The sequence below is a fragment of the Leptosomus discolor genome, chromosome 16 (assembly GCF_034619465.1).
Source record: "Leptosomus discolor isolate bLepDis1 chromosome 16, bLepDis1.hap2, whole genome shotgun sequence".
Lineage (NCBI taxonomy): Eukaryota > Metazoa > Chordata > Aves > Leptosomiformes > Leptosomidae > Leptosomus > Leptosomus discolor.
In genome coordinates, this window is record NC_141406.1 from 17,512,962 (window position 1) to 17,585,050 (window position 72,089).

A 72,089-nucleotide genomic window follows, 5' to 3' on the forward strand; every position below is an offset into this window, starting at 1 on the left:
GAGCCAAACAGACGTCCGTACGTAGAGCTGAAAGTAAGCTAAACCCTGATGTATAGCCCAACAGACGTCCCGACGTAGAGCCGAACACACATCCCGACGTAGAGCCCAACACACGTCCCGACGTAGAGCCCAGCACACGTCCCGACGTAGATCCCAACAAAAGTCCCGACGTAGAGCCCAACACACGTCCCGACGTAGAGCCCAACAGACGTCCCGAAGTCGAGCCCAACACACATCCCGACGTTGAGCCCAACACAGGTCCCGACGTAGAGCCCAACACACGTCCCGACGTAGAGCCCAACACTCGTCCCGACGTAGAGCTGAAAGTAATTAAACCCTGATGTAGAGCCCAACAGACGTCCCGACGTAGAGCCCAACACACGTCCCGACGTGGAGCTGAAAGTTAGATAACTACAGACGTAGAGCCCAACACACGTCCCGACGTTGATCCCAACACACGTCCCGACGTAGAGCCCAACACACGTCCCGATGTAGAGCTGAAAGTAAGCTAAAACCTGATGTAGAGCCCAACAAACGTCCCGACGTAGACCCAACACACGTCCCGACGTAAAGCCCAACACACGTCCTGACGTAGAGCCCCACACACGTCCTGACGTAGAGCCCAACACACGTTACGACATAGAGCACAACACACGTCCCGATGTAGAGCCTAACACACGTCCTGACGTAGAGCCCAACACACGTTCCGACGTAGAGCTGAAAGTAAGCTAAATCCTGATGTAGTGCCTAACACACGTCCCGACGTAGAGCCCAACACACGTCCCGACATAGAGCCCAAGACACGTCCTGACGGAGAGCCCAACACACATTCCGACGTAGAGCTGAAAGTTAGCTAACTACAGACGTAGATCCCAACACACGTTCCGACGTAGAGCTGAAAGTAAGCTAAATCCTGATGTAGTGCCTAACACACGTCCCGATGTAGAGCCCAACACACGTCCCGACGTAGAGCCCAACACACATCCAGACGTAGAACTCAACACACATGCCGACGTAGAGCTGAAAGATATCTAACAGCAGACGTAGAGCCCAACACACGTCCCGACGTAGAGCCCAACAGACGTCCAGACGTAGAGCCCAACACACGTCCCGACGTAGAGCTGAAAGTAAGCTAAATCCTGATGTAGAGCCCAACAGACGTCCCGACGTAGAGCCCAACAGACGTCCCGACGTAGAGCTGAAACGACGTCCCGACGTAGAGCCAAACAGACGTCCCTACGTAAAGCTGAAAGTAAGCTAAACCCTGATGTATAGCCCAACAGACGTCCCGACGTAGAGCCGAACACACGTTCCGACGTAGAGCCCAACACACGTCCCGACGTAGAGCCCAACACACGTCCCGACGTAGAGCCCAGCACACGTCCCGACGTAGAGCCCAACAGACCTCCCGAAGTAGAGCTGAAAGTAAGCTAAACCCTGATGTAGAGCCCAACAGACGTCCTGACGTAGAGCCCAACAGACGTTCCGACGTAGAGCTGAAAGTTATCTAACAGCAGACGTAGAGCCCAACACACGTCCCGACGTAGAGCCCAACACACGTCCCGACGTAGAGCCCAACAGACGTCCAGACGTAGAGCCCAACACACGTCCCGACGTAGAGCTGAAAGTTAGCTAACTACAGATATAGAGCCCAACAGACGTCCCGATGCAGAGCCCAACAGACGCCCCGACGTAGAGACCAACACACGTCCCGACGTAGAGCCCAACACACGTCCCGACGTAGAGCCCAACAGACGTCCCGAAGCAGAGCCCAACAAACGCCCCGACGTAGAGCCCAACACTCGTCCCGACGTAGAGCTGAAAGTAATCTAAACCCTGATGTAGAGCCCAACACACGTCCCGACGTAGAGCCCAACACACGTCCCGATGTAGAGCCCAACACACGTCCCGATGTAGAGCCCAACACATGTCCCGACGTAGAGCTGAAAGTAAGCTAAACGCCGACGTAGAGCCCAACAGACGTCCCGAAGTAGAGCCCTACACATGTCCCGACGTAGAGCCCAACACACGTCCCGACGTAGAGCCCAACACACGTCCCGACGTAGAGCTGAAAGTAAGCTAAACCCTGATGTAGAGCCCAACAGACATCCAGACGTAGAGCCCAACAGACTTCCCGACGTGGAGCTGAAAAGACGTCCCGACGTAGAGCCAAACAGACGTCCCTACGTAGAGCTGAAAGTAAGCTAAACCCTGATGTATAGCCCAACAGACGTCCCGACGTAGAGCCGAACACACGTCCCGAAGTAGAGCCCAACACACGTCCCGACGTAGAGCCCAGCACACGTCCCGACGTAGAGCCCAACAGACCTCCCGAAGTAGAGCTGAAAGTAAGCTAAACCCTGATGTAGAGCCCAACAGACGTCCCGACGTAGAGCTGAAAGTAAGCTATACCCTGATGTAGGGACCAACACACGTCCCGACGTAGAGCCCAACAGACCTCCCGACGTAGAGCCCAACAGACGTCCCGACGTAGACCCCAACCGACGTCCCGTCGTAGAGCCCAACCGACGTCCCGACGTAGAGCTGAAAGTAATCTAAACCCTGATGTATATCCCAACAGACGTCCCGACATAGAGCCGAACACACGTCCCGACGTAGAGCCCAACACAGGTCCCGACGTATAGCCCAACACACGTCCCGACGTAGAGCCCAACAGATGTCCCGACGTAGAGCTGAAAGTAAGCTAAACCCTGATGTAGAGCCCAACAGACGTCCCGACGTAGAGCCCAACAGACATCCCGACGTAGAGCCCAATCGACGTCCCAACGTAGAGCTGAAAGTAAGCTAAACCTTGATATAGAGCCCAACAGACGACCCGACGTAGAGCCCAACAGACGTCCTGACTTAGAGCCCAACAGACGTCCCGACGTAGAGCCGAACCGACGTCTTGACGTAGAGCCCAACAGACGTCCCTACGTAGAGCTGAAAGTAAGCTAAACCCTGATGTAGAGCCCAACAGACGTCCCGACGTAGAGCCCAACAGACGTCCCGATGTAGAGCCCAACAGACGTCCCCACGTCGAGTGAAAGTAAGCTAAACTCCGACGTAGAGCCCAACAGACATCCCGTTGTAGAGCCCAACCGACGTCCCGATGTAGAGCTGAAAGTAAGCTAAACGGTGATGTAGAGCCTAACAGAAGTCCCGACGTAGAGCCCAACAGACGTCCCGACGTAGAGCCCAACAGAAGTCCCGGCGTAGAGCCCAACAGACATCCCGACGTAGAGATGAAAGTAAGCTAAACCCTGATGTAGAGCCTAACAGACGTCCCGACGTAGAGCCCAACAGACGTCCCGACGTAGAGCCCAACAGACGTTCGACGTAGAGCCCAATACACGTCCGAAAGTAGAGCTGAAAGTAAGCTAAACCCTGATGTAGAGCCCAACACACGTCCCGACGTAGAGCCCAGCACACGTCCCGACGTAGAGCCCAACACACGTCCCCACGTAGAGCACAACACACGTACAGACGTAGAGCTGAAAGTAAACTAAATCCTGATGTAGATCCCAACACACGTCCCGACGTAGAGCCCAACACACGTCCCGACGTAGAGCCCAACACACGTCCCGACGTAGAGCCCAACACACGTCCCGACGTAGAGCTGTCAGTTAGCTAACTACAAATGTAGAGCCCAACACACGTCCCGACGTAGAGCCCAACACACGTCCTGACGTAGAGCCCAACACACGTCCCGACGTAGAGCCCCACACACGTCCCGACGTAGAGCTGAAAGTAAGCTAAAACCTGATCTAGAGCCCAACACACGTCCCGACGTAAATCTGAAAATAAGCTAAATCCTGATGTAGAGCCCAACAGACGTCCCAACATAGAGCCCAACAGACGTCCCGACGTAGAGCCCAACACACGTCCCGACGTAGAGCTGAAAGTAAGATAATTCCTGATGTAGAGCCCAACAGAAGTCCCAACGTAGAGCCCAATACACGTCCCGACGTAGAGCCCAACACATGTCCCGACGTAGAGCCCAAGACACGTCCGACGTAGAGCTGAAAGTAAGCTAAACCCCGACGTAGAGCCCAACAGACGTCCCGAAGTAGAGCCCTACACATGTCCAGACGTAGAGCCCAACACACGTCCCGACGTAGAGCTGAAAGTAAGCTAAATCCTGATGTAGAGCCCAACAGACGTCCCGACGTAGAGCCCAACAGACGTCCCGACGTGGAGCCCAACACACGTCCAGACGTAAAGCTGAAGATAAGCTAAATCCTGATGTAGAGCCCAACAGACGTCCCAACGTAGAGCCCAACAGACATCCCGACGTAGAGCCCAAGAGACGTCCCGACGTAGAGCCCAACACACGTCCCGACGTAGAGATCAACAAATATCCCGACATAAAGCCCAACAGATGTCCCAACGTAGACCCCAACAGATGATCCGAAGTAGAGCTGAAATTAAGCTAAATTCTGACGTAGAGCCCAAGAGACGTCACGACGTAGAGCGGAAAGTAAGCTAAATCCTGACGTATATCCCAACAGACTTCCTGACGTACAGCTGAAAGTAAGCTAAATCCTGTCGTAGAGCCCAACAGACGCCCCGACGTAGAGCCCAAAAATGTCCCGACGTAGAGCTGAAAGTAAGCTAAATCCTGACGTAGAGCCCAACAGACGTCCCGACGTAGAGCCCAACAGACGTTCCGACGTAGAGCTGAAATTAAGCTAAAACCTGATATAGAGCCCAACAGACGCCCCGACGTAGAGCCCAACAGACGTCCCTACGTAGAGCTGAAAGTAAGCTAAACCCTGATGTAGAGCCCAACAGACGTTTCGACGTAGAGCCCAACAGAGGTCCCGACGTTGAACCCAACCGACGTCCCAACGTAGAGCTGAAAGTAAGCTAAACCCTGATGTAGAGCCCAACAGACGTCCCGACGTAGAGCCCAACAGACGTCCCGATGTAGAGCCCAACAGACGTCCCCATGTCGAGCTGAAAGTAAGCTAAACCCCGACGTAGAGCCAAACAGACGTCCCGTTGTAGACACCAACCGACGTCCCGATGTAGAGCTGAAAGTAAGCTAAACCGTGATGTAGAGCCTAACAGACGTCCCGATGTAGAGCCCAACAGACGTCCCGACGTAGAGCCCAAGAGACGTCCCGGCATAGAGCTGAAAGTAAGCTAAACCCTGATGTAGAGCCTAACAGACGTCCCGACGTAGAGCACAACAGACGTCCCGACGTAGAGCCCAACAGACGTTCGACGTAGAGCCCAACACACGTCCGAAAGTAGAGCTGAAAGTAAGCTAAACCCTGATGTAGAGCCCAACACACGTCCCGACGTAGAGCCGAACACAAGTCCAGAAGTAGAGCCCAACACACGTCCCCACGTAGAGCCCAACACACGTACAGACGTAGAGCTGAAAGTAAACTAAATCCTGATGTAAATCCCAACACACGTCCCGACGTAGAGCCCAACACACGTCCCAAAGTAGAGCCCAACACACGTCCCGACGTCGAGCCGAACACATGTCCCGAAGTAGAGATGAAAGTAAGCTAAATCCTGATGTAGAGCCCAACACACGTCCCGAAGTAGAGCCCAACACACGTCCTGACGTAGAGCCCAACACACGTGCCGACGTAGAGCCCAACACTCGTCCCGACGTAGAGCTGAAAGTAAGCTAAACCCCGAAGTAGAGCCCAACAGACGTCCCGAAGTAGAGCCCTACACATGTCCCGACGTAGAGCACAACACACGTCCCGACGTAGAGCCCAACACACGTCCCGACGCAGAGCTGAAAGTAAGCTAAATCCTGATGTAGAGCCCAACAGACGTCCCGACGTAGAGCCCAACAGACGTCCCGACGTGGAGCCCAACACACGTCCAGGCGTAAAGCTGAAGATAAGCTAAATCCTGATGTAGAGCCCAACAGATGTCCCAACGTAGAGCCCAACACACGTCCCGACGTAGAGCCCAACAGACGTCCCGACGTAGATCCCAACAGGCGTCCCGACGTAGTGCTGAACCGACGTCCCGACAAAGAGCCCAACCGACGTCCCGACGTAGAGCTCAAAGTAAGCTAAACCCTGATGTAGAGCCCAACACACGTCCCGACGTAGAGCCCAACACACGTTCCGATGTAGAGCCCAAAACACGTCCCGACGTAGAGCCCAACACACGTCCCGACGTAGAGCTGAAAGTAAGCTAAATCCTGATGTAGAGCCCAACAGACGTCCCGATGTAGAGCCGAACACACGTCCCGACATAGAGCCCAACACACGTCCCGACGTAGAGCCCAGCACACGTCCCGACGTAGAGCCCAACAGACGTTCGACGTAGAGCCCAACACACGTCCGAAAGTAGAGCTGAAAGTAAGCTAAACCCTGATGTAGAGCCCAACACACGTCCCGACGTAGAGCCGAACACAAGTCCAGAAGTAGAGCCCAACACACGTCCCCACGTAGAGCCCAACACACGTACAGACGTAGAGCTGAAAGTAAACTAAATCCTGATGTAAATCCCAACACACGTCCCGACGCAGAGCCCAACACACGTCCCGAAGTAGAGCCCAACACACGTCCCGACGTCGAGCCGAACACATGTCCCGAAGTAGAGCTGAAAGTAAGCTAAATCCTGATGTAGAGCCCAACACACGTCTTGAAGTAGAGCCCAACACACGTCCTGACGTAGAGCCCAACACACGTGCCGACGTAGAGCCCAACACTCGTCCCGACGTAGAGCTGAAAGTAAGCTAAACCCCGAAGTAGAGCCCAACAGACGTCCCGAAGTAGAGCCCTACACATGTCCCGACGTAGAGCACAACACACGTCCCGACGTAGAGCCCAACACACGTCCCGATGCAGAGCTGAAAGTAAGCTAAATCCTGATGTAGAGCCCAACAGACGTCCCGACGTAGAGCCCAACAGACGTCCCGACGTGGAGCCCAACACACGTCCAGGCGTAAAGCTGAAGATAAGCTAAATCCTGATGTAGAGCCCAACAGATGTCCCAACGTAGAGCCCAACACACGTCCCGACGTAGAGCCCAACAGACGTCCCGACGTAGATCCCAACAGGCGTCCCGACGTAGTGCTGAACCGACGTCCCGACAAAGAGCCCAACCGACGTCCCGACGTAGAGCTCAAAGTAAGCTAAACCCTGATGTAGAGCCCAACACACGTCCCGACGTAGAGCCCAACACACGTCCCGACGTAGAGCCCAACACACGTCCCGACGTAGAGCTGAAAGTAAGCTAAACCCTGATGTATAGCCCAACAGACGTCCCGACGTAGAGCCGAACACACGTCCCGACGTAGATCCCAACAGACGTCCCGAATTAGAGCCCAACAGACGTCCCGACGTAGAGCTGAAAGTAAGCTAAACCCTGATGTAGAGCTCAACAGACGTCCCGACGTAGAGCCCAACAGACGTCCCGACGTAGAGACCAACAGACGTCCCGACGTAGAGCCCAACCCACGTCCCGACGTAGAGCCTATCCGACGTCCCGACGTAGAGCCCAACGTACGTCCCTACGTAGACCTGAAAGTAAGCTAAACCCTGATGTAGAGCCCAACAGACATCCCGACGTAGAGCCCAACAGACATCCCGACGTAGAGCCCAACAGACGTCCCGACGTAGAGCCCAACACACGTCCCGACATAGAGCCAAACAGACGTCCCGACGTAGAGCCCAACCGACGTCCCGACGTAGAGCCCAACAGACGTCCCCACGTAGAGCTGTAAGTAAGCTAAACCCCTACGTAGAGCCCAAGAGACGTCCCGACGTAGAGCCCAACACACGTCCCGACGTAGAGATCAACAGATATCCCGACATAAAGCCCAACAGATATCCCAACGTAGACCCCAACAGACGATCCGAAGTAGAGCTTAAATTAAGCTAAATCCTGACATAGAGCCAAACAGACGTCCCGATGTAGAGCGGAAAGTAAGCTAAATCCTGACGTAGATCCCAACAGACGTCCCGACGTACAGCTGAAAGTAAGCTAAATCCTGTCGTAGAGCCCAACAGACGCCCCGATATAGAGCCCAAAAATGTCCAGACGTAGAGCTGAAAGTAAGCTAAATCCTGACGTAGAGCGCAACAGACGTCCCGACATAGAGCTGAAATTAATCTAAATCCTGACGTAGAGCCCAACAGACGTCCTGACGTAGAGCTGAAAGTAAGTTAAATCCTGAGGTAGAGCCCAACAGAAGTCCCGACGTAGAGCCGAACACACGTCCCAACGTAGAGCCCAACAGACGTCCCGATGTTAAGCCAAACAGACGTCCAGACGTAGAGCTGAAATTACGCTAAACCCTGATGTAGAGCCCAACAGACGTCCCGACGTAGAGCCCAACAGACATCCCGATGTAGAGCCCAACACACGTCCCGACGAAGAGCCCAACACACGTCCCCACGTAGAGCCCAACACACGTCCAGACGTAGAGCTGAAAGTAAACTAAATCCTGATGTAGATCCCAACACACGTCCCGACGTAGAGCCCAACACACGTCCCGACGTAGATCCCAACACACGTCCCGACGTAGAGCCGAACACATGTCCCGACGTAGAGCTGAAAGTAAGCTAAATCCTGATGTAGAGCCCAACACACGTCCCGACGTAGAGCCCAACACACGTCCTGACGTAGAGCCCAACACACGTCCCGACGTAGAGCCCCACACACGTCCCGATGTAGAGCTGAAAGTAAGCTAAAACCTGATCTAGAGCCCAACACACGTCCCGACGTAAAGCTGAAAATAAGCTAAATCCTGATGTAGAGCCCAACAGACGTCCCAACGTAGAGCCGAACAGACGTCCCGACGTAGAGCCCAACAGACGTCCCGACGTAGAGCCCAACACACGTCCCGACGTAGAGCCCAACACACGTCCCGACGTAGAGCTGAAAGTAAGCTAAATCCTGATGTAGAGCCCAACAGAAGTCCCAACGTAGAGCCCAATACACGTCCCGACGTAGAGCCTAACACACGTCCCGACGTAGAGCCCAACACACGTCCCGACGTCGAGCCGAACACATGTCCCGACGTAGAGCTGAAAGTAAGCTAAATCCTGATGTAGAGCCCAACACACGTCCCGATGTAGAGCCCAACACACGTCCTGACGTAGAGCCCAACACATGTCCCGACGTAGAGCCCTACACACGTCCCGACGTAGAGCTGAAAGTAAGCTAAAACCTGATCTAGAGCCCAACACACGTCCCGACGTAAAGCTGAAAATAAGCTAAATCCTGATGTAGAGCCCAACAGAAGTCCCAACGTAGAGCCCAATACACGTCCCGAAGTAGAGCCCAACACACGTCCTGACGTAGAGCCCAACACACGTCCCGACGTAGAGCCCAACACTCGTCCCGACGTAGAGCTGAAAGTAAGCTAAACCCCGACGTAGAGCCCAACAGACGTCCTGAAGTAGAGCCCTACACATGTCCCGACGTAGAGCACAACACACGTCCCGACGTAGAGCCCAACACACGTCCCGACGTAGAGCTGAAAGTAAGCTAAATCCTGATGTAGAGCCCAACAGACGTCCCGACGTAGAGCCCAACAGACGTCCCGACGTGGAGCCCAACACACGTCCAGGCGTAAAGCTGAAGATAAGCTAAATCCTGATGTAGAGCCCAACAGACGTCCCGACGTAGAGCCCAACAGACGTCCCGACGTACATCCCAACAGGCATCCCGACGTAGTGCCCAACCGACGTCCCGACAAATAGCCCAACCGACGTCCCGACGTAGAGCTCCAAGTAAGCTAAACCCTGATGTAGAGCCCAACATACGTCCCGACGTAGAGCCCAACACACGTCCCGACGTAGAGCCGAACACACACGTCCCGACGTAGAGCCCAACAGACGTCCCGACGTGGAGACCAACACACGTCCCGACGTAAAGCTGAAGATAAGCTAAATCATGATGTAGAACCCAACAGACGTCCCAACATAGAGCCCAACACACGTCCCGACGTAGAGCCCAACAGACGTCCCGACGTAGATCCCAACAGGCGTCCCGACGTAGTGCTGAACCGACGTCCCGACGTAGAGCCCAACCGACGTTCCGACGTAGAGCTCAAAGTAAGCTAAACCCTGATGTAGAGCCCAACACACGTCCCGACGTAGAGCCCAACACACGTTCCGACGTAGAGCCCAACACACGTCCCGACGTAGAGCCCAACACACGTCCCGACGTAGAGCCAAACAGACGTCCAGACGTAGAGCTGAAATTAAGCTAAACCCTGATGTAGAGCCCAACAGACGTCCCGACGTAGACCCCAACAGACGTCCCGACGTAGAGCTGAAAGTAAGCTAAATCCTGATGTAGAGCCCAACAGACGTCCTGACGTAGAGCCCAACAGACGTCCCGACGTAGAGCTGAAACGACGTCCCGACGTAGAGCCAAACAGACGTCCGTACGTAGAGCTGAAAGTAAGCTAAACGCTGATGTAGAGCCCAACACACGTCCCGACGTAGAGCCCAACACACGTTCCGATGTAGAGCCCAAAACACGTCCCGACGTAGAGCCCAACACACGTCCCGACGTAGAGCTGAAAGTAAGCTAAATCCTGATGTAGAGCCCAACAGACGTCCCGATGTAGAGCCGAACACACGTCCCGACATAGAGCCCAACACACGTCCCGACGTAGAGCCCAGCACACGTCCCGACGTAGAGCCCAACAGACGTTCGACGTAGAGCCCAACACACGTCCGAAAGTAGAGCTGAAAGTAAGCTAAACCCTGATGTAGAGCCCAACACACGTCCCGACGTAGAGCCGAACACAAGTCCAGAAGTAGAGCCCAACACACGTCCCCACGTAGAGCCCAACACACGTACAGACGTAGAGCTGAAAGTAAACTAAATCCTGATGTAAATCCCAACACACGTCCCGACGCAGAGCCCAACACACGTCCCGAAGTAGAGCCCAACACACGTCCCGACGTCGAGCCGAACACATGTCCCGAAGTAGAGCTGAAAGTAAGCTAAATCCTGATGTAGAGCCCAACACACGTCTTGAAGTAGAGCCCAACACACGTCCTGACGTAGAGCCCAACACACGTGCCGACGTAGAGCCCAACACTCGTCCCGACGTAGAGCTGAAAGTAAGCTAAACCCCGAAGTAGAGCCCAACAGACGTCCCGAAGTAGAGCCCTACACATGTCCCGACGTAGAGCACAACACACGTCCCGACGTAGAGCCCAACACACGTCCCGATGCAGAGCTGAAAGTAAGCTAAATCCTGATGTAGAGCCCAACAGACGTCCCGACGTAGAGCCCAACAGACGTACCGACGTGGAGCCCAACACACGTCCAGGCGTAAAGCTGAAGATAAGCTAAATCCTGATGTAGAGCCCAACAGATGTCCCAACGTAGAGCCCAACACACGTCCCGACTAGAGCCCAACAGACGTCCCGACGTAGATCCCAACAGGCGTCCCGACGTAGTGCTGAACCGACGTCCCGACAAAGAGCCCAACCGACGTCCCGACGTAGAGCTCAAAGTAAGCTAAACCCTGATGTAGAGCCCAACACACGTCCCGACGTAGAGCCCAACACACGTCCCGACGTAGAGCCCAACACACGTCCCGACGTAGAGCTGAAAGTAAGCTAAACCCTGATGTATAGCCCAACAGACGTCCCGACGTAGAGCCGAACACACGTCCCGACGTAGATCCCAACAGACGTCCCGAATTAGAGCCCAACAGACGTCCCGACGTAGAGCTGAAAGTAAGCTAAACCCTGATGTAGAGCTCAACAGACGTCCCGACGTAGAGCCCAACAGACGTCCCGACGTAGAGACCAACAGACGTCCCGACGTAGAGCCCAACCCACGTCCCGACGTAGAGCCTATCCGACGTCCCGACGTAGAGCCCAACGTACGTCCCTACGTAGACCTGAAAGTAAGCTAAACCCTGATGTAGAGCCCAACAGACATCCCGACGTAGAGCCCAACAGACATCCCGACGTAGAGCCCAACAGACGTCCCGACGTAGAGCCCAACACACGTCCCGACATAGAGCCAAACAGACGTCCCGACGTAGAGCCCAACCGACGTCCCGACGTAGAGCCCAACAGACGTCCCCACGTAGAGCTGTAAGTAAGCTAAACCCCTACGTAGAGCCCAAGAGACGTCCCGACGTAGAGCCCAACACACGTCCCGACGTAGAGATCAACAGATATCCCGACATAAAGCCCAACAGATATCCCAACGTAGACCCCAACAGACGATCCGAAGTAGAGCTTAAATTAAGCTAAATCCTGACATAGAGCCAAACAGACGTCCCGATGTAGAGCGGAAAGTAAGCTAAATCCTGACGTAGATCCCAACAGACGTCCCGACGTACAGCTGAAAGTAAGCTAAATCCTGTCGTAGAGCCCAACAGACGCCCCGATATAGAGCCCAAAAATGTCCAGACGTAGAGCTGAAAGTAAGCTAAATCCTGACGTAGAGCGCAACAGACGTCCCGACATAGAGCTGAAATTAATCTAAATCCTGACGTAGAGCCCAACAGACGTCCTGACGTAGAGCTGAAAGTAAGTTAAATCCTGAGGTAGAGCCCAACAGAAGTCCCGACGTAGAGCCGAACACACGTCCCAACGTAGAGCCCAACAGACGTCCCGATGTTAAGCCAAACAGACGTCCAGACGTAGAGCTGAAATTACGCTAAACCCTGATGTAGAGCCCAACAGACGTCCCGACGTAGAGCCCAACAGACATCCCGATGTAGAGCCCAACACACGTCCCGACGAAGAGCCCAACACACGTCCCCACGTAGAGCCCAACACACGTCCAGACGTAGAGCTGAAAGTAAACTAAATCCTGATGTAGATCCCAACACACGTCCCGACGTAGAGCCCAACACACGTCCCGACGTAGATCCCAACACACGTCCCGACGTAGAGCCGAACACATGTCCCGACGTAGAGCTGAAAGTAAGCTAAATCCTGATGTAGAGCCCAACACACGTCCCGACGTAGAGCCCAACACACGTCCTGACGTAGAGCCCAACACACGTCCCGACGTAGAGCCCCACACACGTCCCGATGTAGAGCTGAAAGTAAGCTAAAACCTGATCTAGAGCCCAACACACGTCCCGACGTAAAGCTGAAAATAAGCTAAATCCTGATGTAGAGCCCAACAGACGTCCCAACGTAGAGCCGAACAGACGTCCCGACGTAGAGCCCAACAGACGTCCCGACGTAGAGCCCAACACACGTCCCGACGTAGAGCCCAACACACGTCCCGACGTAGAGCTGAAAGTAAGCTAAATCCTGATGTAGAGCCCAACAGAAGTCCCAACGTAGAGCCCAATACACGTCCCGACGTAGAGCCTAACACACGTCCCGACGTAGAGCCCAACACACGTCCCGACGTCGAGCCGAACACATGTCCCGACGTAGAGCTGAAAGTAAGCTAAATCCTGATGTAGAGCCCAACACACGTCCCGATGTAGAGCCCAACACACGTCCTGACGTAGAGCCCAACACATGTCCCGACGTAGAGCCCTACACACGTCCCGACGTAGAGCTGAAAGTAAGCTAAAACCTGATCTAGAGCCCAACACACGTCCCGACGTAAAGCTGAAAATAAGCTAAATCCTGATGTAGAGCCCAACAGAAGTCCCAACGTAGAGCCCAATACACGTCCCGAAGTAGAGCCCAACACACGTCCTGACGTAGAGCCCAACACACGTCCCGACGTAGAGCCCAACACTCGTCCCGACGTAGAGCTGAAAGTAAGCTAAACCCCGACGTAGAGCCCAACAGACGTCCTGAAGTAGAGCCCTACACATGTCCCGACGTAGAGCACAACACACGTCCCGACGTAGAGCCCAACACACGTCCCGACGTAGAGCTGAAAGTAAGCTAAATCCTGATGTAGAGCCCAACAGACGTCCCGACGTAGAGCCCAACAGACGTCCCGACGTGGAGCCCAACACACGTCCAGGCGTAAAGCTGAAGATAAGCTAAATCCTGATGTAGAGCCCAACAGACGTCCCGACGTAGAGCCCAACAGACGTCCCGACGTACATCCCAACAGGCATCCCGACGTAGTGCCCAACCGACGTCCCGACAAATAGCCCAACCGACGTCCCGACGTAGAGCTCCAAGTAAGCTAAACCCTGATGTAGAGCCCAACATACGTCCCGACGTAGAGCCCAACACACGTCCCGACGTAGAGCCGAACACACACGTCCCGACGTAGAGCCCAACAGACGTCCCGACGTGGAGACCAACACACGTCCCGACGTAAAGCTGAAGATAAGCTAAATCATGATGTAGAACCCAACAGACGTCCCAACATAGAGCCCAACACACGTCCCGACGTAGAGCCCAACAGACGTCCCGACGTAGATCCCAACAGGCGTCCCGACGTAGTGCTGAACCGACGTCCCGACGTAGAGCCCAACCGACGTTCCGACGTAGAGCTCAAAGTAAGCTAAACCCTGATGTAGAGCCCAACACACGTCCCGACGTAGAGCCCAACACACGTTCCGACGTAGAGCCCAACACACGTCCCGACGTAGAGCCCAACACACGTCCCGACGTAGAGCCAAACAGACGTCCAGACGTAGAGCTGAAATTAAGCTAAACCCTGATGTAGAGCCCAACAGACGTCCCGACGTAGACCCCAACAGACGTCCCGACGTAGAGCTGAAAGTAAGCTAAATCCTGATGTAGAGCCCAACAGACGTCCTGACGTAGAGCCCAACAGACGTCCCGACGTAGAGCTGAAACGACGTCCCGACGTAGAGCCAAACAGACGTCCGTACGTAGAGCTGAAAGTAAGCTAAACGCTGATGTAGAGCCCAACACACGTCCCGACGTAGAGCCTAGCACACGTCCCGACGTAGATCCCAACAGACGTCCCGAATTAGAGCCCAACAGACGTCCCGACGTAGAGCTGAAAGTAAGCTAAACCCTGATGTAGAGCTCAACAGACGTCCCGACGTAGAGCCCAACAGACGTCCCGACGTAGAGACCAACAGACGTCCTGACGTAGAGCCCAACGTACGTCCCTACGTAGACCTGAAAGTAAGCTAAACCCTGATGTAGAGCCCAACAGACATCCCGACGTAGAGCCCAACAGACATCCCGACGTAGAGCCCAAGAGACGTCCCGACGTAGAGCCCAACACACGTCCCGACATAGAGCCAAACAGACGTCCCGACGTAGAGCCCAACAGATGTCCCCACGTAGAGCTGTAAGTAAGCTAAACCCCGACGTAGAGCCCAAGAGACGTCCCGACGTAGAGCCCAACACACGTCCCGACGTAGAGATCAACAGATATCCCGACATAAAGCCCAACAGATGTCCCAACGTAGACCCCAACAGACGATCCGAAGTAGAGCTGAAATTAAGCTAAATCCTGACGTAGAGTCCAACAGACGTCCCGACGTAGAGCGGAAAGTAAGCTAAATCCTGACGTAGATCCCAACAGACGTCCCGACGTACAGCTGAAAGTAAGCTAAATCCTGTTGTAGAGCCCAACAGACGCCCCGACGTAGAGCCCAAAAATGTCCCGACGTAGAGCTGAAAGTAAGCTAAATCCTGACGTAGAGCCCAACAGACGTCCCGACATAGAGCTGAAATTAATCTAAATCCTGACGTAGAGCCCAACAGACGTCCTGACGTAGAGCTGAAAGTAAGTTAAATCCTGATGTAGAGCCCAACAGAAGTCCCGACGTAGAGCCGAACACACGTCCCGACGTAGAGCCCAACACACGTCCCAAAGTAGAGCCCAACAGACGTCCCGATGTTAAGCCAAACAGACGTCCAGACGTAGAGCTGAAATTACGCTAAACCCTGATGTAGAGCCCAACAGACGTCCCGACGTAGAGCCCAACAGACGTCGCGACGTAGAGCCCAACACACGTCCCGACGTAGAGCCGAACACATGTCCCGACCTAGAGCTGAATGTAAGCTAAATCCTGATGTAGAGCCCAACACACGTCCCGACGTAGAGCCCAACACACGTCCTGACGTAGAGCCCAACACACGTCCCGACGTAGAGCCCCACACACGTCCCGACGTAGAGCTGAAAGTAAGCTAAAACCTGATCTAGAGCCCAACACACGTCCCGACGTAAAGCTGAAAATAAGCTAAATCCTGATGTAGAGCCCAACAGACGTCCCAACGTAGAGCCCAAAAGACGTCCCGACGTAGAGCCCAAAACACGTCCCGACGTACAGCTGAAAGTAAGCTAATTCCTGATGTAGAGCCCAACAGAAGTCCCAACGTAGAGCCCAATACACGTCCCGACGTGGAGCCCAACACACGTCCCGACGTAGAGCCCAACACACGTCCCGATGCAGAGCCCAACTAACGTCCCGACGTAGAGCTGAAAGTAAGCTAAACCCCGACGTAGAGCCCAACAGACGCCCCGAAGTAGAGCCCTACACATGTCCCGACGTAGAGCCCAACACACGTCCCGACGTAGAGCCAACACACGTCGCGACATAGAGCTGAAAGTAAGCTAAATCCTGATGTAGAGCCCAACAGACGTCCCGACGTAGAGCCCAACATACGTCCCGACGTAGAGCTGAAACGACGTCCCGACGTAGAGCCAAACAGACGTCCCTACGTAGAGCAGAAAGTAAGCTAAACCCTGATGTATAGCCCAACAGACGTCCCAATGTAGAGCCGAACACACGTCCCGAAGTAGAGCCCAACATACGTCCCGACGTAGAGGCCAGCACACGTCCCGACGTAGAGCCCAACAGACCTCCCGAAGTAGAGCTGAAAGTAAGCTAAACCCTGATGTAGAGCCCAACAGACGTCGCGACGTAGAGCCCAACAGACGTCCCAACGTAGAGCTGAAAGTAAGCTAAACCCTGATGTAGAGACCAACACACGTCCCGACGTAGAGCCCAACAGACCTCCCGACGTAGAGCCCAAAAGACGTCCCGACGTAGACCCCAACCGACGTCCCGTCGTAGAACCCAACCAACGTCCCGACGTAGAGCTGAAAGTAATCTAAACCCTGATGTATATCCCAACAGACGTCCCGACAATGTAGAGCCGAACACACGTCCCGAAGTAGAGCCCAACATACGTCCCGACGTAGAGGCCAGCACACGTCCCGACGTAGAGCCCAACAGACCTCCCGAAGTAGAGCTGAAAGTAAGCTAAACCCTGATGTAGAGCCCAACAGACGTCGCGACGTAGAGCCCAACAGACGTCCCAACGTAGAGCTGAAAGTAAGCTAAATCCTGATATAGAGCCCAACAGACGTCCCAACGTAGAGCCCAACAGACGTCCCGACGTAGAGACCAACACACGTCCCGACGTAGATCTGAAAGTAAGCTAATTCCTGATGTAGAGCCAAACAGAAGTCCCAACGTAGAGCCCAATACACGTCCCGAAGTAGAGCCCAACACACGTCCCGACGTAGAGCTGAAAGTAAGCTAAATCCTGATGTAGAGCCCAACAGACGTCCCGACGTAGAGCCCAACAGACGTCCCGACGTGGAGCCCAACACACGTCCAGGCGTAAAGCTGAAGATAAGCTAAATCCTGATGTAGAGCCCAACACACGTCCCGACGTAGAGATCAACAGATATCCCGACATAAAGCCCAACAGATATCCCAACGTAGACCCCAACAGACGATCCGAAGTAGAGCTTAAATTAAGCTAAATCCTGACATAGAGCCAAACAGACGTCCCGATGTAGAGCGGAAAGTAAGCTAAATCCTGACGTAGATCCCAACAGACGTCCCGACGTACAGCTGAAAGTAAGCTAAATCCTGTCGTAGAGCCCAACAGACGCCCCGATATAGAGCCCAAAAATGTCCAGACGTAGAGCTGAAAGTAAGCTAAATCCTGACGTAGAGCGCAACAGACGTCCCGACATAGAGCTGAAATTAATCTAAATCCTGACGTAGAGCCCAACAGACGTCCTGACGTAGAGCTGAAAGTAAGTTAAATCCTGAGGTAGAGCCCAACAGAAGTCCCGACGTAGAGCCGAACACACGTCCCAACGTAGAGCCCAACAGACGTCCCGATGTTAAGCCAAACAGACGTCCAGACGTAGAGCTGAAATTACGCTAAACCCTGATGTAGAGCCCAACAGACGTCCCGACGTAGAGCCCAACAGACATCCCGATGTAGAGCCCAACACACGTCCCGACGAAGAGCCCAACACACGTCCCCACGTAGAGCCCAACACACGTCCAGACGTAGAGCTGAAAGTAAACTAAATCCTGATGTAGATCCCAACACACGTCCCGACGTAGAGCCCAACACACGTCCCGACGTAGATCCCAACACACGTCCCGACGTAGAGCCGAACACATGTCCCGACGTAGAGCTGAAAGTAAGCTAAATCCTGATGTAGAGCCCAACACACGTCCCGACGTAGAGCCCAACACACGTCCTGACGTAGAGCCCAACACACGTCCCGACGTAGAGCCCCACACACGTCCCGATGTAGAGCTGAAAGTAAGCTAAAACCTGATCTAGAGCCCAACACACGTCCCGACGTAAAGCTGAAAATAAGCTAAATCCTGATGTAGAGCCCAACAGACGTCCCAACGTAGAGCCGAACAGACGTCCCGACGTAGAGCCCAACAGACGTCCCGACGTAGAGCCCAACACACGTCCCGACGTAGAGCCCAACACACGTCCCGACGTAGAGCTGAAAGTAAGCTAAATCCTGATGTAGAGCCCAACAGAAGTCCCAACGTAGAGCCCAATACACGTCCCGACGTAGAGCCTAACACACGTCCCGACGTAGAGCCCAACACACGTCCCGACGTCGAGCCGAACACATGTCCCGACGTAGAGCTGAAAGTAAGCTAAATCCTGATGTAGAGCCCAACACACGTCCCGATGTAGAGCCCAACACACGTCCTGACGTAGAGCCCAACACATGTCCCGACGTAGAGCCCTACACACGTCCCGACGTAGAGCTGAAAGTAAGCTAAAACCTGATCTAGAGCCCAACACACGTCCCGACGTAAAGCTGAAAATAAGCTAAATCCTGATGTAGAGCCCAACAGAAGTCCCAACGTAGAGCCCAATACACGTCCCGAAGTAGAGCCCAACACACGTCCTGACGTAGAGCCCAACACACGTCCCGACGTAGAGCCCAACACTCGTCCCGACGTAGAGCTGAAAGTAAGCTAAACCCCGACGTAGAGCCCAACAGACGTCCTGAAGTAGAGCCCTACACATGTCCCGACGTAGAGCACAACACACGTCCCGACGTAGAGCCCAACACACGTCCCGACGTAGAGCTGAAAGTAAGCTAAATCCTGATGTAGAGCCCAACAGACGTCCCGACGTAGAGCCCAACAGACGTCCCGACGTGGAGCCCAACACACGTCCAGGCGTAAAGCTGAAGATAAGCTAAATCCTGATGTAGAGCCCAACAGACGTCCCGACGTAGAGCCCAACAGACGTCCCGACGTACATCCCAACAGGCATCCCGACGTAGTGCCCAACCGACGTCCCGACAAATAGCCCAACCGACGTCCCGACGTAGAGCTCCAAGTAAGCTAAACCCTGATGTAGAGCCCAACATACGTCCCGACGTAGAGCCCAACACACGTCCCGACGTAGAGCCGAACACACACGTCCCGACGTAGAGCCCAACAGACGTCCCGACGTGGAGACCAACACACGTCCCGACGTAAAGCTGAAGATAAGCTAAATCATGATGTAGAACCCAACAGACGTCCCAACATAGAGCCCAACACACGTCCCGACGTAGAGCCCAACAGACGTCCCGACGTAGATCCCAACAGGCGTCCCGACGTAGTGCTGAACCGACGTCCCGACGTAGAGCCCAACCGACGTTCCGACGTAGAGCTCAAAGTAAGCTAAACCCTGATGTAGAGCCCAACACACGTCCCGACGTAGAGCCCAACACACGTTCCGACGTAGAGCCCAACACACGTCCCGACGTAGAGCCCAACACACGTCCCGACGTAGAGCCAAACAGACGTCCAGACGTAGAGCTGAAATTAAGCTAAACCCTGATGTAGAGCCCAACAGACGTCCCGACGTAGACCCCAACAGACGTCCCGACGTAGAGCTGAAAGTAAGCTAAATCCTGATGTAGAGCCCAACAGACGTCCTGACGTAGAGCCCAACAGACGTCCCGACGTAGAGCTGAAACGACGTCCCGACGTAGAGCCAAACAGACGTCCGTACGTAGAGCTGAAAGTAAGCTAAACGCTGATGTAGAGCCCAACACACGTCCCGACGTAGAGCCTAGCACACGTCCCGACGTAGATCCCAACAGACGTCCCGAATTAGAGCCCAACAGACGTCCCGACGTAGAGCTGAAAGTAAGCTAAACCCTGATGTAGAGCTCAACAGACGTCCCGACGTAGAGCCCAACAGACGTCCCGACGTAGAGACCAACAGACGTCCTGACGTAGAGCCCAACGTACGTCCCTACGTAGACCTGAAAGTAAGCTAAACCCTGATGTAGAGCCCAACAGACATCCCGACGTAGAGCCCAACAGACATCCCGACGTAGAGCCCAAGAGACGTCCCGACGTAGAGCCCAACACACGTCCCGACATAGAGCCAAACAGACGTCCCGACGTAGAGCCCAACAGATGTCCCCACGTAGAGCTGTAAGTAAGCTAAACCCCGACGTAGAGCCCAAGAGACGTCCCGACGTAGAGCCCAACACACGTCCCGACGTAGAGATCAACAGATATCCCGACATAAAGCCCAACAGATGTCCCAACGTAGACCCCAACAGACGATCCGAAGTAGAGCTGAAATTAAGCTAAATCCTGACGTAGAGTCCAACAGACGTCCCGACGTAGAGCGGAAAGTAAGCTAAATCCTGACGTAGATCCCAACAGACGTCCCGACGTACAGCTGAAAGTAAGCTAAATCCTGTTGTAGAGCCCAACAGACGCCCCGACGTAGAGCCCAAAAATGTCCCGACGTAGAGCTGAAAGTAAGCTAAATCCTGACGTAGAGCCCAACAGACGTCCCGACATAGAGCTGAAATTAATCTAAATCCTGACGTAGAGCCCAACAGACGTCCTGACGTAGAGCTGAAAGTAAGTTAAATCCTGATGTAGAGCCCAACAGAAGTCCCGACGTAGAGCCGAACACACGTCCCGACGTAGAGCCCAACACACGTCCCAAAGTAGAGCCCAACAGACGTCCCGATGTTAAGCCAAACAGACGTCCAGACGTAGAGCTGAAATTACGCTAAACCCTGATGTAGAGCCCAACAGACGTCCCGACGTAGAGCCCAACAGACGTCGCGACGTAGAGCCCAACACACGTCCCGACGTAGAGCCGAACACATGTCCCGACCTAGAGCTGAATGTAAGCTAAATCCTGATGTAGAGCCCAACACACGTCCCGACGTAGAGCCCAACACACGTCCTGACGTAGAGCCCAACACACGTCCCGACGTAGAGCCCCACACACGTCCCGACGTAGAGCTGAAAGTAAGCTAAAACCTGATCTAGAGCCCAACACACGTCCCGACGTAAAGCTGAAAATAAGCTAAATCCTGATGTAGAGCCCAACAGACGTCCCAACGTAGAGCCCAAAAGACGTCCCGACGTAGAGCCCAAAACACGTCCCGACGTACAGCTGAAAGTAAGCTAATTCCTGATGTAGAGCCCAACAGAAGTCCCAACGTAGAGCCCAATACACGTCCCGACGTGGAGCCCAACACACGTCCCGACGTAGAGCCCAACACACGTCCCGATGCAGAGCCCAACTAACGTCCCGACGTAGAGCTGAAAGTAAGCTAAACCCCGACGTAGAGCCCAACAGACGCCCCGAAGTAGAGCCCTACACATGTCCCGACGTAGAGCCCAACACACGTCCCGACGTAGAGCCAACACACGTCGCGACATAGAGCTGAAAGTAAGCTAAATCCTGATGTAGAGCCCAACAGACGTCCCGACGTAGAGCCCAACATACGTCCCGACGTAGAGCTGAAACGACGTCCCGACGTAGAGCCAAACAGACGTCCCTACGTAGAGCAGAAAGTAAGCTAAACCCTGATGTATAGCCCAACAGACGTCCCAATGTAGAGCCGAACACACGTCCCGAAGTAGAGCCCAACATACGTCCCGACGTAGAGGCCAGCACACGTCCCGACGTAGAGCCCAACAGACCTCCCGAAGTAGAGCTGAAAGTAAGCTAAACCCTGATGTAGAGCCCAACAGACGTCGCGACGTAGAGCCCAACAGACGTCCCAACGTAGAGCTGAAAGTAAGCTAAACCCTGATGTAGAGACCAACACACGTCCCGACGTAGAGCCCAACAGACCTCCCGACGTAGAGCCCAAAAGACGTCCCGACGTAGACCCCAACCGACGTCCCGTCGTAGAACCCAACCAACGTCCCGACGTAGAGCTGAAAGTAATCTAAACCCTGATGTATATCCCAACAGACGTCCCGACAATGTAGAGCCGAACACACGTCCCGAAGTAGAGCCCAACATACGTCCCGACGTAGAGGCCAGCACACGTCCCGACGTAGAGCCCAACAGACCTCCCGAAGTAGAGCTGAAAGTAAGCTAAACCCTGATGTAGAGCCCAACAGACGTCGCGACGTAGAGCCCAACAGACGTCCCAACGTAGAGCTGAAAGTAAGCTAAATCCTGATATAGAGCCCAACAGACGTCCCAACGTAGAGCCCAACAGACGTCCCGACGTAGAGACCAACACACGTCCCGACGTAGATCTGAAAGTAAGCTAATTCCTGATGTAGAGCCAAACAGAAGTCCCAACGTAGAGCCCAATACACGTCCCGAAGTAGAGCCCAACACACGTCCCGACGTAGAGCTGAAAGTAAGCTAAATCCTGATGTAGAGCCCAACAGACGTCCCGACGTAGAGCCCAACAGACGTCCCGACGTGGAGCCCAACACACGTCCAGGCGTAAAGCTGAAGATAAGCTAAATCCTGATGTAGAGCCCAACAGACGTCCCAACGTAGATCCCAACAGACATCCCGACGTAGAGCCCAACAGACGTCCCGACGTAGATCCCAACAGGCATCCTGACGTAGTGCCCAACCGACGTCCCGACAAAGAGCCCAACCGACGTCCCGACGTAGAGCTGAAAGTAAGCTAAATCCTGATGTAGAGCCCAACACACGTCCCGACTTAGAGCCCAACACACGTCCTGACGTAGAGCCCAACACACGTCCCGATGTAGAGCCTAACACACGTCCCGACGTAGAGCTGAAAGTAAGCTAAATCCTGATGTAGAGCACAACACACGTCCCGACGTAGAGCTGAAAGTTAGCTAACTACAGACGTAGAGCCCAACACACGTCCCGACGTAGAGCCCAACACACGTCCCGACGTAGAGGTGAAAGTAAGCTAAATCCTGATGTAGAGCACAACACACGTCCCCACGTAGAGCTGCAAGTAAGTTAAATCCTGATGTAGAGCCCAACAGAAATCCCGACATAGAGCCCAACACACGTCCCGACATAGAGCTGAAAATAAGATAAATCCCGATGTAGAGCCTCACACACGTCCCGACGTAGAGCCCAACACACCTTCCGACGTAGAGCCCAACACACGTCCCGACGTAGAGCCCAACACACGTCCCGACGTAGAGCCCAACACACGTCCCGACGTAGAGCCCAACACACGTCCTGACGTAGAGCCCAACACACGTCCCGACGTAGAGCCCAACACACGTCCTGACGTAGAGCCCAACACACGTCCCGACGTAGAGCTGAAAGTTATCTAACTACAGACGTAGAGCCCAACACACATCCAGACGTACAGCCCAACACACGTCCCGACGTAGAGCTGAAAGTAAGCTAAAATCTGATGTAGAGCCCAACACATGTCCCCACGTAGAGCTGAAAGTAAGCTAAACCCTGATGTAGAGCCCAACAAACATCCCGACGTAGAGCCCAACACACGTCCCGACGTAGAGCTGAAAGTAAGCTAAATCCTGATGTAGAGCCCAACACACGTCCCGACGTAGAGACCAAAACACATCCAGACGTAGAGCCCAACACACGTCCCGACGTAGAGCTGAAAGTTATCTAACTACAGATGTAGAGCCCAACACACATCCAGACGTAGAGCCCAACACACGTCCCGACGTAGAGCTGAAAGTTATCTAACTACAGACGTAGAGCCCAACACACATCCAGACGTAGAGGCCAACACACGTCCCGACGTAGAGCTGAAAGTTATCTAACTACAGATGTAGAGCCCAACACACGTCCCGACGTAGAGCTGAAAGTTAGCTAACTACAGTTTTAGAGCCCAACACACGTCCCGATGTAGAGCCCAACACACATCCCGACGTAGAGCCCAACACACGTCCCGACGTAGAGCCCAACACACGTCCCGCCGTACAGCTGAAATTTAGCTAACTACAGACGTAGAGCCCAACACACATCCCGACGTAGAGCCCAACACACGTCCCGACGTAGAGCCCAACACACGTCCGAACGTAGAGCTGAAAGTTAGCTAACTACAGATGTAGAGCCCAAGACACGTCCCGATGTAGAGCCCAACACATGTCCTGACGTGGAGCTGAAAGTTAGATAACTACAGAGTTAGAGCCCAACACACGTCCCGACATAGAGCCCAACACACGTCCCGACGTGGAGCTGAAAGTTAGATAACTACAGACGTAGAGCCCAACACACGTCCCGACGTAGAGCGCAACACACGTCCCGACGTAGAGCTGAAAGTTAGCTAACTACAGACGTAGAGCCCAACACACGTCCCGACGTAGAGCCCAACACACGTCCCGAAATACAGCCCAACACACGTCCCGACGTAGAGCTGAAAGGAAGCTAAATCCTGATGTAGACCCCAACACACGTCCCGACGTAGAGCCCAACACACGTCCCGATGTACAGCCCAACACACGTCCTGACGTGGAGCTGAAAGTAATCTAAATCCTTATGTAGAGCCCAACACACGTCCCGACGTAGAGCCCAACACACGTCCCGACGTAGAGCCCAACACACGTCCTGACGTAGAGCCCAACACACGTCCTGACGTAGAGCCCAACACACGTCCCAATGTAGAGCCCAACACACGTCCCGACGTAGAGCCCAACACACTTCCCGACGTAGAGCCCAACACACGTCGCGACGTAGAGCTGAAAGTAAGCTAAATCCTGATGTTGAGCCCAACACACGTCCCCACGTAGAGCTGCAAGTAAGCTAAATCCTGATGTAGAGCCCAACACACATCCCGACGTAGAGCCCAACACACGTCTCGACGTAGAGCTGAAAGTAAGCTAAATCCTGATGTAGAGCCCAACACACGTCCCGACGTAGAGCCTAACACACGTCCAGACGTAGAGCCCAACACACGTTCCTATGTAGAGCTGAAAGTTAGCTAACTACAGACGTAGAGCCCAACACACATCCCGACGTATAGCCCAACACACGTCCCGACGTAGAGCTGAAAGTAAGCTAAATCCTGACTTAGAGCCCAACACACGTCCCGACGTAGAGCCCAACACACGTCCCGACGTAGAGCTGAAAGTTAGCTAACTACAGATGTAGAGGCCAACACACGTCCCGACGTAGAGCCCAACACACGTCCCGACGTGGAGTGAAAGTTAGATAAGTACAGACGTAGAGCCCAACACACGTCCCGACGTAGAGCTGAAAGTTAGCTAACTACAGACGTAGAGCCCAACACATGTCCCGACGTAGAGCCCAACACACGTCCCGACGTAGAGCCCAACACACGTCCCGACGTAGAGCCCAACACAAGTCCCAACGTAGAGCTGAAAGTTACCTAACTACAGATGTACAGTCCAACACATGTCCCGACGTAGAGCTCAACAGACGTCCCGACATAGATCCCAACAGACGTCCCGACGTAGAGCCCAACAGACGTCCCGACGTAGAGCCCAACACAGGTCCCGACGTAGAGCCCAACACACGTCCCGACGTAGAGCCCAACAGACGTCCCGACGCAGAGCCCAACACACGTCCCGACGTAGAGCCCAACACACGTCCCGACGTAGAGTCCAACAGACGTCCCGACGTAGAGCCCAACACTCGTCCCGACGTAGAGCTGAAAGTAATCTAAACCCTGATGTAGAGCCCAACAGACGTCCCGACGTAGAGCCCAACACACGTCCCGACGTAGAGCCCAACAGACGTCGCGAGGGAGAGCTGAAAGTAAGCTAAAATCTGATGTAGAGCCCAACACATGTCCCCACGTAGAGCTGAAAGTAAGCTAAATCCTGATGTAGAGCCCAACAAACATCCCGACGTAGAGCCCAACACACGTCCCGACGTAGAGCTGAAAGTAAGCTAAATCCTGATGTAGAGCCCAACACACGTCCCGACGTAGAGCCCAACACACGTCCCGACGTAGAGCCCAAAACACATCCAGACGTAGAGCCCAACACACGTCCCGACGTAGAGCTGAAAGTTATCTAACTACAGACGTAGAGCCCAACACACATCCAGACGTAGAGGCCAACACACGTCCCGACGTAGAGCTGAAAGTTATCTAACTACAGACGTAGAGCCCAACACACGTCCCGACGTAGAGCTGAAAGTTAGCTAACTACAGTTTTAGAGCCCAACACACATCCCGACGTAGAGCCGAACACACGTCCCGACGTAGAGCCCAACACACGTCCCAAAGTAGAGCCCAACAGACGTCCCGATGTTAAGCCAAACAGACGTCCAGACGTAGAGCTGAAATTACGCTAAACCCTGATGTAGAGCCCAACAGACGTCCCGACGTAGAGCCCAACAGACGTCGCGACGTAGAGCCCAACACACGTCCCGACGTAGAGCCGAACACATGTCCCGACCTAGAGCTGAATGTAAGCTAAATCCTGATGTAGAGCCCAACACACGTCCCGACGTAGAGCCCAACACACGTCCTGACGTAGAGCCCAACACACGTCCCGACGTAGAGCCCCACACACGTCCCGACGTAGAGCTGAAAGTAAGCTAAAACCTGATCTAGAGCCCAACACACGTCCCGACGTAAAGCTGAAAATAAGCTAAATCCTGATGTAGAGCCCAACAGACGTCCCAACGTAGAGCCCAAAAGACGTCCCGACGTAGAGCCCAAAACACGTCCCGACGTACAGCTGAAAGTAAGCTAATTCCTGATGTAGAGCCCAACAGAAGTCCCAACGTAGAGCCCAATACACGTCCCGACGTGGAGCCCAACACACGTCCCGACGTAGAGCCCAACACACGTCCCGATGCAGAGCCCAACTAACGTCCCGACGTAGAGCTGAAAGTAAGCTAAACCCCGACGTAGAGCCCAACAGACGCCCCGAAGTAGAGCCGTACACATGTCCCGACGTAGAGCCCAACACACGTCCCGACGTAGAGCCAACACACGTCGCGACATAGAGCTGAAAGTAAGCTAAATCCTGATGTAGAGCCCAACAGACGTCCCGACGTAGAGCCCAACATACGTCCCGACGTAGAGCTGAAACGACGTCCCGACGTAGAGCCAAACAGACGTCCCTACGTAGAGCAGAAAGTAAGCTAAACCCTGATGTATAGCCCAACAGACGTCCCAATGTAGAGCCGAACACACGTCCCGAAGTAGAGCCCAACATACGTCCCGACGTAGAGGCCAGCACACGTCCCGACGTAGAGCCCAACAGACCTCCCGAAGTAGAGCTGAAAGTAAGCTAAACCCTGATGTAGAGCCCAACAGACGTCGCGACGTAGAGCCCAACAGACGTCCCAACGTAGAGCTGAAAGTAAGCTAAACCCTGATGTAGAGACCAACACACGTCCCGACGTAGAGCCCAACAGACCTCCCGACGTAGAGCCCAAAAGACGTCCCGACGTAGACCCCAACCGACGTCCCGTCGTAGAACCCAACCAACGTCCCGACGTAGAGCTGAAAGTAATCTAAACCCTGATGTATATCCCAACAGACGTCCCGACAATGTAGAGCCGAACACACGTCCCGAAGTAGAGCCCAACATACGTCCCGACGTAGAGGCCAGCACACGTCCCGACGTAGAGCCCAACAGACCTCCCGAAGTAGAGCTGAAAGTAAGCTAAACCCTGATGTAGAGCCCAACAGACGTCGCGACGTAGAGCCCAACAGACGTCCCAACGTAGAGCTGAAAGTAAGCTAAATCCTGATATAGAGCCCAACAGACGTCCCAACGTAGAGCCCAACAGACGTCCCGACGTAGAGACCAACACACGTCCCGACGTAGATCTGAAAGTAAGCTAATTCCTGATGTAGAGCCAAACAGAAGTCCCAACGTAGAGCCCAATACACGTCCCGAAGTAGAGCCCAACACACGTCCCGACGTAGAGCTGAAAGTAAGCTAAATCCTGATGTAGAGCCCAACAGACGTCCCGACGTAGAGCCCAACAGACGTCCCGACGTGGAGCCCAACACACGTCCAGGCGTAAAGCTGAAGATAAGCTAAATCCTGATGTAGAGCCCAACAGACGTCCCAACGTAGATCCCAACAGACATCCCGACGTAGAGCCCAACAGACGTCCCGACGTAGATCCCAACAGGCATCCCGACGTAGTGCCCAACCGACGTCCCGACAAAGAGCCCAACCGACGTCCCGACGTAGAGCTGAAAGTAAGCTAAATCCTGATGTAGAGCCCAACACACGTCCCGACTTAGAGCCCAACACACGTCCTGACGTAGAGCCCAACACACGTCCCGATGTAGAGCCTAACACACGTCCCGACGTAGAGCTGAAAGTAAGCTAAATCCTGATGTAGAGCACAACACACGTCCCGATGTAGAGCCCAACACACGTCCCGACGTAGAGCCCAACACACGTCCCGACGTAGAGGTGAAAGTAAGCTAAATCCTGATGTAGAGCACAACACACGTCCCCACGTAGAGCTGCAAGTAAGTTAAATCCTGATGTAGAGCCCAACAGAAATCCCGACATAGAGCCCAACACACGTCCCGACATAGAGCTGAAAATAAGATAAATCCCGATGTAGAGCCTCACACACGTCCCGACGTAGAGCCCAACACAACTTCCGACGTAGAGCCCAACACACGTCCCGACGTAGAGCCCAACACACGTCCCGACGTAGAGCCCAACACACGTCCCGACGTAGAGCCCAACACACGTCCTGACGTAGAGCCCAACACACGTCCCGACGTAGAGCCCAACACACGTCCCGACGTAGAGCCCAACACACATCCTGACGTAGAGCCCAACACACGTCCCGACGTAGAGCTGAAAGTTATCTAACTACAGACGTAGAGCCCAACACACATCCAGACGTACAGCCCAACACACGTCCCGACGTAGAGCTGAAAGTAAGCTAAAATCTGATGTAGAGCCCAACACATGTCCCCACGTAGAGCTGAAAGTAAGCTAAACCCTGATGTAGAGCCCAACAAACATCCCGACGTAGAGCCCAACACACGTCCCGACGTAGAGCTGAAAGTAAGCTAAATCCTGATGTAGAGCCCAACACACGTCCCGACGTAGAGACCAAAACACATCCAGACGTAGAGCCCAACACACGTCCCGACGTAGAGCTGAAAGTTATCTAACTACAGATGTAGAGCCCAACACACATCCAGACGTAGAGCCCAACACACGTCCCGACGTAGAGCTGAAAGTTATCTAACTACAGACGTAGAGCCCAACACACATCCAGACGTAGAGGCCAACACACGTCCCGACGTAGAGCTGAAAGTTATCTAACTACAGACGTAGAGCCCAACACACGTCCCGACGTAGAGCTGAAAGTTAGCTAACTACAGTTTTAGAGCCCAACACACGTCCCGATGTAGAGCCCAACACACATCCCGACGTAGAGCCCAACACACGTCCCGACGTAGAGCCCAACACACGTCCCGCCGTACAGCTGAAATTTAGCTAACTACAGACGTAGAGCCCAACACACATCCCGACGTAGAGCCCAACACACGTCCCGACGTAGAGCCCAACACACGTCCGAACGTAGAGCTGAAAGTTAGCTAACTACAGATGTAGAGCCCAAGACACGTCCCGATGTAGAGCCCAACACATGTCCTGACGTGGAGCTGAAAGTTAGATAACTACAGAGTTAGAGCCCAACACACGTCCCGACATAGAGCCCAACACACGTCCCGACGTGGAGCTGAAAGTTAGATAACTACAGACGTAGAGCCCAACACACGTCCCGACGTAGAGCGCAACACACGTCCCGACGTAGAGCTGAAAGTTAGCTAACTACAGACGTAGAGCCCAACACACGTCCCGACGTAGAGCCCAACACACGTCCCGAAATACAGCCCAACACACGTCCTGACGTGGAGCTGAAAGTAATCTAAATCCTCATGTAGAGCCCAACACACGTCCCGACGTAGAGCCCAACACACGTCCCGACGTAGAGCCCAACACACGTCCTGACGTAGAGCCCAACACACGTCCTGACGTAGAGCCCAACACACGTCCCAATGTAGAGCCCAACACACGTCCCGACGTAGAGCCCAACACACTTCCCGACGTAGAGCCCAACACACGTCGCGACGTAGAGCTGAAAGTAAGCTAAATCCTGATGTTGAGCCCAACACACGTCCCCACGTAGAGCTGCAAGTAAGCTAAATCCTGATGTAGAGCCCAACACACATCCCGACGTAGAGCCCAACACACGTCTCGACGTAGAGCTGAAAGTAAGCTAAATCCTGATGTAGAGCCCAACACACGTCCCGACGTAGAGCCTAACACACGTCCAGACGTAGAGCCCAACACACGTTCCTATGTAGAGCTGAAAGTTAGCTAACTACAGACGTAGAGCCCAACACACATCCCGACGTATAGCCCAACACACGTCCCAACGTAGAGCTGAAAGTAAGCTAAATCCTGACTTAGAGCCCAACACACGTCCCGACGTAGAGCCCAACACACGTCCCGACGTAGAGCTGAAAGTTAGCTAACTACAGATGTAGAGGCCAACACACGTCCCGACGTAGAGCCCAACACACGTCCCGACGTGGAGTGAAAGTTAGATAAGTACAGACGTAGAGCCCAACACACGTCCCGACGTAGAGCTGAAAGTTAGCTAACTACAGACGTAGAGCCCAACACATGTCCCGACGTAGAGCCCAACACACGTCCCGACGTAGAGCCCAACACACGTCCCGACGTAGAGCCCAACACAAGTCCCAACGTAGAGCTGAAAGTTACCTAACTACAGATGTACAGTCCAACACATGTCCCGACGTAGAGCTCAACAGACGTCCCGACATAGATCCCAACAGACGTCCCGACGTAGAGCCCAACAGACGTCCCGACGTAGAGCCCAACACAGGTCCCGACGTAGAGCCCAACACACGTCCCGACGTAGAGCCCAACAGACGTCCCGACGCAGAGCCCAACACACGTCCCGACGTAGAGCCCAACACACGTCCCGACGTAGAGTCCAACAGACGTCCCGACGTAGAGCCCAACACTCGTCCCGACGTAGAGCTGAAAGTAATCTAAACCCTGATGTAGAGCCCAACAGACGTCCCGACGTAGAGCCCAACACACGTCCCGACGTAGAGCCCAACAGACGTCGCGAGGGAGAGCTGAAAGTAAGCTAAAATCTGATGTAGAGCCCAACACATGTCCCCACGTAGAGCTGAAAGTAAGCTAAATCCTGATGTAGAGCCCAACAAACATCCCGACGTAGAGCCCAACACACGTCCCGACGTAGAGCTGAAAGTAAGCTAAATCCTGATGTAGAGCCCAACACACGTCCCGACGTAGAGCCCAACACACGTCCCGACGTAGAGCCCAAAACACATCCAGACGTAGAGCCCAACACACGTCCCGACGTAGAGCTGAAAGTTATCTAACTACAGACGTAGAGCCCAACACACATCCAGACGTAGAGGCCAACACACGTCCCGACGTAGAGCTGAAAGTTATCTAACTACAGACGTAGAGCCCAACACACGTCCCGACGTAGAGCTGAAAGTTAGCTAACTACAGTTTTAGAGCCCAACACACATCCCGACGTAGAGCCCAACACACGTCCCGACGTAGAGCCCAACACACGTCCCGACGTACAGCTGAAATTTAGCTAACTACAGACATAGAGCCCAACACACGTCCCGACGTAGAGCCCAACACACGTCCCGACGTAGAGCCCAACAGACGTCCGAACGTAGAGCTGAAAGTTAGCTAACTACAGATGTAGAGCCCAAGACACGTCCCGATGTAGAGCCCAACACATGTCCTGACGTGGAGCTGAAAGTTAGATAACTACAGAGTTAGAGCCCAACACACGTCCCGACGTAGAGCCCAACACACGTCCCGACGTGGAGCTGAAAGTTAGATAACTACAGACGTAGAGCCCAACACACGTCCCGACGTAGAGCCCAACACACGTCCCGACGTACAGCTGAAAGTTAGCCAACTACAGTCGTAGAGCCCAACACACGTCCCGACGTAGAGCCCAACACACGTCCCGAAGTACAGCCCAACACACGTCCCGACGTAGAGCTGAAAGTAAGCTAAATCCTGATGTAGACCCCAACACACGTCCCGACGTAGAGCCCAACACACGTCCCGACGTAGAGCCCAACAGACGTCCCGACATAGAGCTGAAAGTAAGCCAAATCCTGATGTAGAGCCAAACACACGTCCCCCCGTAGAGCTGCAAGTAAGCTAAATCCTGATGTAGAGCCCAACACACATCCCGACGTAGAGCCCAACACACGTCCCGACGTAGAGCTGAAAGTAAGCTAAATCCTGATGTAGAGCCCAACACACGTCCCGACGTAGAGCCCAACACACGTCCTGACGTAGAGCTGAAATTAAGCTAAATCCTGATGTAGAGCCCAACAGACGTCCCGACGTAGAGCCCAACACACATCCCGACGTAGAGCTGAAAGTAACCTAAATCCTGATGTAGAGCCCAACACACGTCCCGACGTAGAGCCCAATAAACGTCCCGACGTAGAGCTGGAAGTTAGCTAACTACAAATGTAGAGCCCAACACACGTCCCGACGTAGAGCCCAACACACGTCCTGACGTGGAGCTGAAAGTTAGATAACTACAGATGTAGAGCCCAACACACGTCCCGATGTAGAGCCCAACACACGTCCCGACGTAGAGCTGAAAGTAATCTAAATCCTCATGTAGAGCCCAACACGCATCCCGACGTAGAGCCCAACACACGTCCCGAAGTAGAGCTGAAATTAAGCTAAATCCTGATGTAGAGCCCAACACACGTCCCGACCTAGAGCCAAACACACGTCCCGATGGAGAGCTGAAAGTAAGCTAAATCCTGATGTAGAGCCCAACACACGTCCCCACGTAGAACTGCAAGTAAGTTAAATCCTGATGTAGAGCCCAACAGAAATCCCGACATAGAGCCCAACACACGTCCCGACGTAGAGCTGAAAGTAAGATAAATCCTGATGTAGAGCCCAACACACGTCCCGACGTAGAGCCCAACAGACGTCCCGACGGAGAGCCCAACACACTTTCCGACGTAGAGCCCAACACAGTTCCCGACGTAGAGCTGAAAGTTAGCTAAGTACAGACGTAGAGCCCAACACACATCCCGACGTAGAGCCCAACACACGTCCCGACGTAGAGCCCAACACAAGAGCCAATGTAGAGCTGAAAGTTAGGTAAATACAGACATAGAGCCCAACACACGTCCCGACGTAGAGCCCAACAGATGTCCCGACGTAGAGCCCCACACACGTCCAGACGTAGAGCTGATAGTTAGCTAACTACAGATGTACAGCCCAACATATGTCCCGACGTATAACTCAACAGACGTCCCGACACAGAGTCCAACAGACGTCCCGACGTAGAGCCCAACAGACGTCCCGACGTAGAGCCCAACACACGTCCCACCGTAGAGCCCAACACACGTCCCGACGTAGAGCTGAAAGTTAGCTAACTACAGATGTAGAGCCCAACACACGTCCCGACGTAGAGCCCAACAGATGTCCTGATGCAGAGCCCCACACACGTCCCGATGTAGAGCTGAAAGTTAGCTAACTATAGATGTAGAGCCCAACACATGTCCCGACGTATAGCTCAACAGACGTCCCGACATAGAGCCCAACAGACGTCCCGTCGTAGAGCCCAACAGACGTCCCGACGTAGAGCCCAACAGACGTCCCGACGTAGAGCCCAACACACGTCCCGACGTAGAGCCCAACACAGGTCCCGACGTAGAGCCCAACACACGTCCCGACGTAGAGCTGAAAGTAAGCTACATCCTGATGTAGAGCCCAACACACGTCCCGACGTAGAGCCCAACAGACATCCCGACGTAGAGCCCAACACACATCCCGACGTAGATCCCAACACACGTCCCGACGTAGAGTCCAACACACGTCCCGACGTAGAGCCCAACACACGTCCCTACGTAGAGCTGAAAGTAAGCTAAATCCTGAGGTAGAGCCCAACACACATCCCGACGTAGAGCCCAACACACGTCCCTACGTAGAGCTGAAAGTAAGCTAAATCCTGAGGTAGAGCCCAACACACGTCCCCACGTAGAGCTGCAAGTAAGCTAAATCCTGATGTAGAGCCCAACAAACATCCCGACGTAGAGCCCAACACACGTCCCTACGTAGAGCAGAAAGTAAGCTAAATCCTGATGTAGAGCCCAACACACGTCCCGACGTAGAGCCCAACACACGTCCCGACGGAGAGCCCAACACACGTCCCGACGTAGAGCTGAAAGTAAACTAAATCCTGATGTAGAGCCCAACACACGTCCCGACGTAGAGCCCAATACACGTCCCGACGGAGAGCTGAAAGTAAGCTAAATCCTGATGTAGAGCCCAACACACGTCCCCACGTAGAGCTGCAAGTAAGTTAAATCCTGATGTAGAGCCCAACAGAAATCCCGACATAGAGCCCAACACACGTCCCGACGTAGAGCTGAAAGTAAGATAAATCCTGATGTAGAGCCCAACACACGTCCCGACGTGGAACTGAAAGTTAGGTAACTACAGACGTAGAGCCCAACACACGTCCCGACGTAGAGCCCAACACACGTCCCGACGTACAGCCCAACACACGTCCCGACGTAGAGCTGAAAGTAAGCTAAATCCTGATGTAGACCCCAACACACGTCCCGACGTAGAGCCCAACACACGTCCCGACGTAGAGCCCAACACACGTCCCGACGTAGAGCCCAACAGACATCCCGACGTAGAGCTGAAATAAGCTAAATCCTGATGTAGAGCCCAACACACATCCCCCGTAGAGCTGCAAGTAAGATAAATCCTGATGTAGAGCCCAACACATATCCCGACGTAGAGCCCAACACAAGTCCCGACGTAGAGCTGAAAGTTAGCTAACTACAGACGTAGAGCCCAACACACATCCCGACGTAGAGCCCGACACACGTCCCGACGTAGAGCTGAAATTAAGCTAAATCCTGATGTAGAGCCCAACACACGTCCCGACGTAGAGCCCAACGCACGTCCCGACGTAGAGCCCAACGAACGTCCCGACGTAGAGCTGAAAGTAAGCTAAATGCCGACGTAGAGGCCAACGCACGTCCCGACGTAGAGCTGAAAGGAAGCTAAATCCCGACGTAGAGCCCAACGCACGTCCCGACGTAGAGCCCAACTCACGTCCCGACGTAGAGCCCAACGCACGTCCCGAAGTAGAGCTGAAAGTTAGCTAACTACAGACGTAGAGCCCAACGCACGTCCCGACGTAGAGCCCAACACGCGTCCCGACGTAGAGCCCAACGCACGTCCCGACGTAGAGCTGAAAGTTAGCTAACTACAGACGTAGAGCCCAACGCACGTCCCGACGTAGAGCCCAACGCACGTCCCGACGTAGAGCTGAAAGTAAGCTAAATCCCGACGTAGAGCCCAACGCACGTCCCGACGTAGAGCTGAAGTAAGCTAAATCCCGACGCAGAGGCCAACGCACGTCCCGACGTAGAGGCCAACGCACGTCCCGAAGTAGAGCTGAAAGTAAGCTAAATCCCGACGTAGAGGCCAACGCACGTCCCGACGTAGAGCTGAAAGTAAGCTAAATCCCGACGTAGAGCCCAACGCACGTCCCGACGTAGAGCCCAACGCATGTCCCTACCTAGAGCCCAACGCACGTCCTGACGTAGCGCCCAATGCACGTCCCGACGTAGAGCTGAAAGTAAGCTAAGTCCCGACGTAGCGCCCAACGCACATCCCGAAGTACCGCCCAACGCACGTCCCGACGTAGCGCCCAACGCACGTCCTGACGTAGCGCCCAATGCACGTCCCGACGTAGAGCTGAAAGTAAGCTAAATCCCGACGTAGAGGCCAACGCACGTCCCGACGTAGAGCCCAACGCACGTCCCAACGTAGCGCCCAACGCACGTCCCGACGTAGAGCCCAATGCACGTCCCGACGTAGAGCTGAAAGTAAGCTAAATCCCGACGTAGAGGCCAACGCACGTCCCGACGTAGAGCTGAAAGTAAGCTAAATCCCGACGTAGAGCCCAACGCACGTCCCGACGTAGAGCCCAACGCATGTCCCTACCTAGAGCCCAACGCACGTCCTGACGTAGCGCCCAATGCACGTCCCGACGTAGAGCTGAAAGTAAGCTAAATCCCGACGTAGCGCCCAACGCACATCCCGAAGTACCGCCCAACGCACGTCCCGACGTAGCGCCCAACGCACGTCCTGACGTAGCGCCCAATGCACGTCCCGACGTAGAGCTGAAAGTAAGCTAAATCCCGACGTAGAGGCCAACGCACGTCCCGACGTAGAGCCCAACGCACGTCCTGACGTAGCGCCCAACGCACGTCCCGACGTAGAGCCCAATGCACGTCCCGACGTAGAGCTGAAAGTAAGCTAAATCCCGACGTAGAGGCCAACGCACGTCCCGACGTAGAGCCTAACGCACGTCCCGACGTAGCGCCCAACGCACGTCCCGATGTAGAGCTGAAAGTTAGCTAACTACAGATGTAGAGCCCAACGCACGTCCCGACGTAGAGCCCAACGCACGTCCCGACGTAGAGCTGAAAGTTAGCTAACTACAGACGAAGAGCCCAACGCGCGTCCCGACGTAGAGCTGAAAGTTAGCTAACTACAGACGTAGAGCCCAATGCACGTCCCGACGTAGAGCCCAACGCACGTCCCGACGTAGAGCCCAACGCACGTCCCGACGTAGAGCTGAAAGTAAGCTAAATCCCGACGTAGAGCCCAATGCACGTCCCGACGTAGAGCCCAAGGCACGTCCCGACATAGCGCCCAACGCACGTCCCGACGTAGAGCTGAAAGTTAGCTAACTACAGACGTAGAGCCCAACGCACGTCCCGACGTAGAACCCAACGCACGTCCCGACGTAGAGCCCAACGCACGTCCCGACGTAGAGCTGAAAGTAAGCTAACTACAGACGCAGAGCCCAACGCACGTCCCAACGTAGAGCCCAACGCACGTCCCGACGTAGAGCTGAAAGTAAGCTAAATCGCGACGTAGAGCCCAACGCACGTCCCGACGTAGAGCCCAACGCACGTCCCGACATAGAGCCCAATGCACGTCCCGACGTAGAGCTGAAAGTTAGCTAACTACAGACGTAGAGCCCAACGCACGTCCTGACGTAGAGCCCAACGCACGTCCCGACGTACAGCCCAACGCACGTCCCGACGTAGAGCTGAAAGTAAGCTAAATCCCGACGTAGAGCCCAACGCACGTCCCGACGTAGAGCCCAACGCACGTCCCGACGTAGAGCTGAAAGTTAGCTAACTACAGACGTAGAGCCCAACGCACGTCCCGACGTAGAGCCCAACGCACGTCCCGACGTAACGCCCAACGCACGTCCCGACGTAGAGCCCAACGCACGTCCCGACGTAGAGCCCAACGCACGTCCCGACGTAGACCTGTAAGCTAAATCCCGACTTAGAGCCCAAAGCACGTCCCGACGTAGAGTCCAACGCACGTCCCGACGTAGAGCCCAACGCACGTCCCGACGTAGAGCTGAAAGTAAGCTAAATCCCGACATAGAGCCCAACGCACGTCCCGACGTAGAGCCCAACGCACGTCCCGACGTAGAGCTGAAAGTTAGCTAACTACAGACGAAGAGCCCAACGCACGTCCCGACGTAGAGCTGAAAGTTAGCTAACTACAGACGTAGAGCCCAACGCGCGTCCCGACGTAGAGCCCAACGCGTGTCTCGACGTAGAGCTCAACGCACGTCCCGACGTAGAGCCCAACGCACGTCCCGAAGTAGAGCTGAAAGTAAGCGAAATCCCGACGTAGAGGCCAACGTACTTCCCGACGTAGAGGCCAACGCACGTCCCGATGTAGAGGCCAACGCACGTCCCGACATAGAGGCCAACGCACGTCTCGACGTAGAGCTGAAAGTAAGCTAAATCCCGACGTAGAGCCCAACGCATGTCCCTACCTAGAGCCCAACGCACGTCCCGACGTAGAGCCCAACGCACGTCCCGACGTAGAGCTGAAAGTTAGCTAAATACAGACGTAGAGCCCAACGCATGTCCCGACGTAGAGCAGAAAGTTAGCTAACTACAGACGTAGAGCCCAACGCACGTCCCGACGTAGAGCCCAACGCACGTCCCGACGTAGTGCCCAACGCACGTCCCGACGTAGAGCTGAAAGTAAGCTAAATGCCGACGTAGAGGCCAACGCACGTCCCGACGTAGAGCTGAAAGGAAGCTAAATCCCGACGTAGAGCCCAACGCACGTCCCGACGTAGAGCCTAACGCACGTCCTGACGTAGCGCCCAATGCACGTCCCGACGTAGAGCTGAAAGTAAGCTAAATCCCGACGTAGAGACCAACGCACGTCCCGACGTAGAGCCCAACGCACGTCCCAACGTAGCGCCCAACGCACGTCCCGACGTAGAGCCCAATGCACGTCCCGACGTAGAGCTGAAAGTAAGCTAAATCCCGACGTAGAGGCCAACGCACGTCCCGACGTAGAGCTGAAAGTTAGCTAACTACAGATGTAGAGCCCAACGCACGTCCCGACGTAGACCCCAACGCACGTCCCGACGTAGAGCCCAACGCACGTCCCGACGTAGAGCTGAAAGTAAGCTAAATCCCGACGTAGAGCCCAACGCACGTCCCGACGTAGAGCTGAAAGTAAGCTAAATCCCGACGCAGAGGCCAACGCACGTCCCGACGTAGAGGCCAACGCACGTCCCGAGGTAGAGCTGAAAGTAAGCTAAATCCCGACGTAGAGGCCAACGCACGTCCCGACGTAGAGGCCAACGCACGTCCCGACGTAGAGCTGAAAGTTAGCTAACTACAGACGAAGAGCCCAACGCACGTCCCGACGTAGAGCCCAACGCACGTCCCGACGTAGAGCCCAACGCACGTCCCGACGTAGAGCTGAAAGTAAGCTAAATCCCGACGTAGCGCCCAACGCACATCCCGAAGTACCGCCCAACGCACGTCCCGACGTAGCGCCCAACGCACGTCCCGACGTAGCGCCCAATGCACGTCCCGACGTAGAGCCCAACGCACGTCCCGACGTAGACCTGAATGTAAGCTAAATCCCGACGTAGAGCCCAACGCACGTCCCGACGTAGAGCCCAACGCACGTCCCGAGGTAGAGCCTAACGCACGTCCCGACGTAGAGCTGAAAGCAAGCTAAATCCCGACGTAGAGCTCAACGCACGTCCCGACGTAGAACCCAACGCACGTCCCGACGTAGAGCCCAACGCACGTCCCGACGTAGAGCCCAACGCACGTCCCGACGTAGAGCTGAAAGTTAGCTAACTACAGACGAAGAGGCCAACGCGCGTCCCGACGTAGAGCTGAAAGTTAGCTAACTACAGACGTAGAGCCCAACGCACGTCCCGACGTAGAGCCCAACGCACGTCCCGACGTAGAGCTGAAAGTAAGCTAAATCCCGACGTAGAGCCCAACGCACGTCCCGACGTAGAGCCCAACACACGTCCCGACATAGCGCCCAACGCACGTCCCGACGTAGAGCTGAAAGTTAGCTAACTACAGACGTAGAGCCCAACGCGCGTCCCGACGTAGAGCCCAACGAGTGTACCGACGTAGAGCCCAACGCACGTCCCGACGTAGAGCTGAAAGTAAGCTAAATCCCGACGTAGAGCCCAACGCACGTCCGGATGTAGAGCCCAACGCACGTCCCGATGTAGAGGCCAACGCACGTCCCGACGTAGAGGCCAACGCACGTCTCGACGTAGAGATGAAAGTAAGCTAAATCCCGACGTAGAGCCCAACGCACGTCCCGACGTAGAGCCCAACGCACGTCCCGACGTAGCGTCCAACGCACATCCCAACGTAGAGCTGAAAGTTACCTAACTACAGACGTAGAGCCCAACGCACGTCCCGACGTAGAGCAGAAAGTTAGCTAACTACAGACGTAGAGCCCAACGCACGTCCCGACGTAGAGGCCAACGCACGTCCCGACGTAGAGCTGAAAGTAAGCTAAATCCCGACGTAGAGCCCAACGCACGTCCCGACGTAGAGCCCAACGCACGTCCTGACATAGCGCCCAACGCACGTCCCGACGTAGAGCTGAAAGTTAGCTAACTACAGACGTAGAGCCCAACGCACGTCCCGACGTAGAGCAGAAAGTTAGCTAATTACAGACGTAGAGCCCAACGCACGTCCCGACGTAGAACCCAACGCACGTCCCGACGTAGAGCCCAACGCACGTCCCGACGTAGAGCCCAACGCACGTCCCGACGTAGAGCTGAAAGTAAGCTAAATGCCGACGTAGAGGCCAACGCACGTCCCGACGTAGAGCTGAAAGGAAGCTAAATCCCGACGTAGAGCCCAACGCACGTCCCGACGTAGAGCCCAACTCACGTCCCGACGTAGAGCCCAACGCACGTCCCGACGTAGAGCTGAAAGTAAGCTAAATCCCGACGTAGAGCTCAAAGCACGTCCCAACGTAGAGCTGAAAGTAAGCTAAATCCCGACGTAGAGCCCAACGCACGTCCCGACGTAGAGGCCAACGCACGTCCCGAAGTAGAGCTGAAAGTAAGCTAAATCCCGACGTAGAGGCCAACGCACGTCCCTACCTAGAGCCCAACGCACGTCCCGACGTAGAGCTGAAAGTAAGCTAAATCCCGACGTAGCGCCCAACGCACATCCCGAAGTACCGCCCAACGCACGTCCCGACGTAGCGCCCAACGCACGTCCCGACGTAGCGCCCAATGCACGTCCCGACGTAGAGCTGAAAGTAAGCTAAATCCCGACGTAGAGGCCAACGCACGTCCCGACGTAGAGCCCAACGCACGTCCCAACGTAGCGCCCAACGCACGTCCCGACGTAGAGCCCAATGCACGTCCCGACGTAGAGCTGAAAGTAAGCTAAATCCCGACGTAGAGGCCAACGCACGTCCCGACGTAGAGCCTAACGCACGTCCCGACGTAGCGCCCAACGCACGTCCCGATATAGAGCTGAAAGTTAGCTAACTACAGATGTAGAGCCCAACGCACGTCCCGACGTAGAGCCCAACGCACGTCCCGACGTAGACCTGAATGTAAGATAAATCCCGACGTAGAGCCCAACGCACGTCCCGTCGTAGAGCCCAACGCACGTCCCGACGTAGAGCCTAACGCACGTCCCGACGTAGAGCTGAAAGTAAGCTAAATCCCGACGTAGAGCTCAACGCACGTCCCGACGTAGAACCCAACGCACGTCCCGACGTAGAGCCCAAAGCACGTCCCGACGTAGAGCCCAACGCACGTCCCGATGTAGAGCTGAAAGTTAGCTAACTACAGACGAAGAGCCCAACGCGCGTCCCGACGTAGAGCTGAAAGTTAGCTAACTACAGACGTAGAGCCCAACGCACGTCACGACGCAGAGCCCAACGCACGTCCCGACGTAGAGCTGAAAGTAAGCTAAATCCCGACGTAGAGCCCAACGCACGTCCCGACGTAGAGCCCAACGCACGCCCCGACGTAGAGCCCAACGCACGTCCCGACGTAGAGCTGAAAGTTAGCTAACTACAGACGTAGAGCCCAACGCGCGTCCCGACGTAGAGCCCAACGCGTGTACCGACGTAGAGCCCAACGTACGTCCCGACGTAGAGCTGAAAGTAAGCTAAATCCCGATGTAGAGCCCAACGCACGTCCCGATGTAGAGCCCAACGCACGTCCCGATGTAGAGGCCAACGCACGTCCCGACGTAGAGGCCAACGCACGTCTCGACGTAGAGATGAAAGTAAGCTAAATCCCGACGTAGAGCCCAACGCACGTCCCGACGTAGAGCCCAACGCACGTCCCGACGTAGAGCCCAACGCACGTCCCGACGTAGCGTCCAACGCACGTCCCGACGTAGAGCTGAAAGTTAACTAACTACAGACGTAGAGCCCAACGCACGTCCCGACGTAGAGCAGAAAGTTAGCTAACTACAGACGTAGAGCCCAACGCACGTCCCGACGTAGAGCCCAACGCACGTCCCGACATAGAGCTGAAAGTAAGCTAAATCCCGACGTAGAGCCCAACGCACGTCCCGACGTAGAGCCCAACGCACGTCCCGACATAGCGCCCAACGCACGTCCCGACGTAGAGCTGAAAGTTAGCTAACTACAGACGTAGAGCCCAACGCACGTCCCGACGTAGAGCAGAAAGTTAGCTAACTACAGACGTAGAGCCCAATGCACGTCCCGACGTAGAACCCAACGCACGTCCCGACGTAGAGCCCAACGCACGTCCCGACGTAGAGCCCAACGCACGTCCCGACGTAGAGGCCAACGCACGTCCCGACGTAGAGCTGAAAGTAAGCTAAATCCCGACGTAGAGCCCAACGCACGTCCCGACGTAGAGCTGAAAGGAAGCTAAATCCCGACGTAGAGCCCAACGCACGTCCCGACGTAGAGCCCAACTCACGTCCCGACGTAGAGCCCAACGCACGTCCCGACGTAGAGCTGAAAGTTAGCTAACTACAGACGTAGAGCCCAACGCACGTCCCGACGTAGAGCCCAACGCACGTCCCGACGTAGAGCCCAACGGACGTCCCGACGTAGAGATGAAAGTTAGCTAACTACAGACGTAGAGCCCAAGGCTCGTCCCGACGTAGAGCCCAACGCACGTCCCGACGTAGAGCCCAACGCACGTCCCGACGTAGAGCTGAAAGTAAGCTAAATCCCGACGTAGAGCCCAACGCACGTCCCGACGTAGAGCTGAAAGTAAGCTAAATCCCGACGTAGAGGCCAACGCACGTCCCGACGTAGAGGCCAATGCACGTCCCGACGTAGAGCTGAAAGTAAGCTAAATCCCGACGTAGAGGCCAACGCACGTCCCGACGTAGAGGGCAACGCACGTCCCGACGTAGAGCTGAAAGTAAGCTAAATCCCGACGTAGAGCCCAACGCACGTCCCGACGTAGAGCCGAACGCACGTCCCGACCTAGAGCCCAAGGCACGTCCCGACGTAGAGCTGAAAGTAAGCTAAATCCCGACGTAGAGGCCAAAGCACGTCCCGACGTAGAGCCTAACGCACGTCCCGACGTAGCGCCCAACGCACGTCCCGATATAGAGCTGAAAGTTAGCTAACTACAGATGTAGAGCCCAACGCACGTCCCGACGTAGAGCCCAACGCACGTCCCGACGTAGACCTGAATGTAAGATAAATCCCGACGTAGAGCCCAACGCACGTCCCGTCGTAGAGCCCAACGCACGTCCCGACGTAGAGCCTAACGCACGTCCCGACGTAGAGCTGAAAGTAAGCTAAATCCCGACGTAGAGGCCAACGCACGTCCCGACGTAGAGCCCAACGCACGTCCCGACGTAGAGCCGAACGCACGTCCCGACCTAGAGCCCAAGGCACGTCCCGACGTAGAGCTGAAAGTAAGCTAAATCCCGACGTAGAGGCCAACGCACGTCCCGACGTAGAGCCTAACGCACGTCCCGACGTAGCGCCCAACGCACGTCCCGATATAGATCTGAAAGTTAGCTAACTACAGATGTAGAGCCCAACGCACGTCCCGACGTAGAGCCCAACGCACGTCCCGACGTAGACCTGAATGTAAGATAAATCCCGACGTAGAGCCCAACGCACGTCCCGTCGTAGAGCCCAACGCACGTCCCGACGTAGAGCCTAACGCACGTCCCGACGTAGAGCTGAAAGTAAGCTAAATCCCGACGTAGAGCTCAACGCACGTCCCGACGTAGAACCCAACGCACGTCCCGACGTAGAGCCCAAAGCACGTCCCGACGTAGAGCCCAACGCACGTCCCGATGTAGAGCTGAAAGTTAGCTAACTACAGACGAAGAGCCCAACGCGCGTCCCGACGTAGAGCTGAAAGTTAGCTAACTACAGACGTAGAGCCCAACGCACGTCACGACGTAGAGCCCAACGCACGTCCCGACGTAGAGCTGAAAGTAAGCTAAATCCCGACGTAGAGCCCAACGCACGTCCCGACGTAGAGCCCAACGCACGCCCCGACGTAGAGCCCAACGCACGTCCCGACGTAGAGCTGCAAGTTAGCTAACTACAGACGTAGAGCCCAACGCGCGTCCCGACGTAGAGCCCAACGCGTGTACCGACGTAGAGCCCAACGTACGTCCCGACGTAGAGCTGAAAGTAAGCTAAATCCCGATGCAGAGCCCAACGCACGTCCCGATGTAGAGCCCAACGCACGTCCCGATGTAGAGGCCAACGCACGTCCCGACGTAGAGGCCAACGCACGTCTCGACGTAGAGATGAAAGTAAGCTAAATCCCGACGTAGAGCCCAACGCACGTCCCGACGTAGAGCCCAACGCACGTCCCGACGTAGAGCCCAACGCACGTCCCGACGTAGCGTCCAACGCACGTCCCGACGTAGAGCTGAAAGTTACCTAACTACAGACGTAGAGCCCAACGCACGTCCCGACGTAGAGCAGAAAGTTAGCTAACTACAGACGTAGAGCCCAACGCACGTCCCGACGTAGAGCCCAACGCACGTCCCGACATAGAGCTGAAAGTAAGCTAAATCCCGACGTAGAGCCCAACGCACGTCCCGACGTAGAGCCCAACGCACGTCCCGACATAGCGCCCAACGCACGTCCCGACGTAGAGCTGAAAGTTAGCTAACTACAGACGTAGAGCCCAACGCACGTCCCGACGTAGAGCAGAAAGTTAGCTAACTACAGACGTAGAGCCCAACGCACGTCCCGACGTAGAACCCAACGCACGTCCCGACGTAGAGCCCAACGCACGTCCCGACGTAGAGCCCAACGCACGTCCCGACGTAGAGGCCAACGCACGTCCCGACGTAGAGCTGAAAGTAAGCTAAATCCCGACGTAGAGCCCAACGCACGTCCCGACGTAGAGCTGAAAGGAAGCTAAATCCCGACGTAGAGCCCAACGCACGTCCCGACGTAGAGCCCAACTCACGTCCCGACGTAGAGCCCAACGCACGTCCCGACGTAGAGCTGAAAGTTAGCTAACTACAGACGTAGAGCCCAACGCACGTCCCGACGTAGAGCCCAACGCACGTCCCGACGTAGAGCCCAACGCACGTCCCGACGTAGAGCCCAACGCACGTCCCGACGTAGAGCTGAAAGTTAGCTAACTACAGACGTAGAGCCCAAGGCTCGTCCCGACGTAGAGCCCAACGCACGTCCCGACGTAGAGCCCAACGCACGTCCCGACGTAGAGCTGAAAGTAAGCTAAATCCCGACGTAGAGCCCAACGCACGTCCCGACGTAGAGCTGAAAGTAAGCTAAATCCCGACGTAGAGGCCAACGCACGTCCCGACGTAGAGGCCAACGCACGTCCCGACGTAGAGCTGAAAGTAAGCTAAATCCCGACGTAGAGGCCAACGCACGTCCCGACGTAGAGGGCAACGCACGTCCCGACGTAGAGCTGAAAGTAAGCTAAATCCCGACGTAGAGCCCAACGCACGTCCGGACGTAGAGCCGAACGCACGTCCCGACCTAGAGCCCAAGGCACGTCCCGACGTAGAGCTGAAAGTAAGCTAAATCCCGACGTAGCGCCCAACGCACATCCCGAAGTACCGCCCAACGCACGTCCCGACGTAGCGCCCAACGCACGTCCTGACGTAGCGCCCAATGCACGTCCCGACGTAGAGCTGAAAGTAAGCTAAATCCCGACGTAGAGGCCAACGCACGTCCCGACGTAGAGGCCAACGCACGTCCCGACGTAGAGCTGAAAGTAAGCTAAATCCCGACGTAGAGCCCAACGCACGTCCCGACGTAGAGCCCAACGCACGTCCCGACGTAGCGCCCAATGCACGTCCCGACGTAGAGCTTAAAGTTAGCTAACTACAGACGTAGAGCCCAACGCACATCCCGACGTAGAGCAGAAAGTTAGCTAACTACAGACGCAGAGCCCAACGCACGTCCCAACGTAGAGCCCAACGCACGTCCCGACGTAGAGCCCAACGCACATCCCAACGTAGAGCTGAAAGTAAGCTAAATCCCGACGTAGAGCCCAACGCACGTCCCGACGTAGAGCCCAACGCACGTCCCGACATAGAGCCCAATGCACGTCCCGACGTAGAGCTGAAAGTTAGCTAACTACAGACGTAGAGCCCAACGCACGTCCCGACGTAGAGCCCAACGCACGTCCCGACGTACAGCCCAACGCACGTCCCGAAGTAGAGCTGAAAGTAAGCTAAATCCCGACGTAGAGCCCAACGCACGTCCCGACGTAGAGCCCAACGCACGTCCCGAAGTAGAGCCCAACGCACGTCCCGACGTACAGCTGAAAGTAAGCTAAATGCCGACGTAGATGCCAACGCACGTCCCGACGTAGAGCTGAAAGGAAGCTAAATCCCGACGTAGAGCCCAACGCACGTCCCGACGTAGAGCCCAACTCACGTCCCGACGTAGAGCCCAACGCACGTCCCGACGTAGAGCTGAAAGTAAGCTAAATCCCGACGTAGAGCCCAAAGCACGTCCCGACGTAGAGCTGAAAGTAAGCTAAATCCCGACGTAGAGGCCAACGCACGTCCCGACGTAGAGCCCAACGCACGTCCCGACGTAGACCTGAAAGTAAGCTAAATCCCGACGTAGAGGCCAACGCACGTCCCGACGTAGAGCCCAACGCACGTCCCGACGTAGAGCTGAAAGTATGCTAAATCCCGACGTAGAGCCCAACGCACGTCCCGACGTAGAGGCCAACGCACGTCCCGACGTAGAGCTGAAAGTAAGCTAAATCCCGACGTAGAGCCCAACGCACGTCCCGACGTAGAGCCCAACGCATGTCCCTACCTAGAGCCCAACGCACGTCCCGACGTAGAGCTGAAAGTAAGCTAAATCCCGACGAAGCGCCCAACGCACATCCCGAAGTACCGCCCAACGCACGTCCCGACGTAGCGCCCAACGCACGTCCCGACGTAGCGCCCAATGCATGTCCCGACGTAGAGCTGAAAGTAAGCTAAATCCCGACGTAGAGGCCAACGCACGTCCCGACGTAGAGCCCAAAGCACGTTCCGACGTAGCGCCCAACGCACGTCCCGACGTAGAGCCCAATGCACGTCCCGACTAGAGCTGAAAGTAAGCTAAATCCCGACGTAGAGGCCAACGCACGTCCCGACGTAGAGCCTAACGCACGTCCCGACGTAGCGCCCAACGCACGTCCCGATGTAGAGCTGAAAGTTAGCTAACTACAGATGTAGAGCCCAACGCACGTCCCGACGTAGAGCCCAACGCACGTCCCGACGTAGACCTGAATGTAAGCTAAATCCCGAAGTAGAGCCCAACGCACGTCCCGACGTAGAGCCCAACGCACGTCCCGACGTAGAGCCTAACGCACGTCCCGACGTAGAGCTGAAAGTAAGCTAAATCCCAACGTAGAGCTCAACGCACGTCCCGACGTAAAACCCAACGCACGTCCCGACGTAGAGCCCAACGCACGTCCCGACGTAGAGCCCAACGCACGTCCCGACGTAGAGCTGAAAGTTAGCTAACTACAGACGTAGAGCCCAACGCACGTCCCGATGTAGAGCCCAACACACGTCCCGATGTAGAGGCCAACGCACGTCCCGACGTAGAGGCCAACGCACGTCTCGACGTAGAGATGAAAGTAAGCTAAATCCCGACGTAGAGCCCAACGCACGTCCCGACGTAGAGCCCAACGCACGTCCCGACGTAGCGTCCAACGCACGTCCCGACGTAGAGCTGAAAGTTACCTAACTACAGACGTAGAGCCCAATGCACGTCCCGACGTAGAGCCCAACGCACGTCCCGACGTAGAGCTGAAAGTAAGCTAAATCCCGACGTAGAGCCCAACGCACGTCCCGACATAGCGCCCAACGCACGTCCCGACGTAGAGCTGAAAGTTAGCTAACTACAGACGTAGAGCCCAACGCACGTCCCGACGTAGAACCCAACGCACGTCCCGACGTAGAGCCCAACGCACGTCCCGACGTAGAGCCCAACGCACGTCCCGACGTAGAGCTGAAAGTAAGCTAAATGCCGACGTAGAGGCCAACGCACATCCCGACGTAGAGCTGAAAGGAAGCTAAATCCCGACGTAGAGCCCAACGCACGTCCCGACGTAGAGCCCAACTCACGTCCCGACGTAGAGCCCAACGCACGTCCCGACGTAGAGCTGAAAGTTAGCTAACTACAGACGTAGAGCCCAACGCGCGTCCCGACCTAGAGCCCAACGCGTGTACCGACGTAGAGCCCAACGTACGTCCCGACGTAGAGCCCAATGCACGTCCCGACGTAGAGCTGAAAGTTAGCTAACTACAGACGTAGAGCCCAAGGCTCGTCCCGACGTAGAGCCCAACGCACGTCCCGACGTAGAGCCCAACGCACGTCCCGACGTAGAGCTGAAAGTAAGCTAAATCCCGACGTAGAGCCCAACGCACGTCCCGACGTAGAGCTGAAAGTAAGCTAAATCCCGACGTAGAGGCCAACGCACGTCCCGACGTAGAGGCCAACGCACGTCCCGACGTAGAGCTGAAAGTAAGCTAAATCCCGACCTATAGGCCAACGCACGTCCCGACGTAGAGGCCAACACACGTCCCGACGTAGAGCTGAAAGTAAGCTAAATCCCGACGTAGCGCCCAACGCACATCCCGAAGTACCGCCCAACGCACGTCCCGACGTAGCGCCCAACGCACGTCCCGACGTAGCGCCCAATGCACGTCCCGACGTAGAGCTGAAAGTAAGCTAAATCCCGACGTAGAGGCCAACGCACGTCCCGACGTAGAGGCCAACGCACGTCCCGACGTAGAGGCCAACGCACGTCCCGACGTAGAGCTGAAAGTAAGTTAAATCCCGACGTAGAGGCCAACGCACGTCCCGACGTAGAGGCCAACGCACGTCCCGACGTAGAGCTGAAAGTAAGCTAAATCCCGACGTAGAGCCCAACGCACGTCCCGACGTATAGCCCAACGCACGTCCCGACGTAGAGCCAAACGCGCGTCCCGACGTAGAGCCCAACGCACGTCCCGACGTGGAGCTGAAAGTAAGCTAAATCCCGACGTAGAGGCCAACGCACGGCCCGACATAGAGCCCAACGCACGTCCCGACGTAGAGCCCAACGCACGTCCCGACGTAGAGATGAAAGTATGCTAAATCCCGACGTAGAGCCCAATGCACGGCCTGACGTAGAGCCCAACGCGCGTCCCGACGTAGAGCTGAAAGTTAGCTAACTATAGACGTAGAGCCCAACGCGCGTCCCGACGTAGAGCTGAAAGTTAGCTAACTACAGACGTAGAGCCCAACGCGCGTCCCGACGTAGAGCTAAAAGTTAGCTAACTACAGACGTAGAGCCCAACGCGCGTCCCGACGTAGAGCCCAACACGCGTCCCGACGTAGAGCCGAACGCGCGTCCCGACACAGAGCCCAACGCACGTCCCGACGTACTGCCCAACGCACGTCCCGACGTGGAACTGAAAGTAAGCTAAATCCCGACGTAGAGCCCAGCGCACGTCCCGACGTAGTGCCCAACGCACGTCCCGACGTAGAGACCAACGCACGTCCCGACGTATAGCTGAAAGTAAGCTAAATCCCAACGTAGAGCCCAACGCACGTCCCGACGTAGCGCCCAACGCACGTCCCGACGTAGAGCTGAAAGTTAGCTAACTACAGACGTAGAGCCCAACGCACGTCCCGACGTAGAGCCCAACGCACGTCCCGACGTAGAGCCCAATGCGCGTCCCAACGTAGAGCCCAACGCGCGTCCCTACGTGGAGCTGAAAGTAAGCTAAATCCCGACGTAGAGCCCAACGCACGTCCCGACGTAGCGCCCAACGCACGTCCCGACGTAGAGCTGAAAGTTAGCTAACTACAGATGTAGAGCCCAACGCACGTCCCGACGTAGAGCTGAAAGTTGCTAACTACAGACGTAGAGCCCAACGCACGTCCCGACGTAGAGCCCAACGCACGTCCCGACGTAGAGCCCAACGCACGTCCCGACGTAGACCTGTAAGTAAGCTAAATCCCGACGTAGAGCCCAAAGCACGTCCCGACGTAGAGCCCAACGCACGTCCCGACGTAGAGCCGAACGCACGTCCCGACGTAGAGCTGAAAGTAAGCTAAATCCCGACATAGAGCCCAACGCACGTCCCGACGTAGAGCCCAACGCACGTCCCGACGTAGAGCTGAAAGTTAGCTAACTACAGACGAAGAGCCCAACGCACGTCCCTACGTAGAGCTGAAAGTTAGCTAACTACAGACGTAGAGCCCAACGCGCGTCCCGACGTAGAGCCCAACGCGTGTCCCGACGTAGAGCTCAACGCACGTCCCGAAGTAGATCTGAAAGTAAGCGAAATCCCGACGTAGAGGCCAACGCACTTCCCGACGTAGAGGCCAACGCACGTCCCGATGTAGAGGCCAACGCACGTCCCAACGTAGAGGCCAACGCACGTCTCGACGTAGAGCTGAATGTAAGCTAAATCCCGACGTAGAGCCCAACGCACGTCCCGACGTAGAGCCCAACGCACGTCCCGACGTAGAGCCCAACGCACGTCCCGACGAGAGCTGAAAGTTAGCTAAATACAGACGTAGAGCCCAACGCATGTCCCGACGTAGAGCAGAAAGTTAGATAACTACAGACGTAGACCCCAACGCACGTCCCGACGTAGTGCCCAACGCACGTCCCGACGTAGAGCTGAAAGTAAGCTAAATCCCGAAGTAGAGCCCAACGCAGGTCCCGACGTAGAGCCCAACGAACGTCCGAAATAGCGCCCAACGCACGTCCCGACGTAGAGCTGAAAGTTAGCTAACTACAGACGTAGAGCCCAACGCACGTCCCGACGTAGAGCCCAACGCACGTCCCGACGTAGAGCCCAACGCACGTCCCGACGTAGAGCCCAACGCACTTCCCGACGTAGAGCCCAACGCACGTCCCGACGTAGAGCTGAAAGTAAGCTAAATGCCGTCTTAGAGGCCAACGCACGTCCCGACGTAGAGCTGAAAGTAAGCTAAATCCCTACGTAGAGCACAACGCACGTCCCGACGTAGAGCCCAACGCACGTCCCGACGTAGAGCCCAACACACGTCGCGACGTAGAGCTGAAAGTTAGCTAACTACAGACGTAGAGCCCAACGCACGTCCCGACGTAGAGCCCAACGCACGTCCCGACGTAGAGCTGAAAGTAAGCTAAATCCCGACGTAGAGCCCAACGCACGTCCCGACGTAGAGCTGAAAGTAACCTAAATCCCGATGTAGAGGCCAACGCACGTCCCGACGTAGAGGCCAACGCACGTCCCGACGTAGAGCTGAAAGTAAGTTAAATCACGACGTAGAGGCCAACGCACGTCCCGACGTAGAGGCCAACGCACGTCCCAACGTAGAGCTGAAAGTAAGCTAAATCCCGACGTAGAGCCCAACGCACGTCCCGACGTAGAGCCCAACGCACGTCCCGACGTAGAGCTGAAAGTAAGCTAAATCCCGACGTAGAGCCCAAGGCACATCCCGACGTAGAGCCCAACGCACGTCCCGACGTATAGCCCAACTCACGTCCCGACGTAGAGCCAAACGCGCGTCCCGACGTAGAGCCCAACGCACGTCCCGACGTGGAGCTGAAAGTAAGCTAAATCCCGACGTAGAGGCCAACGCACGTCCCGACGTAGAGCCCAACGCACGTCCCGACGTAGAGCCCAACGCACGTCCCGACGTAGAGCTGAAAGTATGCTAAGTCCCGACGTAGAGCCCAATGCACGTCCCGACGTAGAGCCCAACGCGCATCCCGACGTAGAGCCCAACGCGCGTCCCGACGTAGAGCTGAAAGTTAGCTAACTACAGACGTAGAGCCCAACGCGCGTCCCGACGTAGAGCTAAAAGTTAGCTAACTACAGACGTAGAGCCCAACGCGCGTCCCGACGTAGAGCCCAACACGCGTCCCGACGTAGAGCCCAACGCGCGTCCCGACACAGAGCCCAACGCACGTCCCGACGTACTGCCCAACGCACGTCCCGACGTGGAACTGAAAGTAAGCTAAATCCCGACGTAGAGCCCAGCGCACGTCCCGACGTAGGGCCCAACGCACGTCCCGACGTAGAGACCAACGCACGTCCCGACGTAGAGCTGAAAGTAAGCTAAATCCCAACGTAGAGCCCAACGCACATCCCGACGTAGCGCCCAACGCACGTCCCGACGTAGAGCTGAAAGTTAGCTAACTACAGACGTAGAGCCCAACGCACGTCCCGACGTAGAGCCCAACGCACGTCCCGACGTAGAGCCCAACGCGCGTCCCGACGTAGAGCCCAACGCGCGTCCCGACGTGGAGCTGAACGTAAGCTAAATCCCGACGTAGAGCCCAACGCAAGTCCCGACGTAGAGCCCAACGCACGTCCCGACGTAGAGCCCAACGCACGTCCCGACGTAGAGCTGAAAGTAAGCTAAATCCCGACGTAGAGGCCAACGCACGTCCCGACGTAGAGCTGAAAGTAAGCTAAAGCCCGACGTAGAGCCCAACGCACGTCCCGACGTAGAGCCCAACGCACGTCCCGATGTAGAGCTGAAAGTAAGCTAAATCCCGACGTAGAGCCCAAGGCACGTCCCGACGTAGAGCCCAATGCACGTCCCGAAGTAGAGCTGAAAGTAAGCTAAATCCCGACGTAGAGCTCAACGCACGTCCCGACGTAGAGCCCAACGCACGTCCCGACGTAGAGCCCAACGCACGTCCCGACATAGAGCTGAAAGTTAGCTAACTACAGACGAAGAGCCCAACGCGCGTCCCGACGTAGAGCTCAAAGTTAGCTAACTACAGACGTAGAGCCCAACGCGCGTCCCGACGTAGAGCCCAACGCGTGTCCCGACGTAGAGCCCAACGCACGTCCCGACGTAGAGGCCAACGCACGTCCCGACGTAGAGCTGAAAGTAAGATAAATCCCGACGTAGAGGCCAACGCACGTCCCGACGTAGAGGCCAACGCACGTCCCGACGTAGCGCCCAACGCATGTCCCGACGTAGAGGCCAACGCACGTCCCGACGTAGAGCTGAAAGTAAGCTAAATCCCGACGTAGAGCCCAACGCACGTCCCGACGTAGAGCCCAACGCACGTCCCAACGTAGAGCTGAAAGTTAGCTAACTACAGACGTAGACCCCAACGCACGTCCCGACGTAGAGCAGAAAGTTAGCTAACTACAGACGTAGAGCCCAACGCACGTCCCGACGTAGAACCCAACGCACGTCCCGACGTAGAGCCCAACGCACGTCCCGACGTAGAGCCCAACGCACGTCCCGACGTAGAGCTGAAAGTAAGCTAAATGCCGACGTAGAGGCCAACGCACGTCCCGACGTAGAGCTGAAAGTAAGCTAAATCCCGACGTAGAGCCCAACGCACGTCCCGACGTAGAGCCCAACGCACGTCCCGACGTAGAGCTGAAAGTTAGCTAACTACAGACGTAGAGCCCAACGCGCGTCCCGACGTAGAGATAAAAGTTAGCTAACTACAGACGTAGAGCCCAACGCGCGTCCCGACGTAGAGCCCAACGCGTGTCCCTACGTAGAGCCCAACGCATGTCCCGACGTAGAGGCCAACGCACGTCCCGACGTAGAGCTGAAAGTAAGCTAAATCCCGAAATAGAGCCCAACGCACGTCCCGTCGTAGAGCCCAACACACGTCCCGACGTAGAGCCCAACGCACGTCCCGACGTAGAGCTGAAAGTTAGCTAACTAGAGACGTAGAGCCCAACGCACGTCCCGACGTAGAGCAGAAAGTTAGCTAACTACAGACGTAGAGCCCAACGCACGTCCCGACGTAGAACCCAACGCACGTCCCGACACAGAGCCCAACGCACGTCCCGACGTAGAGCCCAACGCACGTCCCGACGTAGAGCCCAACGCACGTCCCGACGTAGAGCTGAAAGTAAGCTAAATGCCGACGTAGAGGCCAACGCACGTCCCGACGTAGAGCTGAAAGTAAGCTAAATCCCGACGTAGAGCCCAACGCACATCCCGACGTAGAGCCCAACGCACGTCCCGACGTAGAGCTGAAAGTAAGCTAAATCCCGACGTAGAGCCCAACGCACGTCCCGACGTAGAGTTGAAAGTTAGCTAACTACAGACGTAGAGCCCAACGCGCGTCCCGACGTAGAGCTAAAGTTAGCTAACTACAGACATAGAGCCCAACGCGCGTCCCGACGTAGTGCCCAACGCACGTCCCGACGTAGTGCCCAACGCACGTCCCGACGTGGAACTGAAAGTAAGCTAAATCCCGACGTAGAGCCCAACGCATGTCCCGACTTAGAGCCCAACGCACGTCCCGACGTAGAGCCCAACGCGCGTCCCGACGTAGAGCCCAACGCGTGTCCCGACGTAGAGCCCAACGCACGTCCCGACGTAGAGCCCAACGCGTGTCCCGACGTAGAGCCCAACGCACGTCCCGACGTAGAGGCCAACGCACGTCCCGACGTAGAGCTGAAAGTAAGCTAAATCCCGACGTAGAGCCCAACGCACGTCCCGACTTAGAGCCCAACGCACGTCCCGACGTACAGCCCAACGCACGTCCGACGTAGAGCTGAAAGTAAGCTAAATCCCGACGTAGAGGCCAACGCACGTCCCGACGTAGAGGCCAACGCACGTCCCGACGTAGCGCCCATCGCATGTCCCGACGTAGAGGCCAACGCACGTCCCGACGTAGAGCTGAAAGTAAGCTAAATCCCGACGTAGAGCCCAACGCACGTCCCGACTTAGAGCCCAACGCACGTCCCGACGTACAGCCCAACGCACGTCCGACGTAGAGCTGAAAGTTAGCTAACTACAGACTTAGAGCCCAACGCACGTCCCGACGTAGAGCAGAAAGTTAGCTAACTACAGACGTAGAGCCCAACGCACGTCCCTACGTAGAACCCAACGCACGTCCCGATGTAGAGCTGAAAGTTAGCTAACTACAGATGTAGAGCCCAACGCACGTCCCGACGTAGAGCCCAACGCACGTCCCGACGTAGAGCTGAATGTAAGCTAAATCCCGACGTAGAGCCCAACGCACGTCCCGACGTAGAGCCCAACGCACGTCCCGACGTAGAGCCTAACGCACGTCCCGACGTAGAGCTGAAAGTAAGCTAAATCCCGACGTAGAGCTCAACGCAAGTCCCGACGTAGAACCCAACGCACGTCCCGACGTAGAGCTGAAAGTTAGCTAACTACAGACGAAGAGCCCAACGCACGTCCCGACGTAGAGCTGAAAGTTACCTAACTACAGATGTAGAGCCCAACGCACGTCCCGACGTAGAGCCCAACGCACATCCCGACGTAGAGCTGAAAGTAAGCTAAATCCCGACGTAGAGCCCAACGCACGTCCCGACATAGCGCCCAACGCACGTCCCGACGTAGAGCTGAAAGTTAGCTAACTACAGACGTAGAGCCCAACGCACGTCCCGACGTAGAGCAGAAAGTTAGCTAACTACAGACGTAGAGCCCAACGCACGTCCCGACGTAGAACCCAACGCACGTCCCGACGTAGAGCCCAACGCACGTCCCGACGTAGAGCCCAACGCACGTCCCGACGTAGAGCTGAAAGTAAGCTAAATGCCGACGTAGAGGCCAACGCACGTCCCGACGTAGAGCTGAAAGGAAGTTAAATCCCGACGTAGAGCCCAACGCACGTCCCGACGTAGAGCCCAACTCACGTCCCGACGTAGAGCCCAACGCACGTCCCGACGTAGAGCTGAAAGTTAGCTAACTACAGACGTAGAGCCCAACGCACGTCCCGACGTAGAGCCCAACGCACGTCCCGACGTAGAGCCCAACGCACGTCCCGAAGTAGAGCCCAACGCACGTCCCGACGTAGAGCTGAAAGTTAGCTAACTACAGACGTAGAGCCCAAGGCTCGTCCCAACGTAGAGCCCAACGCACGTCCCGACGTAGAGCCCAACGCACGTCCCGACGTAGAGCTGAAAGTAAGCTAAATCCCGACGTAGAGCCCAACGCACGTCCCGACGTAGAGCTGAAAGTAAGCTAAATCCCGACGTAGAGGCCAACGCACGTCCCGACGTAGAGGCCAACGCACGTCCCGACGTAGAGCTGAAAGTAAGCTAAATCCCGACGTAGAGGCCAACGCACGTCCCGACGTAGAGGCCAACGCACGTCCCGACGTAGAGCTGAAAGTAACCTAAATCCCGACGTAGAGCCCAACGCACGTCCCGACGTAGAGCTGAATGCATGTCCCGACCTAGAGCCCAACGCACGTCCCGACGTAGAGCTGAAAGTAACCTAAATCCCGACGTAGAGCCCAACGCACGTCCCGACGTAGAGCTGAATGCATGTCCCGACCTAGAGCCCAACGCACGTCCCGACGTAGAGATGAAAGTAAGCTAAATCCCGACGTAGCGCCCAACGCACATCCCGAAGTACCGCCCAACGCACGTCCCGACGTAGCGCCCAACGCACGTCCCGACGTAGCGCCCAATGCACGTCCCGACGTAGAGCTGAAAGTAAGCTAAATCCCGATGTAGAGCCCAACACACGTCCCGACGTAGAGCCCAACGCACGTCCCGACGTAGCGCCCAACGCACGTCCCGACGTAGAGCTGAAAGTTAGCTAACTACAGACGTAGAGCCCAAAGCACATCCCGACGTAGAGCAGAAAGTTAGCTAACTACAGACGCAGAGCCCAACGCACATCCCAACGTAGAACCCAACGCACGTCCCGACGTAGAGCCCAACGCACGTCCCGACGTAGAGCTGAAAGTAAGCTAAATCCCGACGTAGAGCCCAACACACGTCCCGACGTAGAGCCCAACGCACGTCCCGACATAGAGCCCAATGCACGTCCCGACGTAGAGCTGAAAGTTAGCTAACTACAGATGTAGAGCCCAACGCACGTCCCGACGTAGAGCCCAACGCACGTCCCGACGTACAGCCCAACGCACGTCCCGACGTAGAGCTGAAAGTAAGCTAAATCCCGACATAGAGCCCAACGCACGTCCCGACGTAGAGCCCAACGCACGTCCCGACGTAGAGCTGAAAGTTAGCTAACTACAGATGTAGAGCCCAACGCACGTCCCGACGTAGAGCTGAAAGTTAGCTAACTACAGACGTAGAGCCCAACGCACGTCCCGACGTAGAGCTGAAAGTTAGCTAACTACAGACGTAGAGCCCAACGCACGTCCCGACGTAGAGCCCAACGCACATCCCGACGTAGCGCCCAACGCACGTCCCGACGTATATCCCAACGCACGTCCTGACGTAGAGCCCAACGCACGTCCCGACGTAGAGCTGAAAGTAAGCTAAATCCCGACGTAGAGCTCAACGCACGTCCCGACGTAGAGCCCAACGCACGTCCCGACGTAGAGCCCAACGCACGTCCCGACATAGAGCTGAAAGTTAGCTAACTACAGACGAAGAGCCCAACGCGCGTCCCGACGTAGAGCTCAAAGTTAGCTAACTACAGACGTAGAGCCCAACGCGCGTCCCGACGTAGAGCCCAACGCGTGTCCCGACGTAGAGCCCAACGCACGTCCCGACGTAGAGGCCAACGCACGTCCCGACGTAGAGCTGAAAGTAAGATAAATCCCGACGTAGAGGCCAACGCACGTCCCGACGTAGAGGCCAACGCACGTCCCGACGTAGCGCCCAACGCATGTCCCGACGTAGAGGCCAACGCACGTCCCGACGTAGAGCTGAAAGTAAGCTAAATCCCGACGTAGAGCCCAACGCACGTCCCGACGTAGAGCCCAACGCACGTCCCAACGTAGAGCTGAAAGTTAGCTAACTACAGACGTAGACCCCAACGCACGTCCCGACGTAGAGCAGAAAGTTAGCTAACTACAGACGTAGAGCCCAACGCACGTCCCGACGTAGAACCCAACGCACGTCCCGACGTAGAGCCCAACGCACGTCCCGACGTAGAGCCCAACGCACGTCCCGACGTAGAGCTGAAAGTAAGCTAAATGCCGACGTAGAGGCCAACGCACGTCCCGACGTAGAGCTGAAAGTAAGCTAAATCCCGACGTAGAGCCCAACGCACGTCCCGACGTAGAGCCCAACGCACGTCCCGACGTAGAGCTGAAAGTAAGCTAAATGCCGACGTAGAGGCCAACGCACGTCCCGACGTAGAGCTGAAAGTAAGCTAAATCCCGACGTAGAGCCCAACGCACGTCCCGACGTAGAGTTGAAAGTTAGCTAACTACAGACGTAGAGCCCAACGCGCGTCCCGACGTAGAGCTAAAAGTTAGCTAACTACAGACATAGAGCCCAACGCGCGTCCCGACGTAGTGCCCAACGCACGTCCCGACGTAGTGCCCAACGCACGTCCCGACGTGGAACTGAAAGTAAGCTAAATCCCGACGTAGAGCCCAACGCATGTCCCGACTTAGAGCCCAACGCACGTCCCTACGTAGAGCCCAACGCATGTCCCGACACAGAGCCCAACGCACGTCCCGACGTAGAGCTAAAAGTTAGCTAACTACAGACGTAGAGCCCAACGCGCGTCCCGACGTAGAGCCCAACGCGTGTCCCTACGTAGAGCCCAACGCATGTCCCGACGTAGAGGCCAACGCACGTCCCGACGTAGAGCTGAAAGTAAGCTAAATCCCGAAATAGAGCCCAACGCACGTCCCGACGTAGAGCCCAACACACGTCCCGACGTAGAGCCCAACGCACGTCCCGACGTAGAGCTGAAAGTTAGCTAACTAGAGACGTAGAGCCCAACGCACGTCCCGACGTAGAGCAGAAAGTTAGCTAACTACAGACGTAGAGCCCAACGCACGTCCCGACGTAGAACCCAACGCACGTCCCGACACAGAGCCCAACGCACGTCCCGACGTAGAGCCCAACGCACGTCCCGACGTAGAGCCCAACGCACGTCCCGACGTAGAGCTGAAAGTAAGCTAAATGCCGACGTAGAGGCCAACGCACGTCCCGACGTAGAGCTGAAAGTAAGCTAAATCCCGACGTAGAGCCCAACGCACGTCCCGACGTAGAGCCCAACGCACGTCCCGACGTAGAGCTGAAAGTAAGCTAAATCCCGACGTAGAGCCCAACGCACGTCCCGACGTAGAGTTGAAAGTTAGCTAACTACAGACGTAGAGCCCAACGCGCGTCCCGACGTAGAGCTAAAGTTAGCTAACTACAGACATAGAGCCCAACGCGCGTCCCGACGTAGTGCCCAACGCACGTCCCGACGTAGTGCCCAACGCACGTCCCGACGTGGAACTGAAAGTAAGCTAAATCCCGACGTAGAGCCCAACGCATGTCCCGACTTAGAGCCCAACGCACGTCCCGACGTAGAGCCCAACGCGCGTCCCGACGTAGAGCCCAACGCGTGTCCCGACGTAGAGCCCAACGCACGTCCCGACGTAGAGCCCAACGCGTGTCCCGACGTAGAGCCCAACGCACGTCCCGACGTAGAGGCCAACGCACGTCCCGACGTAGAGCTGAAAGTAAGCTAAATCCCGACGTAGAGCCCAACGCACGTCCCGACTTAGAGCCCAACGCACGTCCCGACGTACAGCCCAACGCACGTCCGACGTAGAGCTGAAAGTAAGCTAAATCCCGACGTAGAGGCCAACGCACGTCCCGACGTAGAGGCCAACGCACGTCCCGACGTAGCGCCCATCGCATGTCCCGACGTAGAGGCCAACGCACGTCCCGACGTAGAGCTGAAAGTAAGCTAAATCCCGACGTAGAGCCCAACGCACGTCCCGACTTAGAGCCCAACGCACGTCCCGACGTACAGCCCAACGCACGTCCGACGTAGAGCTGAAAGTTAGCTAACTACAGACTTAGAGCCCAACGCACGTCCCGACGTAGAGCAGAAAGTTAGCTAACTACAGACGTAGAGCCCAACGCACGTCCCTACGTAGAACCCAACGCACGTCCCGATGTAGAGCTGAAAGTTAGCTAACTACAGATGTAGAGCCCAACGCACGTCCCGACGTAGAGCCCAACGCACGTCCCGACGTAGAGCTGAATGTAAGCTAAATCCCGACGTAGAGCCCAACGCACGTCCCGACGTAGAGCCCAACGCACGTCCCGACGTAGAGCCTAACGCACGTCCCGACGTAGAGCTGAAAGTAAGCTAAATCCCGACGTAGAGCTCAACGCAAGTCCCGACGTAGAACCCAACGCACGTCCCGACGTAGAGCTGAAAGTTAGCTAACTACAGACGAAGAGCCCAACGCACGTCCCGACGTAGAGCTGAAAGTTACCTAACTACAGATGTAGAGCCCAACGCACGTCCCGACGTAGAGCCCAACGCACATCCCGACGTAGAGCTGAAAGTAAGCTAAATCCCGACGTAGAGCCCAACGCACGTCCCGACATAGCGCCCAACGCACGTCCCGACGTAGAGCTGAAAGTTAGCTAACTACAGACGTAGAGCCCAACGCACGTCCCGACGTAGAGCAGAAAGTTAGCTAACTACAGACGTAGAGCCCAACGCACGTCCCGACGTAGAACCCAACGCACGTCCCGACGTAGAGCCCAACGCACGTCCCGACGTAGAGCCCAACGCACGTCCCGACGTAGAGCTGAAAGTAAGCTAAATGCCGACGTAGAGGCCAACGCACGTCCCGACGTAGAGCTGAAAGGAAGTTAAATCCCGACGTAGAGCCCAACGCACGTCCCGACGTAGAGCCCAACTCACGTCCCGACGTAGAGCCCAACGCACGTCCCGACGTAGAGCTGAAAGTTAGCTAACTACAGACGTAGAGCCCAACGCACGTCCCGACGTAGAGCCCAACGCACGTCCCGACGTAGAGCCCAACGCACGTCCCGACGTAGAGCCCAACGCACGTCCCGACGTAGAGCTGAAAGTTAGCTAACTACAGACGTAGAGCCCAAGGCTCGTCCCAACGTAGAGCCCAACGCACGTCCCGACGTAGAGCCCAACGCACGTCCCGACGTAGAGCTGAAAGTAAGCTAAATCCCGACGTAGAGCCCAACGCACGTCCCGACGTAGAGCTGAAAGTAAGCTAAATCCCGACGTAGAGGCCAACGCACGTCCCGACGTAGAGGCCAACGCACGTCCCGACGTAGAGCTGAAAGTAAGCTAAATCCCGACGTAGAGGCCAACGCACGTCCCGACGTAGAGGCCAACGCACGTCCCGACGTAGAGCTGAAAGTAACCTAAATCCCGACGTAGAGCCCAACGCACGTCCCGACGTAGAGCTGAACGCACGTCCCGACCTAGAGCCCAACGCACGTCCCGACGTAGAGATGAAAGTAAGCTAAATCCCGACGTAGCGCCCAACGCACATCCCGAAGTACCGCCCAACGCACGTCCCGACGTAGCGCCCAACGCACGTCCCGACGTAGCGCCCAATGCACGTCCCGACGTAGAGCTGAAAGTAAGCTAAATCCCGACGTAGAGGCCAACGCACGTCCCGACGTAGAGGCCAACGCACGTCATGACGTAGAGGCCAACGCACGTCCCGACGTAGAGCTGAAAGTAAGCTAAATCCCGATGTAGAGCCCAACACACGTCCCGACGTAGAGCCCAACGCACGTCCCGACGTAGCGCCCAACGCACGTCCCGACGTAGAGCTGAAAGTTAGCTAACTACAGACGTAGAGCCCAAAGCACATCCCGACGTAGAGCAGAAAGTTAGCTAACTACAGACGCAGAGCCCAACGCACATCCCAACGTAGAACCCAACGCACGTCCCGACGTAGAGCCCAACGCACGTCCCGACGTAGAGCTGAAAGTAAGCTAAATCCCGACGTAGAGCCCAACACACGTCCCGACGTAGAGCCCAACGCACGTCCCGACATAGAGCCCAATGCACGTCCCGACGTAGAGCTGAAAGTTAGCTAACTACAGATGTAGAGCCCAACGCACGTCCCGACGTAGAGCCCAACGCACGTCCCGACGTACAGCCCAACGCACGTCCCGACGTAGAGCTGAAAGTAAGCTAAATCCCGACATAGAGCCCAACGCACGTCCCGACGTAGAGCCCAACGCACGTCCCGACGTAGAGCTGAAAGTTAGCTAACTACAGATGTAGAGCCCAACGCACGTCCCGACGTAGAGCTGAAAGTTAGCTAACTACAGACGTAGAGCCCAACGCACGTCCCGACGTAGAGCTGAAAGTTAGCTAACTACAGACGTAGAGCCCAACGCACGTCCCGACGTAGAGCCCAACGCACATCCCGACGTAGCGCCCAACGCACGTCCCGACGTATATCCCAACGCACGTCCTGACGTAGAGCCCAACGCACGTCCCGACGTAGACCTGTAAGTAAGCTAAATCCCGACGTAGAGCCCAACGCACGTCCCGACGTAGAGCTGAAAGTAAGCTAAATCCCGACGTAGAGCCCAACGCACGTCCCGACGTAGAGCCCAACGCACGTCCCGACATAGCGCCCAAAGCACGTCCCGACGTAGAGCTGAAAGTTAGCTAACTACAGACGTAGAGCCCAACGCACGTCCCGACGTAGAGCAGAAAGTTAGCTAACTACAGACGTAGAGCCCAACGCACGTCCCGACGTAGAACCCAACGCACGTCCCGACTTAGAGCCCAACGCACGTCCCGACGTACAGCCCAACGCACGTCCGACGTAGAGCTGAAAGTTAGCTAACTACAGACTTAGAGCCCAACGCACGTCCCGACGTAGAGCAGAAAGTTAGCTAACTACAGACGTAGAGCCCAACGCACGTACCTACGTAGAACCCAACGCACGTCCCGACGTAGAGCTGAAAGTTAGCTAACTACAGACTTAGAGCCCAACGCACGTCCCGACGTAGAGCAGAAAGTTAGCTAACTACAGATGTAGAGCCCAACGCACGTCCCGACGTAGAGCCCAACGCACGTCCCGACGTAGAGCTGAATGTAAGCTAAATCCCGACGTAGAGCCCAACGCACGTCCCGACGTAGAGCCCAACGCACGTCCCGACGTAGAGCCTAACGCACGTCCCGACGTAGAGCTGAAAGTAAGCTAAATCCCGACGTAGAGCTCAACGCAAGTCCCGACGTAGAACCCAACGCACGTCCCGACGTAGAGCTGAAAGTTAGCTAACTACAGACGAAGAGCCCAACGCACGCCCCGACGTAGAGCTGAACGTTACCTAACTACAGATGTAGAGCCCAACGCACGTCCCGACGTAGAGCCCAACGCACATCCCGACGTAGAGCTGAAAGTAAGCTAAATCCCGACGTAGAGCCCAACGCACGTCCCGACATAGCGCCCAACGCACGTCCCGACGTAGAGCTGAAAGTTAGCTAACTACAGACGTAGAGCCCAACGCACGTCCCGACGTAGAGCAGAAAGTTAGCTAACTACAGACGTAGAGCCCAACGCACGTCCCGACGTAGAACCCAACGCACGTCCCGACGTAGAGCCCAACGCACGTCCCGACGTAGAGCCCAACGCACGTCCCGACGTAGAGCTGAAAGTAAGCTAAATGCCGACGTAGCGCCAACGCACGTCCCGACGTAGAGCTGAAAGGAAGTTAAATCCCGACGTAGAGCCCAACGCACGTCCCGACGTAGAGCCCAACTCACGTCCCGACGTAGAGCCCAACGCACGTCCCGACGTAGAGCTGAAAGTTAGCTAACTACAGACGTAGAGCCCAACGCACGTCCCGACGTAGAGCCCAACGCACGTCCCGACGTAGAGCCCAACGCACGTCCCGACGTAGAGCCCAACGCACGTCCCGACGTAGAGCTGAAAGTTAGCTAACTACAGACGTAGAGCCCAAGGCTCGTCCCAACGTAGAGCCCAACGCACGTCCCGACGTAGAGCCCAACGCACGTCCCGACGTAGAGCTGAAAGTAAGCTAAATCCCGACGTAGAGCCCAACGCACGTCCCGACGTAGAGCTGAAAGTAAGCTAAATCCCGACGTAGAGGCCAACGCACGTCCCGACGTAGAGGCCAACGCACGTCCCGACGTAGAGCTGAAAGTAAGCTAAATCCCGACGTAGAGGCCAACGCACGTCCCGACGTAGAGGCCAACGCACGTCCCGACGTAGAGCTGAAAGTAACCTAAATCCCGACGTAGAGCCCAACGCACGTCCCGACGTAGAGCTGAACGCACGTCCCGACCTAGAGCCCAACGCACGTCCCGACGTAGAGATGAAAGTAAGCTAAATCCCGACGTAGCGCCCAACGCACATCCCGAAGTACCGCCCAACGCACGTCCCGACGTAGCGCCCAACGCACGTCCCGACGTAGCGCCCAATGCACGTCCCGACGTAGAGCTGAAAGTAAGCTAAATCCCGACGTAGAGGCCAACGCACGTCCCGACGTAGAGGCCAACGCACGTCATGACGTAGAGGCCAACGCACGTCCCGACGTAGAGCTGAAAGTAAGCTAAATCCCGATGTAGAGCCCAACACACGTCCCGACGTAAAGCCCAACGCACGTCCCGACGTAGCGCCCAACGCACGTCCCGACGTAGAGCTGAAAGTTAGCTAACTACAGACGTAGAGCCCAAAGCACATCCCGACGTAGAGCAGAAAGTTAGCTAACTACAGACGCAGAGCCCAACGCACATCCCAACGTAGAACCCAACGCACGTCCCGACGTAGAGCCCAACGCACGTCCCGACGTAGAGCTGAAAGTAAGCTAAATCCCGACGTAGAGCCCAACACACGTCCCGACGTAGAGCCCAACGCACGTCCCGACATAGAGCCCAATGCACGTCCCGACGTAGAGCTGAAAGTTAGCTAACTACAGATGTAGAGCCCAACGCACGTCCCGACGTAGAGCCCAACGCACGTCCCGACGTACAGCCCAACGCACGTCCCGACGTAGAGCTGAAAGTAAGCTAAATCCCGACATAGAGCCCAACGCACGTCCCGACGTAGAGCCCAACGCACGTCCCGACGTAGAGCTGAAAGTTAGCTAACTACAGATGTAGAGCCCAACGCACGTCCCGACGTAGAGCTGAAAGTTAGCTAACTACAGACGTAGAGCCCAACGCACGTCCCGACGTAGAGCTGAAAGTTAGCTAACTACAGACGTAGAGCCCAACGCACGTCCCGACGTAGAGCCCAACGCACATCCCGACGTAGCGCCCAACGCACGTCCCGACGTATATCCCAACGCACGTCCTGACGTAGAGCCCAACGCACGTCCCGACGTAGACCTGTAAGTAAGCTAAATCCCGACGTAGAGCCCAACGCACGTCCCGACGTAGAGCTGAAAGTAAGCTAAATCCCGACGTAGAGCCCAACGCACGTCCCGACGTAGAGCCCAACGCACGTCCCGACATAGCGCCCAACGCACGTCCCGACGTAGAGCTGAAAGTTAGCTAACTACAGACGTAGAGCCCAACGCACGTCCCGACGTAGAGCAGAAAGTTAGCTAACTACAGACGTAGAGCCCAATGCACGTCCCGACGTAGAACCCAACGCACGTCCCGACGTAGAGCCCAACGCACGTCCCGACGTAGAGCCCAACGCACGTCCCGACGTAGAGCTGAAAGGAAGTTAAATCCCGACGTAGAGCCCAACGCACGTCCCGACGTAGAGCCCAACGCACGTCCCGACGTAGAGCTGAAAGTAAGCTAAATCCCGACGTAGAGGCCAACGCACGTCCCGACGTAGAGCTGAAAGTAAGCTAAAGCCCGACGTAGAGCCCAACGCACGTCCCGACGTAGAGCCCAACGCACGTCCCGACGTAGAGCTGAAAGTAAGCTAAATCCCGACGTAGAGCCCAAGGCACGTCCCGACGTAGAGCCCAATGCACGTCCCGACGTAGAGCTGAAAGTAAGCTAAATCCCTATGTAGAGCTCAACGCACGTCCCGACGTAGAGCCCAACGAACGTCCCGACGTAGAGCCCAACGCACGTCCCGACGTAGAGCTGAAAGTTAGCTAACTACAGACGAAGAGCCCAACGCGCGTCCCGACGTAGAGCTGAAAGTTAGCTAACTACAGACGTAGAGCCCAACGCGCGTCCCGACGTAGAGCCCAACGCGTGTCCCGACGTAGAGCCCAACGCACGTCCCGACGTAGAGGCCAACGCACGTCCCGACGTAGAGCTGAAAGTAAGCTAAATCCCGACGTAGAGGCCAACGCACGTCCCGACGTAGAGGCCAACGCACGTCCCGACGTAGCGCCCAACGCATGTCCCGACGTAGAGGCCAACGCACGTCCCGACGTAGAGCTGAAAGTAAGCTAAATCCCGATGTAGAGCCCAACGCACGTCCCGACGTAGAGCCCAACGCACGTCCCAACGTAGAGCTGAAAGTTAGCTAACTACAGACGTAGAGCCCAACGCACGTCCCGACGTAGAGCAGAAAGTTAGCTAACTACAGACGTAGAGCCCAACGCACGTCCCGACGTAGAACCCAACGCACGTCCCGACGTAGAGCCCAACGCACGTCCCGACGTAGAGCCCAACGCACGTCCCGACGTAGAGCTGAAAGTAAGCTAAATGCCGACGTAGAGCCCAACGCACGTCCCGACGTAGAGCTGAAAGTAAGCTAAATCCCGACGTAGAGCCCAACGCACGTCCCGACGTAGAGCCCAACGCACGTCCCGACGTAGAGCTGAAAGTTAGCTAACTACAGACGTAGAGCCCAACGCGTGTCCCGACGTAGAGCTAAAAGTTAGCTAACTACAGACGTAGAGCCCAAAGCGCGTCCCGACGTAGAGCCCAACGCGTGTCCCTACGTAGAGCCCAACGCATGTCCCGACGTAGAGGCCAACGCACGTCCCGACGTAGAGCTGAAAGTAAGCTAAATCCCGACGTAGAGCCCAACGCACGTCCCGACGTAGAGCCCAACACACGTCCCGACGTAGAGCCCAACGCACGTCCTGACGTAGAGCTGAAAGTTAGCTAACTAGAGACGTAGAGCCCAACGCACGTCCCGACGTAGAGCAGAAAGTTAGCTAACTACAGACGTAGAGCCCAACGCACGTCCCGACGTAGAACCCAACGCACGTCTCGACGTAGAGCCCAACGCACGTCCCGACGTAGAGCCCAACGCACGTCCCGACGTAGAGCCCAACGCACGTCCCGACGTAGAGCTGAAAGTAAGCTAAATGCCGACGTAGAGGCCAACGCACGTCCCGACGTAGAGCTGAAAGTAAGCTAAATCCCGACGTAGAGCCCAACGCACGTCCCGACGTAGAGTTGAAAGTTAGCTAACTACAGACGTAGAGCCCAACGCGCGTCCCGACGTAGAGCTAAAAGTTAGCTAACTACAGACATAGAGCCCAACGCGCGTCCCGACGTAGTGCCCAACGCACGTCCCGACGTAGTGCCCAACGCACGTCCCGACGTGGAACTGAAAGTAAGCTAAATCCCGACGTAGAGCCCAACGCATGTCCCGACTTAGAGCCCAACGCACGTCCCGACGTAGAGCCCAACGCGCGTCCCGACGTAGAGCCCAACGCGTGTCCCGACGTAGAGCCCAACGCACGTCCCGACGTAGAGCCCAACGCGTGTCCCGACGTAGAGCCCAACGCACGTCCCGACGTAGAGGCCAACGCACGTCCCGACGTAGAGCTGAAAGTAAGCTAAATCCCGACGTAGAGGCCAACGCACGTCCCGACGTAGAGGCCAACGCACGTCCCGACGTAGCGCCCAACGCATGTCCCGACGTAGAGGCCAACGCACGTCCCGACGTAGAGCTGAAAGTAAGCTAAATCCCGACGTAGAGCCCAACGCACGTCCCGACTTAGAGCCCAACGCACGTCCCGACGTACAGCCCAACGCACGTCCGACATAGAGCTGAAAGTTAGCTAACTACAGACTTAGAGCCCAACGCACGTCCCGACGTAGAGCAGAAAGTTAGCTAACTACAGACGTAGAGCCCAACGCACGTCCCGACGTAGAACCCAACGCACGTCCCGATGTAGAGCTGAAAGTTAGCTAACTACAGATGTAGAGCCCAACGCACGTCCCGACGTAGAGCCCAACGCACGTCCCGACGTAGACCTGAATGTAAGCTAAATCCCGACGTAGAGCCCAACGCACGTCCCGACGTAGAGCCCAACGCACGTCCCGACGTAGAGCCTAACGCACGTCCCGACGTAGAGCTGAAAGTAAGCTAAATCCCGACGTAGAGCTCAACGCACGTCCCGACGTAGAACCCAACGCACGTCCCGACGTAGAGCTGAAAGTTAGCTAACTACAGACGAAGAGCCCAACGCACGTCCCGACGTAGAGCTGAAAGTTACCTAACTACAGACGTAGAGCCCAACGCACGTCCCGACGTAGAGCCCAACGCACATCCCGACGTAGAGCTGAAAGTAAGCTAAATCCCGACGTAGAGCCCAACGCACGTCCCGACATAGCGCCCAACGCACGTCCCGACTTAGAGCTGAAAGTTAGCTAACTACAGACGTAGAGCCCAACGCACGTCCCGACGTAGAGCAGAAAGTTAGCTAACTACAGACGTAGAGCCCAACGCACGTCCCGACGTAGAACCCAACGCACGTCCCGACGTAGAGCCCAACGCACGTCCCGACGTAGAGCCCAACGCACGTCCCGACGTAGAGCTGAAAGTAAGCTAAATGCCGACGTAGAGGCCAAGGCACGTCCCGACGTAGAGCTGAAAGGAAGTTAAATCCCGACGTAGAGCCCAACGCACGTCCCGACGTAGAGCCCAACTCACGTCCCGACGTAGAGCCCAACGCACGTCCCGACGTAGAGCTGAAAGTTAGCTAACTACAGACGTAGAGCCCAACGCACGTCCCGACGTAGAGCCCAACGCACGTCCCGACGTAGAGCCCAACGCACGTCCCGACGTAGAGCCCAACGCACGTCCCGACGTAGAGCTGAAAGTTAGCTAACTACAGACGTAGAGCCCAAGGCTCGTCCCAACGTAGAGCCCAACGCACGTCCCGACGTAGAGCCCAACGCACGTCCCGACGTAGAGCTGAAAGTAAGCTAAATCCCGACGTAGAGCCCAACGCACGTCCCGACGTAGAGCAGAAAGTTAGCTAACTACAGACGTAGAGCCCAACGCACGTCCCGACGTAGAACCCAACGCACGTCCCGACGTAGAGCCCAACGCACGTCCCGACGTAGAGCCCAACGCACGTCCCGACGTAGAGCTGAAAGTAAGCTAAATGCCGACGTAGAGGCCAACGCACGTCCCGACGTAGAGCTGAAAGGAAGTTAAATCCCGACGTAGAGCCCAACGCACGTCCCGACGTAGAGCCCAACGCACGTCCCGACGTAGAGCTGAAAGTAAGCTAAATCCCGACGTAGAGGCCAACGCACGTCCCGACGTAGAGCTGAAAGTAAGCTAAAGCCCGACGTAGAGCCCAACGCACGTCCCGACGTAGAGCCCAACGCACGTCCCGACGTAGAGCTGAAAGTAAGCTAAATCCCGACGTAGAGCCCAAGGCACGTCCCGACGTAGAGCCCAATGCACGTCCCGACGTAGAGCTGAAAGTAAGCTAAATCCCTACGTAGAGCTCAACGCACGTCCCGACGTAGAGCCCAACGCACGTCCCGACGTAGAGCCCAACGCACGTCCCGACGTAGAGCTGAAAGTTAGCTAACTACAGACGAAGAGCCCAACGCGCGTCCCGACGTAGAGCTGAAAGTTAGCTAACTACAGACGTAGAGCCCAACGCGCGTCCCGACGTAGAGCCCAACGCGTGTCCCGACGTAGAGCCCAACGCACGTCCCGACGTAGAGGCCAACGCACGTCCCGACGTAGAGCTGAAAGTAAGCTAAATCCCGACGTAGAGGCCAACGCACGTCCCGACGTAGAGGCCAACGCACGTCCCGACGTAGCGCCCAACGCATGTCCCGACGTAGAGGCCAACGCACGTCCCGACGTAGAGCTGAAAGTAAGCTAAATCCCGATGTAGAGCCCAACGCACGTCCCCACGTAGAGCCCAACGCACGTCCCAACGTAGAGCTGAAAGTTAGCTAACTACAGACGTAGAGCCCAACGCACGTCCCGACGTAGAGCAGAAAGTTAGCTAACTACAGACGTAGAGCCCAACGCACGTCCCGACGTAGAACCCAACGCACGTCCCGACGTAGAGCCCAACGCACGTCCCGACGTAGAGCCCAACGCACGTCCCGACGTAGAGCTGAAAGTAAGCTAAATGCCGACGTAGAGCCCAACGCACGTCCCGACGTAGAGCTGAAAGTAAGCTAAATCCCGACGTAGAGCCCAACGCACGTCCCGACGTAGAGCCCAACGCACGTCCCGACGTAGAGCTGAAAGTTAGCTAACTACAGACGTAGAGCCCAACGCGCGTCCCGACGTAGAGCTAAAAGTTAGCTAACTACAGACGTAGAGCCCAACGCGCGTCCCGACGTAGAGCCCAACGCGTGTCCCTACGTAGAGCCCAACGCATGTCCCGACGTAGAGGCCAACGCATGTCCCGACGTAGAGCTGAAAGTAAGCTAAATCCCGACGTAGAGCCCAACGCACGTCCCGACGTAGAGCCCAACACACGTCCCGACGTAGAGCCCAACGCACGTCCCGACGTAGAGCTGAAAGTTAGCTAACTAGAGACGTAGAGCCCAACGCACGTCCCGACGTAGAGCAGAAAGTTAGCTAACTACAGACGTAGAGCCCAACGCACGTCCCGACGTAGAACCCAACGCACGTCTCGACGTAGAGCCCAACGCACGTCCCGACGTAGAGCCCAACGCACGTCCCGACGTAGAGGCCAACGCACGTCCCGACGTAGAGCTGAAAGTAAGCTAAATCCCGACGTAGAGCCCAACGCACGTCCCGACGTAGAGCCCAACGCACGTCCCGACGTAGAGCTGAAAGTAAGCTAAATCCCGACGTAGAGCCCAACGCACGTCCCGACGTAGAGTTGAAAGTTAGCTAACTACAGACGTAGAGCCCAACGCGCGTCCCGACGTAGAGCTAAAAGTTAGCTAACTACAGACATAGAGCCCAACGCGAGTCCCGACGTAGTGCCCAACGCACGTCCCGACGTAGTGCCCAACGCACGTCCCGACGTGGAACTGAAAGTAAGCTAAATCCCGACGTAGAGCCCAACGCATGTCCCGACTTAGAGCCCAACGCACGTCCCGACGTAGAGCCCAACGCGCGTCCCGACGTAGAGCCCAACGCGTGTCCCGACGTAGAGCCCAACGCACGTCCCGACGTAGAGCCCAACGCGTGTCCCGACGTAGAGCCCAACGCACGTCCCGACGTAGAGGCCAACGCACGTCCCGACGTAGAGCTGAAAGTAAGCTAAATCCCGACGTAGAGGCCAACGCACGTCCCGACGTAGAGGCCAACGCACGTCCCGACGTAGCGCCCAACGCATGTCCCGACGTAGAGGCCAACGCACGTCCCGACGTAGAGCTGAAAGTAAGCTAAATCCCGACGTAGAGCCCAACGCACGTCCCGACTTAGAGCCCAACGCACGTCCCGACGTACAGCCCAACGCACGTCCGACGTAGAGCTGAAAGTTAGCTAACTACAGACTTAGAGCCCAACGCACGTCCCGACGTAGAGCAGAAAGTTAGCTAACTACAGACGTAGAGCCCAACGCACGTCCCGACGTAGAACCCAACGCACGTCCCGATGTAGAGCTGAAAGTTAGCTAACTACAGATGTAGAGCCCAACGCACGTCCCGACGTAGAGCCCAACGCACGTCCCGACGTAGACCTGAATGTAAGCTAAATCCCGACGTAGAGCCCAACGCACGTCCCGACGTAGAGCCCAACGCACGTCCCGACGTAGAGCCTAACGCACGTCCCGACGTAGAGCTGAAAGTTAGCTAACTACAGACGAAGAGCCCAACGCACGTCCCGACGTAGAGCTGAAAGTTACCTAACTACAGACGTAGAGCCCAACGCACGTCCCGACGTAGAGCCCAACGCACATCCCGACGTAGAGCTGAAAGTAAGCTAAATCCCGACGTAGAGCCCAACGCACGTCCCGACGTAGAACCCAACGCACGTCCCGACGTAGAGCTGAAAGTTAGCTAACTACAGACGAAGAGCCCAACGCACGTCCCGACGTAGAGCTGAAAGTTACCTAACTACAGACGTAGAGCCCAACGC